This window comes from Amaranthus tricolor, chromosome 3, assembly GCF_026212465.1.
Source record: "Amaranthus tricolor cultivar Red isolate AtriRed21 chromosome 3, ASM2621246v1, whole genome shotgun sequence".
NCBI classification, from domain to species: Eukaryota; Viridiplantae; Streptophyta; class Magnoliopsida; order Caryophyllales; family Amaranthaceae; genus Amaranthus; species Amaranthus tricolor.
In genome coordinates, this window is record NC_080049.1 from 8,954,795 (window position 1) to 9,026,883 (window position 72,089).

Below are 72,089 nucleotides of genomic sequence, written 5' to 3' on the forward strand. Positions count from 1 at the left end.
GTCTAGTTTTTTTAAGGTGGTGTTATCCTTTTGAAAGACACATGGGTGTTTTACAAAACAAGGTGAGGAATCCGGCACAACCCGAGGGGAGTATTATTCAAGGCACTGTGAGCGATGAGATTAGTAACTTTATAGCCGAGTATTTGGCCATGGCAAAGCCTATTGGACTTCCCACCTCTAGACATGAAGGAAGGCTTGAAAGAAAAGGAACAATTGGCTCCAAATCGGTCACACCTCCTCGAGACAGCCTTCTACAAGCACACTTGTATGTGTTGCATCATATTCCAGAAGTTCATCCTTTTTTGAGTGAGCATTTTGATATATTGCGCACAAAACATCCTTCTAAAGGGGATAGGGCATTGATGCAGTTGCATAACAAGACGTTTATTAATTGGTTTCATAATCGAGTAATATGCGAAGAACTCAAGGGTGTATCCGAAATTGTTAAGTGGTTAGCTTTTGGTCCGCGTGATGATGTCAACAAATATGAGGTTTACGATGTCAATGGCTTCACATTTTGGACTGAGGGTCAAGACATACAAGTCATCTAATATACAAAATAGTGGGGTTTCTATTTTGGCGTCATCTACATTTTACGCAAGTGCGAAAGATCAAGCGCCGGTTGCTGCTAAATTGGTATACTACGGGCGGGTACATGAAATATGGGAGCTTGACTACTCTACTTTCAATATTGGTCTTTTCAAATGTAAGTGGGTAGATAATAATCGACGATGCATAGAAAATGACGACCCTTGTGGATTCACTCTTGTAGACTTAGCTCGTTTGTGTGATAGTGAGGAGCCATTCATACTAGCCACACAAACCAAGCAAGTATTCTACATTGTAGACCCGTCTGATAAAAAATGGTCTATTGTTGTACCGGGAAAAAGAAGCATCCTTGGTATAGGTGATGTTGAGGATAAGGAAGAATATGAAGCTTTTGAAGATTCCCCTCCCTTTATCAATCCAAAATCAGTGGATCAAGATGATGTAGATGATGTAGATGTTGGTTATATGCGTGTAGATCACACGGAAGGAATACATTTGAATTAAGTGATTCACAAGGTATGAATTTAAAGCTTTTTAAAGTTTTTTTGGCACTTTGTTTGTTTTGCATGAAACTTTGCACAGAACACTATTTGTTATATATTATTGTGTTGATCGTATTAGAATTGTAAATCATAGTCATATTCTTAATATTACTTAGCTTATGTTCTAATATATTTCTATTCATACTCTTTCAGGTATTGATATACAATGCATCTATTCAGAGACGAAATTGTCCCCGAGATTGAGACCTCGGATAATGAGCATCGTAGTTACGACAGTGAAGAGGACCAAATTGTGAGATACGAGCGTATGGCTGAAGACGCTCCACCAATTGACAATGATTTTGAGACTAAAGACGCCCCACCAATGGATGCTCCCACTACCAGTAAGAAAAGAAAAGGGCGAGGTCCTACGAAAAACCTCAAAGTCACAGAACCCATGCATTTGGAATACAATGCATTGGGTCAACTCTGCGGAAAATGGCGTAGGCAATATGGAAAACAAGTGGGCCTATGTATCCGCAAGATTTCCATATTGCACGCATGGAACGAGGTTCCAGAGGGTTTGAAGAACTCTCTATGGAATGATACTGTGGTAAGCAACTTTACTATTTTTACTCATTTAGTTTCATTTTAAAATTAATTTAATTGACAATAATAAATATAACTTTTTTTTGTAGAATCTCTTCTACATTGAGAGCGATAAGGACAAGAAGAATGTGTTTCTTTCAGCTGTTGCTGAAAGATTCAGAGATTTCAAATCCAAGCTAGTAATTGGCTGGATTACGAAGAGGCGTGCCCGTACAACCAAAAAGGTCAAAACGGGAAACAAAGGTGGAGAGCATTCACCTTCGAAGATGCCCTACGAAATATGGGGTCACATATCGAAGAGGGATTGGGAGGCCTTTGTTGCCAAAAGAACAAATCCCATAGAAGTTGTAAGTATTTCATATTATATTATAGTTATTGATTTGAATTTACTTCTTTTGATTCAGTCATTAAACTAATACATGACATTCGATTTCTATTGATTAATTAGGAAAAGCGTGAAAAACTTCTGATTCTGCAAGCAAAAGGAAGTTTTACCATTGCTTGGGCCAGAAAACGTACGATGAGGTCCGAAAAGAGTGGGTGGACGCGGGTTTATACCCCAATCAAAGTTCATCCACGCCCTCATCTACGACTACCTCCGCATCCGTGAATACACCTGCTAGAGGTCGGGTGCGTGATTGGTATTGCAGGCTTCATTCCCGAGATGCAAGTGGTAAATTTACAATTAATGATCCGGGAACGAAGAAGGTTGCTGATGTTGTGATGAGTTTTGAAATTATTAAGTATATTCTTGATTTGTTTTGTATTCTTTGGCTTTGATTTACTTATACTAATTGCTATATATGTCACTTTTTATTTGAACAGATGGGCTGGAAGGAAAAAGAAGCTACGGGGGAGTTCACCCCAAGAGGCAATGTTGACGCATTGCATATGGTCTTAGGAAAAGACCACAGTGCGCGGGTAGTCAGAAAAGGAGGAGTCCGCGTGGGGTTACAGAAGGCATTCGGCAAAGAGTGTGTTGCTACTCAATCCCGAACGACACTGCAAGATGAAGTAGCAACCCTCCGAGCAGAGATTACGAAGGACGTTCTCGCCAAACTGGCCGTCGTGTTGCAGAAGATGGGAGCACCCACTGTTGACTTGGCAAACCTGATTGTCGAGGATCAGGAAAGTCAACATGGGGATCCTAATGCTTTGGTCGAGCCAACACCCGAGCCCATTACCCCCGTAGCACCCCAGCCCATTACTTTCCCTAAAGGGGAAAACCCCACATCGGAGACCATAAACTCCGTTGCTCAAAATCCGGAGCCAACTCCGGAGCCAGTGCTAGAGGTACATAGTTTTTAAATATATAAGCACTTATTAATTTAAATTGCAACGCGTTTTAATATTTTATTATGATGCTTATTATACTAAACGACACAATTTTCAGGAGGCGACTCCTTGTTCTCATTTGCTGCCTCAGTTACGTGTTGCTGGTGTTGGCGACTTAACTGAGGTTGCATATGGTGTGGCCCAGCCAACCAAAGAGGGCCAAACAGTGCATTCGATGCCTGTTACAAGTGGCCACATCAGTGTGACCGTGGAAACTATTGTAAAGAGGTCTAAACATTTCTCACTCCCGGTTCTAATGCCAGAATGGAGCCTTGAGAAACTATCAGACGCCCTAGGTAGTTTCGTCACATTGCCATATGCTTGGGTCCGATTCACTAACATGGTAAGAATCATTTGTACCTTATTTATTTTTATTTTTTTAATTGCTTACTTACACTAATTTAATTGTATAAATTGAAATAGCAAAAGAGTCCAAAGAGATCTTGGAAAGAGATCTGTTCCTCAGCAAAGGTGTCGACTGGGTCAAAGTCGATGCCAAGCACTCTAATTTTGACTGATGCGGAGCTAAAAGATCTCTCTCAAGATTGCAAATGGCTGCACACTTGTGCATCTCGCCTGCGTGAGGAGGACCCAATCATTCTAAACCTGCTGAAGGACCAATAATGCTTTTAAGAGAGCCCGTTTGTAATTATTGGTCCTAGTTACATTGGGCAATTTTTGAGAGGAGAGATGCTGAACGTAGCTCTTTTCCATGTCTACATGAGGTGATGCTCATTATCTTACAAGTTAGGCATTGTTGTTTAATTGTTTTAATAACCGAATTACTAACAAAATTTTCTTATTCGTGAGTTTAGTGCGGCTTACGAGGAGCTAAATTCTTGCGAACCTCCAATAAAAATTGGATGGTTTTGTCTAGAGTCGATTTCGGGTACTAAATGTGTAAATGATCCAGATGACGTTAGAGCATACATTGAGACTGCTTTGACTAATTCCCTTGCATCTAAACACACGTTCATTCTGGCTCCATATATGGAAGAGTAAGTTTTATTTTTGAAATTGAACTTATCTTTTGATTTTTAAAGTCACCTAATCTCTAATTTGTTGATTTTAAATTTGCATTTGTAGTTTGCATTGGATACTTTTGGTCATATGTCCTTTAACGAACACTGTGCACGTCTTCGACTCATTACAAAAACCTCAAAGCCCGCCTCACAACACAAAATCCAAAGCGTTGTTGAATGCGTACGTAATATTAATTATTTTACCAATTTGATTTAATTAAGTGTTATATATATATATATATATATATATATATATATATATATATATATATATATATATATATATATATATATATATATATATATATATATATATATAGTATTACTTTTCCCATGCGTTTCAGCACAATAAAAAAACTGCGTGGACAAATGGGATCTACATCCAGAGCCACATTTCCAAAATGGACAGCAATAAAGGTACACAAATTCGATTTTACGCATTTTTAAGCTTTTTTTGGCACTTTTGCGCATAAAGTAGCTCAAACTTGGTTTGTTTTGCACGAAACTTGGCACACAACACTATTTGGTATATATTATTGTGTTGAAGTGGTTAGAATTCAAAATCATAGTCATATGCTAGAAATTACGTGTTAAGTTGCGATTTTATGCGTTTTTAAGCGATTTTGGCACTTTTGCGCATAAAGTAGCTCAAACTTGGTTTGTTTTGCACGAAATTTGGCACACAACATTATTCGGTATATATTATTGTGTTGAAGTGGTTAGAATTAAAAATCATAGTCATATGCTAGAAATTACGTATTAAGTTTCGATTTTATGCGTTTTGATGCTTTTTTGCCACTAACATCTATTTTCTCTTAGTGCTTTCGACAACCTTCTAATCCCGTTGATTGCGGCTACTACACTCTCAAATACATGGACGATATCTTGAAATCCGTGAAGGAGGTTGGAGTCGAAAACATAGATGCCGTAAGTATTTGTTACGTTCTTAAATTATTATTATTGGTAAAATCTAATGTTTATTAATCTTTTAATTTTATATTATATTATAGGTTTTATACGACATTCCGAGGGAAACACGCCCTCTGAGAAGTGGAGAGATGCGCGAATTAAAAGACAAGATTGCCGCGTATCTTGCTAATTTTTGTCCTTGATAAATTGTAATTAGTATATATTTTTTAGGACTTTAATGTATATTATATATATGTACGTACATAATATTATATTATATATACAATCGAGAGTTTATTATTACAAAGAGATTATTGGTGATTATTTGTGATTATCATTGGATTATTATTGGATTAATCATTGTATTACATTGTACATTATTATTGGATTATTATTAGTATAAAACGAAAAAAGAAAAAAAAATACCAAGTATTTGCTGCGGTCAACACAAAACCGCAGCAAATAAAGAAGAGTATTTGCTGCGGTCAGGCACAAATAATGCCCTTTTTTGCTGCGGTTTTGAACCGCAGCATTTAAAGTAGGCCATTTGCTGCTATCACTATTGCTTGGGGCCAAAACCGCAGCAAATAATGGCAAAAAAACCGCAGTAAATGATGTTTTTTCCACTAGTGGATTATCACGCAAGCTTTGACTTGGTTGTGCCGGTGACTGTTCCGATTCACTATACCCACTTTCAACTATGTCCCATAACTCATGAGACTTGAACAATGTCTGCATTTTGACACTCCATACATAATATTTGTCCCCTTTAAACATGGGTATTGAGGGTTAAGATGACACAATAGCTCCATATAAGGACATGTTTTGTAGGCACACTAAATAAAACAAAGAGAAAAAAAAATCTGAATAATGAAAGATATTGCTTGAAGGGAGACAAAAAACAAGGGTTTGGCTTTTACTTTTAAAAATAAATACTAACCCTTTTCTAATACCTATCATTAGGGCTGTAAAAACGGGTTAAAAGGTCGGAAACAGGTCGGTCAAAAACAGGTTCGGTAAAAAACGGTCGGTCAAAAGCAGGTCGTATAAGTCTTTCGGTACCGGTCGGTATCGGTCGGTTTATTCGGTATCCGGTCGAATCTGGTTTTTTTCCTTGGCGGGTGTCGGTCGGTATGGGTCCGGTATTTATCGGTCCGGTCATTACCGGAAACAGGTCACATTCGGTCGGTCAAAAACGGTTTTTTGCAGGTCGTAATCGGTATACAGATCATAACCGGGCGGTCAAAATCGGTAATCGGTCGGTCACAATCGACATGCGGGTCAGAATCGGTCGGTCACAATCGGTCGGTTTTGGTCGGTATCGGTTCAGTTCAATTTAGTTGAACCGGGATTCAGTTCTGTTCAGTTCAGTTTTGGTTGGTATCGGTTCGGTTCAATTCAGTTAAACCGATATTCCGGTTAATTTGGTTGATATCGGTTCAGTTCAATTCATTTAAACCATGATTTAATTCAGTTCAATTATGTTCCAATTATTCTGTTCCAATTTGGTAAAAAATCGCATCGTGTTGCCTCATAATGTCATTGATCATGCGTTTATCCATGATGGGAATGATATATAGAAGGTGGAACCTCACATCAAGTTTTATAGATGTCGTTAGGTTATGAGTTTTATGACATCAAATTCAACTAATCAACTCCGTCTAAGTTAATTAATAGATCATAACATGTTAATTGATCGACTTGACCCTTGTTAGCCCATGGGTGTGTTATTTTAAGCTAATGTGATCAATCTATCTAATCAATCTAGCTGCCAGCGATCTAAGTTAATTGATTGGTTTTTCATTCTATTTCGTCCTATCTAAGTCAATCATGACAAGTTAACATGTAAATCCATCTACGTTGATATGTTTGATTTTAAATGAGGTTTTCGAAAACTAATCAACTCGATTTAAGTTAATTAATTTATTTGATCATAAGTCTAATTTTTCAACTTGATAAATCGATTATAATTAATTAATATATTTGATCATATCATGTTAATTATTTCTATTTGATAAATCAACTCGTGAATTATTCTAACGATTATCTTTTTGGGTGTAATTTATAGACTTTTCAATTTCAATATAGAATTATATAAATACCAATAACATTATAACATTGTTTTTTTTTGGCAAATAAAATAATAGTTGCATAATTAGAAGTATATATATATATATTTTAGAAATAAGAAAGAAAGAGGTTTATTTATTAAAATTAAGAAGTTTATTTAGAAACCATTAAATCAATGAATTACTCATATTTTAAAAAAAAATTTAGTTGTAAAAAAAAAAAAAAACACATAAGATTATCCCATTGGTGCACAACCTCAATACATGGATTGTCAACTTGGCAAAAGGCATGATAAATCATAACCCTTCATTTTGAAATCAATTAATCTAAACCATTGATTAAACATACTCTAATATATTTAAAAAAAAAAAAAAAAAAAACTAATATGAACCGTTAGATCAAGGGATCTAATCTAAACCGTTGATAAGCCCAAGTGTATTTCGCTAATTGCTCCGCGCCTTCTCTCCCTAAAAAGTAAAAACCCTAAAAACCTAATTCGGTAATTCCTCTTCTTCCTCCTTAACTGCGCCTTCTCTGATTCTCTCCCTAAAAACCTAAAAACTCCTCCTTCTCTCCCGAACTGCGCCGCGCCTTCTTCTTCCTCTTTCTTCTTCTTCCTTCTCTGCCGAAGTATTTTCGCTCCATTTCTCCAATCCTCTAAGCTATCATTCTTTCGGTGTATCCGAATTCCGAGGTTAGTTCTTTCGGTGTAAACTGGGTTAGTTCATTCATTTTGGTCTTTAATTTTTTTTTAAAGTTTATTTTAATCATCATCTTCTTGTAAAGGTTACAATATTCTTCTATTTTTGTCATGGTTTTGTTTTGAAATGTGAAATTCGTTCATTTCTTGATTTGGGTTTGTGGGTTGTTTTGTTTTGGTGAAAGCTGTGTTCATGAGCAAGTTTCAGTTTTTTAATATGATTAGTGTCGTTTTACAGAATGATAATCATCATTTTCTTGTAAAGTTTTAGTTCATTGATAAGTTATACAGAATGAATTCATATGGTGAATTTTGATAATTTTTTGGTTTGATTTTCAGTTATTTCATTCATTTTGGTCTTATAATGATATTGATAAGTTATACAGAATGAATTCGGTTCAATTTTGTGGATTTTAATATTAATTTTGCTTTACTGGTATAACTTATCAATAGGCTGAATTTTGCTTTACTCGTTCAATTTTGCTTTACTGGTTCAATTTATGGGTATGGCTGAATTTTGATTACTGTTCTGTTTTCAATGAGGAATTGCTGTATTGGTTTTGATTACTGTTCTGTTTTCAATGAGGAATGAGGAAGTTTTGATTTCTGTTCCGTTTTCAATTCTTATTCTGTTTCTGTTTTCAATTCTTCTACTGTATTGGTTTATTGGTTTATTGCTGTTGCTGTATTGCTGTTGCTGTATTGCTGATTTGCTGTATTGGTTTATTGGTTTATTGCTGTTGCACTATTGCTGTTGCTGTATTGCTGATTTTCTGTATTGGTTTATTGGTTTATTGCTGTTGCTGTATTGATTTTCTGTATTGTTTTCAATTTTCTTCGAGTTGTTGATAAAATTGAAGATGCGTTGGAAACACTTGCAATATTTTGTAAAGTTTAACTGAATTACTACTATTAGTTACTTTCTTATTCCTGTTGTCATATGTGTTTTTGGAAAACAGAAGGATGTTGATATTATTTCTGAGAATGAGTGGGATACACTTCAAGATATTTGTGATTTTCTTGAGCCATTCTATGAGATTACCAAGCTTTTTTCTGGTTCAAAATATCCCACTGCAAATTTGTACCTTTCTTGCATAATATGTATTGAAAAGATTTTGACTGATTCCCACCAAGATCCTAGTGATGCTGTGAGAAAGATGGCTGCTCCTATGTGGGAAATGTTTGATAAATATTGGTCTGATCATTCTATGGTTCTGTCTTTTGCCTTTTTACTTGATCCACGTTTTAAGATGACTTTCCTTAGTGATTATTATTCTATGCTGTATGTACCTACTGCGGTTGAACAAAAGGTAAATGATGTGCTTGCTGCGTTTGTTGCTTTATATGAATGTTATATGAATACCACTCAATCTGCTCCTGTTGCACCCTCTCCGTCAAACCTTGGTCCTCCTCGTCCGTTCCAAATGCGCAAGTTACGTCATGATTTTCCTCGTATTTCTGCATCTAGGACGGCGAGAGGTGATGTGGACTCTTATTTGGCCATGTCTCTTGTTGTTGATTATGATGGTTTTGATGTTCTTGAATATTGGAAGGGACAGTCTACCTCTTATCCAACAGTCGCACTAATGGCTAGAGATATTCTAGCCATTCCAATTACTTCTGTTGCATCTGAATCTGCTTTTAGTGTTGGTGGTCGGATCCTTAACAAATTGAGATCTTCTTTGTTACCAAAAAATGTTGAAATTTTGGTGACAACGCGAAATTGGCTATTTGGGTTTGAACCCGAGGAAAATGCGAAGGAGATATTAAGTGTTATTGAGGAAAATAGCACTGATCATGATGATAATGCTTCAGGTAAGTGTAGTGCTCTATGAAGATTTTTTTCTTGTAATTTGGTTTTTTACCAAATTATCATATCTGAGCGCCCAATTTATATTTTATAATTAATTTATATTTTTTTTATTTTTTTTTTATAACTTTCTGTCGTTTTTCCATCTCATGCTCTTAATCATAATACTCAGTATCTGAAAGTTGTTACTTTTATATGATCTTAAGGTACACTAAGTTTGGTGGAGCAGTTCCTTACAGATTATCGAAAGGCGGTGTCGCATTGAGGACTAGGAGCAGGAGATCTAAGGTGGTGATGGAAGAGGAGGAAGAAGATGAAAGTGATGATTGATGTTTAGTTTTGTTTTGCAATTTCTTATGCATAACTAAAATTTGGAAAAGACTTTTTGTGTAGTTAGGATTATTGATGTTTATATTATTGGTAGGGAAAAAAATGTAATGGATCTATTTTAAATTTCGTCTAAACTATTAAATGAAATGAAAGTGGTTTATCAATTTCATAGGTTAATATTTTGTATTGGTTTATATTGTTATATGTTGATTTTAATACAGTATTAATTAGTCAGGAAATTAACCTGAACTTGGTAATTATATTGGTTGCAAAGTATGAACTATGTTTATGCAATTTTGCAATTTCTGAGTTTTGTAAAATTTATACTTAATTTTTTAGAAAAGAAAAAGGCTTTACTAAATTACTGAGTTAATATATATTAACTTATAATTTATATATTTATTTTATAAAAATTTATATTTAATTTAATTTTTATCATATAGAAATAATATAATTAAGTTTAATTTAATTATTTTATATAAAATTTTATTATATTTTGACAACTTAGAAGAATTATGTAGATAAGTTCGGTCCAAAACAGGTTCGGTACAAAACAGGTTCGGTACAAAACAGGTTCCAGGTTCGGTATAATACAGGTTCGGTACAATATAGATTCGGTCAAAAACGGTCGGTTAAAAACGGGTATTAAGCGGGTCGAAAACAGGTTTCGGTCTGAAAACAGGTTCGGTATCGGTCGGTCACGGTATGATAAAAACAGGTCGAAAACGGTTTTCGGTTTAAAACAGGTTCGGTACCGGTCGGTTTCGGTATGTGTAAAACAGGTCGGAAACGGTTTCGGTCACCATTCGGGTTCGGTAGCGGTCGGTATCTGGTCACTTGTATTCGGTCAAAAACGGGTTCGGTATCGGTCGGTAACAAGTCGGTAAAACAGGTTTCTGACCACATTTACAGCCCTACCTATCATATTGTTTCTATCATAACACTTTTCTTTCCTTATTTTGTTTTTAATACCCGACAAGGCTACACAACACAAGGTTTATTGCTTAAAATCTTACACAATCTCTCGACCATAACGGAAAAAAATTTGGATCTAACCTGAAGCTCTTTATACCATGTTGAGAGATATAGAATAAAATGCAAAACACTAACTTTGTCATTACGACATATAAAAATGAAATACATGTACCTATTAAATAAGAAAATTAAGTAACTAACTACACATAAAAATAGAGAGTTCGTCCCATGACTCCATAACTTACTCCACTAAATTAGAAATAACTCCTAAAAATAGTAACTACCCACATAACCACTGCTTTGACTATAACTAACATTTTGAATCAACTCAACAGGGGAGAGGAAAGGTGGGTCGTTGTGGTAGAGGAGAGGTTTTTTTATTTTTTTTTTGTTAATTAACCTAGAATAGGAGGTTAACAAATGGACAACAATATTATAGGCGAATAACATAATAGTTAAGATTATTTATTATTAATTAAAGTTAAAAAAATTGTACGAAAATAATAAAAGGTTTGATTATTGTAGACAATTTTTTCTAAATTAATTTATTAAAGTATCTTATTTCTGAGAGGTACATATAAATATATTAAACTAGCATAGAAACTCATGCAATGCACAAATTTATTAGTATGAATCATATGAAAATATAACTACAAACAATAATGCAAATATAATTATCGTTATTAAAATTATCGAATATATGACCTTTTTTGAAAAAAATTAAATACTTATTTTTTTAATTATTCATCAAACATATTACTTTTTCATGCAATTAAATATATCAAATTCTAGGCCAGGTATATAGAATTGTTATAATAAATAATATAAATACTTAACACAATTTAGCTCTAATTTAAAAAAAATTAAATTCTAAATTCGGTAAATATTGTCATTTAATTTACTGTTATCCACTAAAATAATTCCATTTTTCAAGGACTCTAAGGATGACATTTGTCATTTTCTAACAATTTAATTAATATGCATTTGTCATTTTCTAACATTTACTAAAAGTGACATGCAAGAATTACATCTCTCTAAGGACCTGACTAGGGATAGGGGTAGTTGGCGGTGCCTTATTCACGTCATAGAATACTGACTCTAGCCCATTTACCCGTCGTTGTCATTTTTTCTCGCCCTTTACACATCGCTCTTTTACTTGTTTTTATCTTTCTACCTTTTTATTTTTACTTTTAATTTTATTTGTATTTATCTACATGTATTTTATTTTTTTACGTTTTTAAGTATGGTTATTGGTCATCGTGTGTTATAAGTTGCAGGCTTCCAAATAATAACAGATTTCACTTTCTTTGAAGATCTATCTTGAGCCGAAGGACTCTTTGACCGCATTCTCTTTTATGGGTATGAGTTGCCGTCTTCATTTCCTCCCCAGACCTTGATCATAATTTTCCTATGAGCGGGATACACCGAGTATGATGATCATGATGATATTAAATTTATCAAATATATGACTTTTAAAAGTAAAAATTAAAAAAAACATATTTTAATTATTTATGGAATATATATCACTTTTTTATGCAATTAAATACATCAAAATAGGCTAGGTATATAGAATTGCTATAATAAATAATATAATTACATAACCCAATTTAGCTCTAATTTAAAAGACTCAAATTCTAAATTAGGTAAATATCGTCATATAATGAACTATCACCCACTAAAATAATTTCATTTGTCAAGACTCTTTAAGAATGACATTTGTTATTTTCCAACATTTTTATTAATATGTATTCTAGGCTAGGTATATTGAATTGCTATAATAAATAATATAAACACTTAACCCAATTTTGCTCTTATTTAAAAGAATCAAATTCTAAATTGGGTAAATATTGCCATATAATGAACTATCACCCACTAAAATAATTTCATTTGTCAAGACTCTCTACGGATGACATTTGTCATTTTCCAACATTTTTATTAATATGTATGATTTAAAAAATCAAATTCTAAATTAGGTAAATATTGTCATATAATCAACTATCATCCACTAAAGTAATTCTAAGGACAACATTTATCATTTACCAACATTTTTATCAATACTTGTCACCAAAATATTATTTTTAAAAATAATTGTCATAAAATCATGCATATTATGTAAAATTTTCAAAAAGATTTTATTAAGATATACATATTTGATCTTATAAAATATTTTTGAAAATTTATCTTTACTACTTAAAATCGTAGTGTTATAAAATCACCATTTGAAACTGTACAGTTCTTTTATAGTGTTGTATATATAATAAAATCTTTTTTAAAAGTCACACAATCACATTTTAACATGTAATAATGCTCCATTTGACAAAGTTCTATAAAATTGTCATTTTGAAATTTTACATTTTTTGATAGTATTGTATGATGTCACCAAAATATTACTCGCAAAATAGTCACAAAATCATGCATGTAAAATTTTCAGAAAGATTTTATTCAGATATACATTTTTGATCCTATAAAATATTTTTGACAACTTACCTTTAATACTTAAAATTATAGTTGATGTAACCAAATCTTTTTAAAAGTTACACAATCACATTTTAACCTGTAATAATGCTTCATTTGGCAACGTTTTATAAAATTGTCATTCGGAATCTTACAATTCTTTTATGATTTGATTTAGAAATTTAGAATTGACTCAAATTTATTGTTTGGCAAATCAAAAATTTTTAAATTTGGATTTGAATTAAATTTAACCATTATTTTTGAAGCAGTTAAAGTTGAAAATTTGAGAATAACTACCCAAATTTTATCATTCTCAAATTCTTCATTTATAATTTCATAATTGAAATCCATAATTTAAAATGAAATTCTTATCCACAAACAGATTGGTCTAAGATTATTATTGTACTGAGATATAATTAAAATTTCTCATTTCTAACCTGATATGTATCTTTTATAGAGGGTAGAGAATTTTCCCTAATGATATATACAAATTAATTAGAGGCTCCAATTTGATATATACAAACTAATTAGAGGGGTTACAATTAAAGTTTTAAATTAATGGTCCTCAAAGAGATCGATAGACATATAATACTTCAAATTCAATTAATTCTAGTCCCTCCAATTTACTATTAATGTCTTATTTGCTTTATGCATTTATTAAATCTTTAATATCTTTAATTGTACATAATTAAAAATTATAGAAAGTTGATTAAATAATTCTTGCATATTGACGAATCAAATAAGATCCCACTTGACTATATTTTAACTCGTAGATTAATAATAAAATACAAATTAAGAATAAGAGATGAATAGTGTTTAAAAAATAAATGAAACATTAGTAGTGAATTGGAAAGAATATTATAATTAATGAGCATTATAATGTGTTTGTAATTATTTGATTAAATGCTAAATAATTTTTATCACCCAAGAAAATCTCAATATTTATCGAAGAGATGTAGAGATATCAATATCGGTCAACATAGGGGTTGACCACTGGACTAAAGAGAGTCAAGCTAAGGGATGTCATATTTCCTCAAGATTAAGCATCAAGCGCAGGTGACGTCCGTCAACCGTACCTCTGATTCTATGGATTTTCACCACATGTTGATGCAATATTAAATTATATCTACTTATCAACCTAATTAATTTAGAGGCAAAATAAAATTAATTTTACTCGATTCATTGAAAATAAATCAATTATAGTAAATAAATACACCTATTTGATATAATTGACGAAAATAACCTAATTATCATTTAATCCCAATTAACTTTAAAAAAAGCTTTGAAATTAATTATAAACAATAAATTGATTGATTTTTAGTACGTATATATAAAAGTTAGGTTTATTCATAAACAAATAATAAAAAAATAAGTTTATTTGAACAATCAAACAAAAGATTGATTTATACCGTCTTGATTATATGAAATTGCATTATTTAGCTAAATTATGTGAAAATTTAGATTATAATCATGCTTTTTCAATAGGACAAAAGAAATATAATTTGTCTATTACTTGTATTTTATGGGGCTAATAACCCACCGATCAATTCATTAATTTAAAAAATTAAAGAGATTGAAATCCTTAACACCTACTCGGAATAATGTCATAGATTAATTATGATAAAATACAAAGTTAAAAGGATGTTTGTTACCCACTCTATTTACAAAATTCTGACAAGATAAGACCACAACCTTTATCTTTCCTCACAAAATTAAGGCTTTTCCTCGGTCCTTTCTCACTCATACTTAACCTCTATCAATTTCATTTCCTTTTCTTTTTCTTTTTCCCCAAGCTTAACCTAAAATTAAAATTAAAAAAAAAATAAATAGGAATCTCAAAAGTTGAGTTCATATAACTTCCTGCGGTGGGCCCAGGTTAAGATCAAGATCAATCTCCATATTCCTTCCTCCTTTTCCAGAATTAACGGCTGATTCCTTTTTCTGATTCTGCATCCCTACATCACTCCCAAATACGCGTCCACACCTGATAACAGTCTCATTTGAAACATCAACTCGGCCGCCGGAAGAGAGAGAAAGCTCAAGCATACGAACATTAAGAGACGCGTCAACTGACGTGCCGATTGAATCAATAGTACTACTATTACCACTACTGATACACTGTTGTTGATCTAAGTAAGAAAAATTAGTCCTAGCTTTGACTCCACGGAAACCACGTGCGGCAGCATCATACGCACGTGCAGCTTCCTCAGCAGTGTTGAAGGTTCCTAGCCATACACGTGTCTTCCTGATCGGGTCACGGATCTCGGCGGCGTATCTTCCCCATGGACGCTTTCTTACGCCTCTGAAACGGATCTCATTTGGATTGGCGGCCGGGTTTGATGGTTTGGCGGTGTCTTGATTTTTGGGAGCCATTTTCTGTAGGGAGAGAAAATGTTGAAAAAGGGTAGAGAGAGAAAGTAGAGGTTGTGGGAGAAAAGAGAGGCAGAAGAAGGGTTTAAATAGGGGGTAGTTGGGGGGATTAATTAGTAGACGCTCCAATTGTATTGCGTGACGGAGCGTGAACAATTTTAGGAATAGTCAAGTCCATGGATGGTTGGAGGGATATTAATGGTGCACCGAAGAAACAATTGCATTTTGTTTTTACTGTCTCGGTCTTCATTAGTTAGATCGATAAACTTCTACAAATTCTAATTCAATTACAGTTATTTGTAAATAATTATATAAAGATAAAAATAAATGATAATAAAATAAAAAAAAGAAAAATAAAAAGCTTAATAAAATCGCTCTCCTATCAAATCGTGCCAAGTAAGCAGTGATTTATTTGAAAGTAAATAACGGTAGTTTACTTAGCCCTCCTCATAAACTTCTATCGTCTAATTAAATTTTACATATTTTTAATGACTTTATTATTTGTTGTCACCCTCGTTTTATTATGTTGTTATCTTTTCCAAATGAATTTTCAAGATCTCCTTAACTTATTTAATACTTATATCTTTATAACTTCTCTCCAAATAAACAATCAATTAAAATTCAACATTGAAACTAGATGACTGATGAATTCAATCACCAAAGCAATTCAATAAGGATCAATTTCGAACTTTTAGTTGAACTTTCGTGATAAATTGTATGAAAAAAATTTTACAATGGGGAGTACCACATATTTTGTGTGACTGGACCTAGGCTTAATTGCACATTTTGTGCTACTCAGCCTAGCAACGGAACCTAGAACGTGACACCCATTTTGTGGATTTTTTTTCTTGAATTTGTAATTTTTAAAATTATATTTTATTAATATATGCAGGATAACTTTAAAGCTTTGATGACCATATAAATTATTCAAATCGATTTATTACAGATATGCAATTCGAATAAGTAGATGAATTGCATGCATGGGCGGATGATATAGCTATTGGAGTTGGTTTTCATTTTACTCGTGCGTTGTATAAGCAAAAAGAGGGTCGTTCAACTGTTAGTTTATATCTAAGCAATACTCGTTATGGTTTGCTTAAAGGTTAATTGCATGATTTAGATAACGCCCTTCGACCAGGATCTAAAAGTAAGGCATGTGAATGTGTTTATGATAATAGGATATTGTCGAGAACTAAGAGAAAGACCATGTATGGTTAACACGTGTCCTGGTGATAAAGTAAGGCACAAGCAACCAACCATTTTTAAATTACAGAGATGATCATGTAAAAGCAAGGGGGTGTTTAGTTCTTAACTTTTTGCTTAACTTTTTGGTTGGCTATTAACTATTGGCTTGTTGGTTGATCAAACAGCTAAAAAAAGTGTTTGGTAAATGACTTTTGAAATAGGTGAAAAGCTAGCTTTTATGCTAAAATGAAAAAGCTGCTCTAGCTAGCTTTTTTTGTTGGTTTTTAGCTTGTTGATTTATTTTTTCTTTAGGAAATAGCCAACAGCCAATACTCAAAATTACTACACATTTCTACAAACAGTTAGCTTTTTCAGCTAACTTAAAAGCCAATAAAAATAGCCAATATTTCTAACTGGTCAAATAAGCCAACTAAATAGCTAACAACCAATAGCTAACAGTCAATAGCTAACAGTCAATTGCCAAACACCACTCAAATCACAACTTTTTAATTGCATTTTGCTAAATGAGGGATGAAGCAACAATACCATACAACTGGGTCTTGGAAAATTCAGAGATATACTTCCTCTGTTCCATATTAGTCGCAACATTAGAAAAAATGGTTCATTACTCTTAATTTGTGATTAGTTTTTAATCTATAAGTTAAAACATAGTCAAGTGAGATCTTATTTGATTCGTCTCATTGTAAAGATTATTATTATTAAATTTTTATAATTTTTTATTATACATAATTAGAGATATTAAGGATTTAATTAGTGCATTGAACTGCGTAAAAAAGCAAACGTTGCAAGTAAATTGGAACAGAGGAAATACTTAGGATATTCAAACTCCTTATATAATCGTAACTAACTGAAATAAGGGGTTTATTTATCAATTTCTCCATCAATTGCCTTTGTGGCAAAATTTGTGTGACAAAATGGAATAAATTTTTTGAATATTTATCCAATTTGTATTAAAACACATATTTGTGTGAAATTTTGACAAATTAATTATTTTGTTTGTATATATTTTTTTAATATTAATTTTTTATAGGTTTAAATTAGCATAATTAAAATTATTTGATTTTTAAATTTATAATGACATCTTTAAGATAGAGTGAATAAAAAATAAAATAAAATAAGTATTTAAAAGGGTTATTTGAATTCAAGGAGACTAAAAGTGGGCAACACCACTCTAATTATGGAATTTTATATGTTGATTATTGGACTAAAATCTAGATATGTTATTCGTCCCATATTTATCTTTCCATTTGTTTTTTTAAATTATTTACCAATTACTTTTAAGATGTATTTTATTTTTATTCTATCAGTTAAAACTTAAAATATAGTTAAGTGAGATTTTATTTGATTCATTTGAAATGTAAATTTTATTAATATTAATTTTTTTTATAATTTTTAAGTATATCATTAGAGATATTGACAATTAATAAAATTAATGTAAAAACATGTGTGATTAAAGTGAAAAAATGATAGGGAGATGGAGAGAGTATTTCTTAAAACTTTGTTTTAATACACGTTTCTATTCTCCTTCCCCGTGACACTTTGATTATTTAACCTGGGTCAAGACCAGATAATCCTTCAGATAAGAGAAATCAGAAATGGGAGATTGGAAATCAATCATTCTAGTTTAGTAAGGAAAAAGGAAAATTTTTACCAACTCATAAATCTCAGCTTAATATTTGTTTTTAATAATATTATGAAAGAAATATTATGTTTAAGAATCACAGACGGTAAAACCGTATGAATTTCGCACTGCAACCATCCTAATTGAAGTGGATATAGATATGATTTTGGTGGTAATAAGTGAATACGAGTGTAAAAAGTCTTACCCGCCATAGATAGTTGATAAGTGGTGAGTATGTAGTCTTACCCGTTATAGATAATGGGTAGGTCGTGAATAATGGGCAAAATTTTCCCTAACTCTCCCCCCAAAATAAAAATAATAAATAATAAACTTTCATTCCTTCATCTTTCTCCTTTGTCCATCTATACATTCACAATTAAATTTTATATTCCATTAGATATTTATGTAGAAATCCAAGCATGCTCCAACTTCCCTTGAACTTGTTTTTACTATTCATGGAAATTATATTTCAGGAGAGAAACAAGCCTTCAAATACATGATTGTCTACAAAATGATCACCGTAATATAACAAAAAATAGAGTAGCTAAAACATAACAACATCAAGTGATTTTAAGCCAAAATTCTAATTACAAGTGAAAGGCAGATCAGGCAGCAGCTTGTGCAGGGGTAGGTGTGTACCAACCACGTTGGATCTCTACAGCCTTCTTGTTTCTAGCCAATCGAGATTTACGACGTGCACCAGTGTTCCTGTGTAGGGTACCCTTCACCACTGCCTTGTCAATGGCAGAATAGGCTTCGGCCATCAGCCTGTCGATAGGTGCAAGTTCTTCAGGGCTAGCATCAGCTTTCTTCTTCAACACATCTAACGCTTCAAAAACCTGAAATTAACAGCAACTATATATAAGCCCGTAGAATGTTGGCACAAAATATCAAATCAACAAAAAAACTCCGACTCTAAAGTAGAGTCTTGACAGACATGCAATAACATGGCTTCCGTTACATTATAGTGTATATCGCTTCGTACTATGCTGGATTCCAGACCCTCGGTAGCAAAATTTAGATTTACAATATGTTTGGATAATAATTTTGGAGAAAAAAGAAAGAAAGGGAAGGAGGGGAGGGGGGGGGGGGGGGGGGAGGGAAAAGGAAAAGAAGAAAAATGGAAGGAAAATAATTGTTATTTGTTTAGAATGAAGGAAAAAAGGAGAAAGAAAGATGTGTTTTTCATTACTTTTTAACCAATTCTTCCACCTCTCTAACAATCAAATTCTTTTACTCATCAATCTAACTAACTTTGTTTTCTACTTTGACTTTTATTTACCCCTAAATATTTACACTCAATCCAAGCGAGCTCTAAGGGTCATTGGTGACAGCAAACTCATGCAAAAAAGCAAGAACTGAAGGTATGAGATTAAATCTGATGAAATTGCTAAAAGCAGAACCTAAGATGGATATCACATTTACAGAACGTTTTTTTCTTAAGATTTTCAGAGTTCTCGTTCCTCACAGAAAGGAAAAAAGAGTCGGTAAAACTGTGAGATAGCCAATAGCAAATACTTGCACAACAGAGGAAAGTTCAATCCACTTTTGGTTTGTTGAGCGAAAAATAGGACAAGGGGATTGTAGAATGAGATCAACTATATATAACTTGGTCACCATTTTGGAAGATGTCAAGAAGGCCATAAGATTCACTGTGTTTGTAGCGCTATGCTGCTATTGCATCAATTGTACAACAGAAACAACTTCTTAGCATTCACGGAAGGCTTTTTTTGCTTCATCTTATTTGAGGAATTTTCTAATTGTTCTAAGAGACCGAAGAAAGATACCAAAGCATATTAGAAATATTCAGACCAGATCAAATCTTCTATACATAATTATTAAAATATAAGACATGCAAACATTTATAATTCTTGGTTTCAAACCATAATAAAATGGCTCGTTAAATAATGTGAATTTATTTGAAGTTGCACATGATGTTTGCTTTAGATGTCGATAGGGAATAACTTCTGTGTTTTAACAAGGATAAGACTCCGTAAAATTGACTCCTCCAAACCCTTCTTAGGTGGGAGCCTCAACGTAGATGCCACTTTAAGACATTGGGTATAGAAGTGTCTCAGTAGTCAAAGTTTAGTCAAACAAAATAATTAAACAAGGTTGATTCAGGCCATGCACTAGACAAAGATACCGAGGAAAATATACACTATCCTCTTACATTCCTTGTCTGAGGCTGCATCCTTTTTTCAAATGCTGGGGCAAGAATTGGAGCATGGCTAGTTATATACAGCAACTCAGCTATTTCTTTTATACAAGGGAAGGAAAATCAGGAATTTAAGTGTCATGTCACTATCCTCCCACCTACCCTCTTGTTGTACTCTTCCCTAATAAACAAAAATGAAATCCGAGTGTGGCATTCAGTTCCAAATGTCCAAACAAAGAGAAATAATTTTCCTATCTTTTACACCATCATAACACAATTGCACTATTTCTCCAACAAGTCCTCAAAAACTTTACGCACCATTCGGTTTTTGGTACTAAACGATGGTATCGAGAATGAATTGTAATGCTATTTTCATAAAATCTACCATTTTATTTTCATGGTAATGAAATTTTAATCACAAAAAAGCTTTTTGTTTATAATTTTCCATTACCACCTAATACCACATTTTCAAATGGTAAACATTAGAATGAATTTTATGAAAAAAATGAAATGATTGAAGGAAAACAAGTATGAGCATTAAACTTGTTAATTGATTTCTATTCAAAAATTGCACTAATTTTCCATTATCATTCCCACCATTTAATACCTACTACTAAATGGGCCGTTAAAGCTAAAAGAAACAATTCAACAACTGGGCCGTTTATTAACAATACACCAATTACTAATGTTCCTAAGTTAAAGTAGTAGTAAAGGATTGCAAGATCAATATGGGTAAAGACAGATCACTTCAAAGATGTACGAGTCACAAGACTGTTCATAGTTCTATTTCAGACAAATGCGAATCATAGTCCATAATCTCATTGAACTAACATGATATCCTAAAAGAAGAGGAGTTGCTGATATAAGTATTAGCAACACAGTTTCTTGACTAGTAGAACAGGTATTTAGTGACATCTTCAGTCTGCTAGACTAGAAAACATAATATGATATTCATACCAAAGCCATTATAAATCCATTTTTCAAGTGACTAAAACTAATAAAAGAAAACAAGGACAGCTACATGATAATTGCTTGTTACATTCCTCATATGAATGGAAAATTGAACCTCAGTGGATTTAAAAACATATTTTTTTAGGCTAGGACTGTAACCTCAATGGAAAATCAGTGTAATTTTGGTAGAAGTTTAGCGGTCATGCTTGTTCAGCGTCAATTATCTTATTTAATACTTTATAAAATTCATTCCAATGCATTAACATTCTGAGAGATAGTATTAGGTAGTCTAGTAATGAAAATTTGTGAACGAAATATTTTTTGACAAAGTTTCATCACCATAGGAATGACGGTACATGACAATTTACAGTATAAATCATTTTCATTACCACCATTTGGTATAAACAACCAAACGAGCCGTTAAAAGACAAGATGTCCGGTCCATAAAACTAGTTACAAAAGAAGCGTTATGAGCAGGAAAACGTGTTTTTTTTGTCTTTAAACAGAACAATCAATAAATGAAAAATACCAATTCTAGGACTAGAAAATTCATTCCATGAAACAAAGGGAAATGGGAAAGCTGGGCAATTTTACTAGGAAATTGATCCTTCCACCCAAACACATCATGGAAAATGAACCAGAAGACGCAAATGCCAGAATAGGGTACAGAACAGCAACACTAGTGACCGTGTATCATTAAATACACTGAAAAAACAAATCAACTAGAAAAAATTCACATGACTAATAACAAGGGACGTCAGTAAAAGCATAAATTATACAAATGGTAAAGGAGCTAATCTATATCTCAAAACTCAATTCCAGCTAATGAAATACATCAATACACAGTACAATCAAACACTTACCTTCCTCATGCGAGTCTTAACCTCAGATTTGCGGGCTTTGTTCCTAAGGCGTCGCACCTCTGCTTGACGCGCTCTTTTAGCCGCAGAATCAGCCTTCTTTTGCGTAGCAGCCTCACAAACAACAGAGAAGCCACGCTGTTGCAAAGTGTTCAAGGACAAGCAACCTAGAATACAGATGTCATAATGAGCTCGCATCAAACAACCATCTCATTACAAAGTGAATCAGAACTTGAATAAGAAAGATAGTTACAAGTCCGAATTCAAGTAAAATTAAATTTACAAATGGGGAATGTTACTTAGACTTGGCCACCAAATGAATACAAGAGCTATACTCATTCATTTCATGACATTTCACATCTTTTAATAAAGGCAACAAGATTCATGCCCATGTTATTTAGCACGGGTACTATAATATGATAGAACCAAAATAACACCAGAAAATCTCTCATTATATACTTCCTCCGTTCCATTATACTTGCTACATTTGACTTTTTAAGCAATCCGATGCCTTATTTTGATCAATTGAATATTGAACTACGCACGTCTAAACATTATAAAAAGTATGCGATTAACGATTCAAAGAAAATCCCACTTGACTATTTTTTTACACACTAGTCGTAATACATAAAATAAGCTTAAACAATAAATAGTAATAATAACCGTAATATAGCAAGTATTTCAAAACGGAGGCAGTATCAATTATTGAGAGGCACACAATAGTTAACACTTCAAGAATCCAGAATGACAAACATACAACAGACTACCAGCTTAAAATGAATCTAACCAGTAAATATTTACAAAATTAGCAGAATGTACAATGAACAACTATTGGGAATGAATTATGATGTTATTTTCATAAAACGTGTTTAGTCATTTCCACGGTAATACCTAATACTACTTCTATGTGTATGCTATTGCATATCTAACCAATTTTAATTGGATTGTTTTTCTATGGGCAAAACAATTTATGTTTAGAACTGATCTGAATCAGGAATTTCCGCTAGAACGCTCAAATTCAAGCCAATTTTGCTTCGTTAAACAGTATAAACTGATAAAATTCTCAGAAAGTATTCAAAAATTGACGCCAACAATAAAATTGAACAGAATACTACCATCAATAAATCCAAACCTACTGAAAAACGGGTACATTGAAGGTATCACTTCAAAATCTAGAGCTATAAGAAAATATAGCAAGATAAAATGTAAGAACAGAACTTAAAGGAAATTAGAAGCAAAAAAAAAAAGAAAGGAAAAAACCAAACCTTGAGTAAAAACTGACTGTGATAAATTAGCAGAGAAAGAGAGTGGCTTAAGGGAAGAATTAGGCGAATGGGTTGATGAAAGAGAGAGGGTTTGAAGCTTGGAAGAAAGGGATAAGCACTGAGAAGAAACACAAGACATGCTTATGGCAGCCATTTCTCTTCTTTAGAGTTCTCTATCTTTGTGGGAAATTCAGATTTTAGAGTTCTCTTATCCGCTGCGGATTGTATTTCTCTTTCTTTTTACTTTTATTTTTATTTTTTATTTGAACAAACAAAAGTTCAACCCTTAACTTGAAAGTTTGTAATGAAGATTAATTTGTGAATAACAATTTTTAAATTTAGGGTTTTTATGAATTATGGTATTAAAGTTTGTTTTTTGCAAATTACTGTCACTAAAGTATCAAAGTCTACACCATTCAGATAAGTAATCGTTGACCAACCCAAATGACCAGCTTGAATGATCGTTGATCATCACTAATTACTTTGACTTTCATTGACCATTCCTAATCACCTTTGACTTTTCTTTATTATTAATAGTACCTTTTTATTTTAGTATTTTAACGTCGTTTTTACCATCATAATGATATTTTTTCAAAAAGTCAACGTCTCGAATACCCTTGTAGAATAACTATTTCGGAAATTCAGTCAGAACAAGTACTAATTCGCCTATTTTTCGGCACTTAGATCAAAAAAATATTTAACATCGTCTCTAACGAATATTGTTATGATGGGTAAAAATGACTTTAAATATTTGTTTCGGTCTACATGCCGAAAATTAGGCGATTTAGTACTTGTTTTGACCGGATTTCCAAAAGAGTTACTCCATAAGGATAAATTGCGACGTCCATTTTTTAAAAAAATATCGTTATGATGGGTAAAAACGACGTTAAATATCTTTTTTGATCTACGTGTTGGGAAATAGGCGAATAAGTACTTGTTTCGACTGGACTTCCGAAAGAGTTATCTTATAAAGGTAATTGCGACGTCCGTTTTTAATAAAATATCGTTATGATGGGTAAAAACAACGTTAAGTATCTTTTTTGGTCTACATATCGGGAAATAGACGAATAAGTACTTGTTTCGACTGGATTTCCGAAAGAGTTATCTTATAAGGGTAATTGCGACGTCTATTTTTCAAGAAAATATCGTTATGATGGGTAAAAAATACGTTAAATATCTTTTTCGGTTTACGTGTCGGGATATAGGCGAATGAGTATTTGTTTCAACCGGCTTTCCGAAAGAGTTGTACCTATCCCTTAATTGCGACATCCGTTTTCTAAAAAATTATCGTTATGATGGGTAAAAATGACTTTAAAGTGCTAAAACACAAGGATAATATTGGTAATTAGGAAAGTTAAAGATGATTAGGGACAAAAGTCAACAGTGATTAGTAATGGTTAACTGTCACTTAAGCTGGTCAAAAGTCATTTGAGTTGGTAAACAGTAACTTGACTTAAATGATATAGACTTTGATAATTTATTGACAGTAATTTACAAAAAAACAAACTATAAAAGTATAACTCGCAAAAACCCTCAACAAAAAAACCGTTATTTGCGAATTACTCAAATTTTAATTATATAGTATCTTTAACTTTATTTCTCCAATTCCTACTCAAATAGAATAATATTTAGTCACCATTAGTTTATTTCCAAAATATCAAATAAGTTGAATTGATATTTAATTTGCATTTCAGTTGAAAACTTTAGCTCTTTTAACCTAAGTACGAAATCTAATTGTTTTTCCACAAAACAAAGAAAGTCCTTGAAAATAGTGAGCTTATCGGTTGACAAATAATTGTCGAAAATCTCATCAGTTCTCCTTTGTCATAATGAACTTATATTATAGTACTACAACAAAGAGCACCTTTCGGTAAAAAAAGTTAATTTTTATAATGTTTTTTATTGAGAAAAGCTGAGATTTTGTTTCTATATTAATATTATAACCTGCTGTTAATCCCATTAGTTTTATTTGCTTTATTTCTGAATAAAAACCAATAAAATACGTGGATCGTGGTGTGAGAAATTAATTTTTAATAAGTTGATGTTAAAAGGTTATAACCTGTTTAAGTCGATATTTTATGTTGCTTTAAGTTAATATTTTGATTTATTTAATAGGTATTTTAACATATTAATGTTGATATTTTAACATATTAACATTAGAGTTGTAACCAACTACAATAGTTTAAAATACCAACTCTAGTTACAATACCGACTCTTCTAGATTTAAATATCAAGTTTAATAGGTTAAAAAATTAACATGTTAAAACACCAACCATAATACCAACTTTATATGTTAAAATACCTACTCAAATAAGTTGAAACATTAACTTTAGTAGGTTTAAACCTCACCTTCAATAGGTTAAACAGGTTAAGAAGCGCGTGTTTGTTTTTAAGATTTTCTTTTTATTTTAAATTGTAAAATATTAATAGGTTGGACATGGAAAACTAATACACGATTTTTCAGGAAAAATTCTTCTTCAATGTAACTTTGACTATGATTACCAAATGACAAACAAATCAACTTTTTATTTGCTGAATCAAGCAATAATCTACATCCCAAATTTCTCATCCACTATAATATAATTTAAAAAACATTACAATCAACTTTCCTCTTCACATAATTAATATTTCCAACACAAGCAAAAATAATTTTTTTATAGGCATACTTGAATTGAGTTTAAATATTTAAAAATAAAAAAATCAAACTAAAGAAATATAAGTAAATAGAAATGTATTTAAACTAATTGACATAATTATAAAAAAAAGTAAAATGAAAGTAAATTAAAAAAGACAAATGAAAAATAACGATGCTTTCCCTCGAAAGAAAATATATTCCCCACCCCTTAGGTAAAATTTTTATTTTAGTGAGAGAACTAAATATATCTCTTTCGCATTACTTACAACCAATTCTTCTACTTCTCCAACAATTAAATTTCATTAATTTTATATCTAATTAATTTTTATTTTCCTGCTTAAACTTTTTCTTCTCCTCTTGAATATTTACTTTCAATGCAAGTATGCCCTATTAGTAAAAGGCTTATTTTCTTTGTAAAAAAGATTTGATTTTGACCACTTAAAAAACCATTTCTACCCTTCGCCACATATAGGGATATCCTCACTCGAAAATAAAATATTACATGCCAAAGGAAAAAAATGAACTTCTAGAATTTCCAGTCTGAAATGAAAGAATTTAAAACATCAGGAACCCAATAGACTTCCATAAGCATCATGTTGTCATCTGTCAATAGACTGCCATATTGACGCATTCGTCATAATTTATCCGAGTCTCAAACATACTTCTCCAAATGTAACTCGATTTATAACCCAAGTAGCCATAAAAAAGTTCGTATACATGATAACATGAGAATTGCTCGTCTACTGTTCGGAACACATAAATATAAGCATAATTCTAAATAACTTCATTTAACCTTTGCTACATTTAAAATTCTAAATAACTTCACAACAAAATAGCAAACAAAAGTACACTTAGTTAAAAGAAAAGATTCTCTATTAGACTAGATATCATTGTTTCCTTCCGAAATGAGTCACTTGAAACCCGAATTTAAAATCTTTGATCTGTCGTAACAGTTGGCTGTGCTTCACGACTCTTTCTTTCTGCAAGGAAAGGACCTCGTTTAACAGCTTCCTGCAACTGACAACACAAAATACGACAGAAATGAGCCAGAGAATAATCTTTATCCAATTAAGGCACCCTAATTCTGTTCCTAGAGATTATCAGACTAAAGTAATACATGTTGTATCCCGATTTGATAATTTCATGTAAAGAAGAGCAACTTAACATTCCTTTAGGTACCAAGTGACCAACTTTAACAACTATGGAGACTTGGAGAGTAATGGAATTTCACACATTCTTTTATGCTGTGGGTCATGACACGCAAATGAATGATTCATTTTCATATCGAATTGAACAAATGACAGTTTGAATCATCTAGCTTATTGAGCTCTGGATTGAATTAGGTCTATTGGCGTCCAGCTTCGACTAATTTGGGTATCCAGCAAGCAGAGTTGCTCCATGAACACCTCTCTCTAGGTTAGTGCATGGGCATATGGCGTAGTTTGGTTGAGTTGAGCACAAGTCAAGCCGAAGCACCTTACATTTTGCCCTGGTGAAATTTAGGACGGAATTGAGCTAGGGTTTTATTTGACAAGCAGTCAAACTTTGTCGAACTCAATTTAAACTAGTCTTCCAATCAAGTAAATTAAACTAATCGGAGTTTAAATTCTCATAAAATGATGCCCTTTTTAGACTTTTGAATCGGGCAGAAGGATGCTGTTCATTCTAGATAGGGCAAGGAATTATAGTTTTTTGATTTCGGATTATAAAGAAATATATTAAATGACTAATTAAATCACATGCACTTTCTATTTTGTAAAGTGGCAAATAATATATTTTCTATCAGTGCTCAATTAAAAACGTCATTGTTATCACTTAAAAGGATAAGGTTGCGTATAATATTCGATCACCAAACTCGCCTAGATAGGACTGGGAATCACTTGATGGCATTGAGGTAGTGAAATATTGTTGAATCATGCAGAAGGATAATATATACTATGTCCACACGAATTATTAATATTATTACCACCATTATGTGTACAGTAACAACTTTATTTTTATTTTTATTATATTTTTGGGCTGAAGGAGCAGTATTATTACATCATGTTCATGGGCAAGAATCTTGTATTAATTCATGACTATCATCACAAATTTTTAGGTTGAATGTATAACCAAATTCCAAAGAGAAGTGTGCAATCAATGTACCTACACCGAGGGGGGAACCCAATTTTACTCAAACACACTTCCATTACTAAAAAGGGTATTCCAAAGATGTGGCAATTCTATTGGGGGGAATGTACTCTAGGACAAAACATAATGGCATTGATATGACTCGAGCTTGTTTAAACCCGACCCTCTACTAACAAAAGTATATATCATGTCAGTGTGGCTGTAAGGGAAAAGATAGTAGGGAAAGAGAGGGGGGCAGGTCAAATGGTGGTCCGTGGTTGAGGGTTTAGGTTTTGGAGGCCAGAGTGGGAAAAGGCAACACCTTAAAGGCTTAAACCACACAGGCTGGTTTAGTTTCGGGTCTCCTTTCAAATACATAGGAAAATTATAAAAAGCACATGCAAATAATCCAACTAAGGCTTCATAAATTGTACCTTCCCCGATATTCCAGCAAGTGCCGAATCACTCTTAAGATTTGTACTAGCAAGAGCCTTGTGAATTGAGAAACAACAATTATGTCTAGCCTCCATGCCTGCCAAATATAGGAAAAGATGCTGGATAATGATGCTAATGAGGACGATATTCCAATTATACATTCAGCGGCAAACAAAATTCATTCAAGCCCGAGACATTTGCTCATAAGCTTAAATTAGTAAGATGATTTTTAAAAGAATACTTACGAAAGGCAATCCACAATATGAGCACTTACATCCACACGATTGGGGCTTAGACAAAACTAATTGGTTTTTAGACACCAATTTACTGCATGCTTGAACATGATACATATTTCTTATGGTAACTGTTCCATCATTTATATTTTAAGGGACACTAAAGCCAAATGAAAAAGTATCAAAACTATGACAATCACATTTGGAACGTCAACTAGATAGCCTAATTGTCGGAGAGAAAGGAAATAAACCGGGGTCAGTTGTGCAAACAGCATCTCTCAATAGTAGCCAGTCTCTCTTATCCACCGATTAAGTCATCAAACTGCAGAAGAGTGCCTAAAGAGACATGGTTGAAGTTTGCTGCACGGTCGCACAAAAGCAGGGCTTTTTGGACTTTAGGAGTAAATTAATTCCAATAGCTACATTGTAACGTACCTATTTTGGTGGTTTCCATATAAGCATCAGTAACTATACTTATTATCTCTTGTCTTGAGCAGACTTCCATCAAGCACCAAGGTCGAACGACCAAACTGGATATCAATCTGTAGGCCTGAAAACAAACAGCATCCATTGTAAACGAGATGCAGAAGAAGAGACTTGCAATTGCAAAGAAAAACAATGCAAAGACATTAGTTCGCACCAATATAGTACTCATTCAGTTCACATTAATTTTGCTGAAATGGAGCTTTTTTTTTAAAAAAAAAAAAAATTAATTTTTTTCTTTTTTACAGAACTGAATTTTCTTGCTTATTCTCCGTCACAAATACCCTCAGAAAGGACTGCTAATTAAGAAGCTGGTCTCCATAGTATGTCTGATGGCTTCATCACACTCCAAAACTCGAAAGTCACACCCACCCGCTAAGCAGTAATTAAAAGAAGCCATTGTACGTATATTTGTGTGTTTGTATAAAAGAAGTCTAATGCCAATCCTCAATGGAATGCTTGTCCATCCAATATTATCTTTAATTTAGAGGTGGCATGACTTAAACGGAGTATTTTAGGAAAACGAAACAAATTGGGTGAAGGAGATCAAGAAGATGTTCACATATCATTCAACATATCTAATATAGGGGTACTTGTTGTCTTTAGTTTTAAATGTATTACCTGAACCTACACACATAACTAGTAGTAACCCAATACTGCTTTTTACATGCAGGCTTGAGTCACACATATAAAAAGAAATAGACCATCAAATATTACAATTAGAGGATATCAGTAAGAAAGTGAAGTAAAATCTAACAGAAAATCTTAAGAGTATCTAAGGTAAGATATCAATACTTTTAGAATCAATACAATCGTAATGATGATATGCGTAAACTTAGACACTCACTGCCACACGAGTTTCAGAATCTTGCTGGAGAAGTGACAAGAACAGCCCCTGTCAGGAAAAAGAAAAACTCCCAAGTCAAACAATGATATGAGATCAAGTAACATCTTAGTGTAATACTAAAAAGCTAAGAAAATACAAATCAACTTGAATTTCCACACAATTAATGCTTTCTCTTAAAATCAGCTAGGAGAAATATTTAAAATATTTTTCTTTAAAATATCTCAGAACTCACTGAGGGTGTCAGTTTTGAAGTTTTGGACGCTATCTCATAGATCAATCGTCGAAGGATTTCTTCAGCCCCCGGTTTCAAAATGCTGTTTTCTGGTCTGTTAGCTCCAACAACATTCCCAAGAGCATGCAGAGCAGCCTGTGAGACGACTAAAAACCATAAAGCACATTTTTTCACCCGAAAAAGGACTACTCAACAAGGATCTCAAAGCTGCAATAGAATGTAATAGAAATTTAAATTCAATCGTTTGTGAACAATTGTCCACTCTTTTGGGAGCAATGATACTTATATATTTAGATGTATGTATACAATTCAAAAGTAGAGCACGATTATACACGGAAATAAAAATTGTCTAATCAATATTATATTCTCTACAGAAAACTGCTCATTTATTTAACAAAGTTTAATTCCATAATATTTTTCAGGCATAGGGCAAACACAAGGCCGCAATGTATCATGTCAGCTGTAGGTTTTCAAATTAACCGGAACCGATATTACCCGCTCTATCAAGGTGTAAAAAAACCGCAATTTAGGCATATCAGGGGATATCTCATGATTTTGGCCGACATTTGGCGATACGACTACCGCAACACTCTTGTAACCGCATCATCGTATCGTTACCGAACATGTGACCGTTACCGCATTTTTGCACAATGCTTTCAGGTTAATAACATAAAAATAAACCTTAAATAAACATATACAACAAGGGCACATGAGTCCATGAATCTTGAACTCTAGATTGTGATAGGGCAAATGTAAATGAAACCAAGAGCTTCAAAATTGGAGAGAGGGTACGAAAAAATTTAGTCTAGCCAGATTTTGAGAGCTTAGGTTTGGCCGTTTGGGTATACCAACCATACCCTTTAATGACGAAAAGGTTGTTTGTGATTTCCCTTCGTTGCAAATATCATCAATGACTTCACATAAATAAAAAGTAAGATCAAAGAACTAATTCACGACAGTCCATTATAATGAAAAACCAAAGCACTTAAACTATTTGGCCTTATCAAGAATAAACAACGGGTACGAAAATAGACAAGAAAAAATATTGAGGCTAGGAAGTTCTCACCAACTGTTTACTACGTCTTTGCCTATCAAAAGCAGCATCGCCTAGAAATCTAACAACATCCAGTGATTTAGAGAGTAACAACTCAGCACCAGAAGCCGCTGTAAAGAAGATTTTTTTAAAATCAGAATACATAATAAGGTTGACAAAGTCACTATACAACAGTACAAAATGATGATCATGTTTTAGTAAAATAAACTTGGAAATTTTGGACACGTGAAACTGATGCATTAATAAAGTGCGAGGACAGATAAATAAACGGTAGATGAAAAAAGCTTAATCCATCCATCAAAGTTCAGAAATCATACATGCACAAAAAGAAAGAATATGTTTGCATAAGAATCTAGCCCTTCAAACTCATCATCAACTATTATAACATAAAAAGGTGTGCGAAATAAAAGTATACACAAGATCAGTATGGCTCATAGTGTTGATAACTTGATCAGCCAAAATCAAATGAAGGCTACAGCTTTTTCTTGTCCATCTGAGTCATGCTAATCTAAATATCTTTTAACTCCTTTTCAGCACCAGTCTCTGTCCAGGGAGGTAACTTTGCTACTCTGGACACCAAAAAGGGATAGAATGGGGGAAGAGGAATGCAAACTATGTTAAATAATTAGTTTCTTGAAAACTTCAATTAAAGTAACAATTGCCACATGTTCACGCTTATTCTACAGAATATACAAAAGTTTTTTTAAGAACTACATGCCATATCGACACAAATTTTCCATTCAAAACGCACAAAAATCTAAAATAGCATCACAGCTTGCTGACCAGCATTATCGAATGCAACTCAGTTTGAACAGCTCTTTACAAGTTAAAAATCGATATTAATAGCCATTAAGTTGGATGATACTACAAGATGGTCAGGCCAAAAGTCGGAGTTCCAGTACTACAACTACAATGCCAGTGCTATATTTACAAATTTATCTAGTCTCAATATGTTCTTCAAACTTAATCTCAGCTCAAAAGTTTATAAAGTCAACTAAATTTCAGAACTCTTCATCAACTAAATTTATAAATTCAACTAGAAAAAGAAGCCAATTTACTGTAGAGTACTAGAGTCTACAGGTTATCATTATCTGTTTCCTGAACCAGTCGATTCCATGCAGCAACAAGAGTTAGATATCTATCTCAGAAAACAATATTTCTACTACGCTAAAATAAACCACACAAAATTGACTGTATTCTTACATGAACCAATTTGACCAACTGCCTCAATAGCTGTTTCGATTTCATTGTCGTCTATGATTTCAGGTGACCCGAGCCTATGCCCAATTGCTGACACAATTGCAAGTATACCTGAAAATAAAAAACCAGAATTAGTGCAATGAGTATGCTTCAAGATAATCGGACAGCATCACTTCCTTCTCCTTTCCTTTCATAAAATTAAGTAATATTGAATCATAATTATATTGAAATGCAGGTAAGAAATTTTATGTCAATATGCTTGAAAGATTTCTAGAATTGTACACAGACATGTTATACTTCTCCCCATTTAAAGAAACTATTTGGCATCAACAAGCATCAGAATTGAATGAAAACACACACGGGAATAGTGCAGAAGTCTTACTTGTTTCATCAATTAACATAAAAATGGTGTCTCTAGAAAGCATTCTTCCACTTATCATCATTGCTCTTGATCTTAGAATTGTCTCCAAAGAAGGGTTACTACAAAAGGAAGACAAGAAACAAAATTAAGAAAGGAAAATTATTAGAAGCTAAGAGTGGAACAAACCTTTTTTCCCAAAATCTTTCTCCAGCTTTATTTTTTCTCTTATTGGGTGGGTAACATAGGAGTTGTTTGGCAAATAGTCGTTGGTTGTTTAGCTTTTTATGTTTTTTTAGGTGGCTTGTTTGACCAGCTAAAAATATTGTTGTTTATGGTGGCTTCCAAGCTAACTAGATAAGCCAATTGTTTATGTAGATGTTTGGTAAAATTAATTGTTGGCGGTTGGTTGTTTATTAAAAGGAAATGCCAACAAGCTAAAAGGAATTTAAAAAAGCTAACAAAATTTTGGTACAACCCCATAATCAGAGCTCGAGAATTCCAGAGTTGCTTGCCAAAGTTAAGCAAAACGAATATTGCAATCAAATACCTAATAATGGACCCAAGGATTTGAAGAAGACTTGTTTTTGGCATGAATTCTGTTGAATGTTCACTTTCAGCCATCTTTAAACATTAAAATTCTAAATTAGTAATGCACTGAAAAATAACAAAGTTAAATATAACTCACTTTGAGAAGAAAAAATGTAACTTCAAGATTTTGAGGACATCATGTGAACAAAACTTGCAGCCAAAGCAAGTAAATTATAGCAGATTCGTCACATAACACAAAATATTATGCACAAAATCTTAATTTGTGCAAGTTGTTTTCAGTAAGAAGCTGAAAAAGTGGCTAATTCTTGCTCAAATTTTAGTGTGTTCACATATTGGCTTTAGCTTTTTGGTCAATTTGATGGGTTCACTTGGGCAAATAAGTTCAAAAGGTAGATTGCTATATTAATTAGGTTTACAACGTTTCCATGTAGAATATATCCTTATACGATGTCTTTACTTGCAAAATCTATCAAAGCAATCAGTGTAGAAATTAATGGATCCAAATACTCAAAGAAAGTAAATATAAGATGAGTAGCTGGTTTCAATTTGAAAAGAAATCATTATATTAGCACCTTGCTTGCACAAGGAGTTAAATGGAGCATTGGACTAAAAGGTCATTGGAAGAGATATGGCTTATTTGCAATCCTTGCAAGCAGAGATTATTATGTCTTCCATCCCAAATTAGATTCCTTTGCCTTCTCCATGCTCTCCTGTTCAAGTGAAAGCACCTAACTCACCATCACATCTACTTTTTATAGAAATAATTTATAACCAAATAAGCGCTCTTGCCTCTTGGCAGACTCTATAGTCCAACCTATGTTCTCAAGGTAAATCCTACCTAGTGAAGAATCTAAGAGAAGATTTTATTTTCATCTCTCCTCTCCAAGGGGGCTTAGGTGTACTCTTTCCTACATGTAAATTGTGATACATTGAGTCTCGAATTAGAGACTTATGGTCATAGGCCCCTAGCAACGTCTTCCATGGATAGTGGCTCATACATTTAAACACTCATCTGGTTGCATGGGGTGTAATTTCATCCATAATGCTCGAGGTTTATTACTCACAAAAGTAACTGGCTTTCTTATACTACTTCCAATTTTTATAGTTGTTACACTTGTATAGTAGTCACAATTCATCAAACAATGTTGTCTTACATCTTGTTATTATATACAAGAAAAAACAGTCTAGTAACATCTTGTTTTTATATACAAGAAAAAGCATAGTCTCATACATTGGCTTTCTTGTTTTTATATACAAGAAAATAGGAGAATGGCAGAAAGGAGTGTGGTTCCTTTTTTCATGGAGTTTGGTTAAAAACCTAATGAGAGCATTGTTCAAATTTCCAAAGCTTGGTTCAGCTAATTCTTAAGAAAATGAGCGTCAAGCTTAAATGTTGTGCACTTGTATATGCCAAGCAAGACATAAAAGAAGACAAGATTACACCATGACCGCATGATCTAAATTATTAATTGAGTTGCAAGTAGAAGGTATACAAAATAACTATGTTCCGATTTCCTTTGTCTGTGCAGTGTGTTTACTTATTATGTGCACAATTCAATGTGGGTTGCATTCTATCAATGAACTGTGATGGGCACATATGTATATGTGCAAGTTCTGCAGAACCCAACCATAACACAAACACACACGTCATTACCTCAAACAGGAGTTCAAGAATACTAAGTGTGGCAAGTGTATCATCTGTCTTTTTCACTTCCACTTCAATCAAATTAAGTAAATTAGAGCTTGAGATCACTGCTGCAACAGCACGGGAGACAGAGAAAAGCTTCACAATCAATGATAAAACCCGTACACGTCCCTGTTTCACATGCAAATTATAAAACAATGAAAATTCTAGAAATCTCGTACTTGAAGCACAAAAAGGAAAATGATATTCATATGGAGAGGGAACAGGTGAGAGCCAGTTCTCAAGCAATAGAAAATACAGCAGTGTTAATATATAAACGTATACACATACACTAAATTATTATATCAAAATTTCAGATACAAGTTAAAATGAGATTATTGTACACTTTTGTCCTAGTTGTAAACTGAAATTCGGAAAGTGGAAACTCAGCAAATGGTCAAGACGCATAATGATTACACTTTCTTTCAGACTGATCACCATCCCCTTCATAAAAAACCGCATGGTCTTACCCCTCTTGGTCAGTTGCCAGTACCTCAATCAAATTTTCTAAAATCATACCCTGTACTTAAAACAATAATTTCTGTAACTGTTTGTACCTTAAATAATTTAATATAGAGAGATCGACAAAGTTGCCTTTTAAGGCACACATTTATCTACATTTTTTGGAACATGAAGACCACATATCCAGTGATGGATCTGATGGGACACAAACAACATGAGTTCTTGTGGTAATTTTGACTTCTGATGGTCTGTTGCATTCAACGCCAGCACATTTCTAAACCTGCTCCACTGTTGCAGTTTACTATATCTAATATGTAGAATGGAGTCAAAGTTGTTAAATATATATAAAGATCAAGAGAACTTGCTTTACAAGGTCTTTTCCAGCCTATGAGATAACCTGTTATGCTGTTTTTCTTCAGATGTACAACAAACACTTATTCAATAAAAACAAAATAGGCAAATGGAGATAGTCTAGTTGTGTATGTTAAGATAGATGAGTAGACATACTTTATAGTATAAAATTTAGTATGAGGACATTACATAAAACCTTGGAGTAGTAAATATTGAAGAGAAGTGTCTACATTGGTTTGATCATGTGAAAAGACAACCAAATAATGCACCATTTAGAAAAAAAGAAAGAGTAAAGCATGAAATGAGGATTTCAGAAGTGGGCAAAGTAGGCCAAAGTAGACTTGATGACAGGAATGAAGGATATAATGAAGGATTGGGATCTGCAAGCGCATATGATACACAACAGATAGTAATAAAGAGGAAGATGAAGATAGACAATTATTGGAATTAAATTATTAGTTAATGCAAGGTCGAACAGAAAAGATCGCATTGTTAACGACATTTGTTCTTGTTCATGTAGCAGATCCATGTTTGGGATTAAGGGTTCGGTACAGTTGTCGTTGTCACTTCTAGGAATAAAGAACTTCAGTTGCGCGGCGTAGGGAAAACTTGATTAGGAATATACTCTCTTTGTTCCCTTTTGTTTGTCCATTTTAAAATATTACACTTTAGGAGATAGAAATTCAAATAAGGTTATTGAGAATACATTAAAGAAAAAATATATTCATGTGACATCTTTTTAGATTCATCATAATATATAGATTTTATTATACGCTTTTTATAATTTTTATGATGCATATCTAGAGATGAGGTTCAAAATTTGTTTTGAAAACTAGTGCAAAATGTAACGTGGACAAACAAAAAGGAATCGATGGAGTAGAAGAAATTTCATAAATGACTATGCACTTCAAAGAATGAGCTTATTTAGTATGGCAAGGGACAAAGCTAAACGATATATTGCTTATTTACCAATGAAGAACAATTTGCTGCCAAATGTCTCAAGTCTGTAGCTTCATTGCTCTCAGCTGGAAATATAGTGGCCTACAAGAAAATTTCTTGATTAATACAGTGAATGTAAAATGATATTGAAAAAATATAACAGAGAGACAAAGTATAAAGAGTTAAAGAAGTTGACACTCACGATTCCTTTTGGTGAGCTAGCAAATTTCTTTATTGCATCCATTGAAGCAGTGGCAACACGTTCATCACTACACATAATTGAAAAAAGTATTTGAAATCAAACAAAGCTAATCACTATTCTTTCGCGTAGAAGATTTTAAAAACTGTCTACAAAACTCCTATAAAACATATATTAAAGATACAAGGTATTTGAGGGAGAGTTAAATTCAGATGATAATAAACAATAATTATAATAACAGAGTGCATATAGCAAGGAATTGTCTTTTACTAGATATATAATTTTAAAATATAAGTTATCTTTTGGTCGAAAGAATAAGGAGAAGAGAGAGGGGAAAGTAATATATGAAAGAGGCCAACTAACAAGTCAAAAGGAAAAATTTAAAGAATATATATATTAAAATGACAAAATCCAATTAAGAAGAATACATACATTTCAATAAAATACTAGAAATTTGAAACATCCCTTAATAAAGTAATACGACAGGGTCATTGCCGGAAACACTTTAATCATTCTTCCCCAAGACCAGCAATAATTGACATTAAAAAACCCACTGATGAAGTCCACAAAGAAGACTCTTTCATTTTTTTCATATACCAACTATAATTAACTCAAAAAATTAACAGTTTAAGTCCACAAAAGACGCTTTAGTTTCATCAAAAATCTTTAGAATCATGTCGACTCAAGAAACATATAAATGGAAGCACCATCATAGATGTATATCACAGACTAAGCAAGCTTAAAGCAAAAGAATACTACCTAAAGATACTTTCATCTAAGACAAAAAAAATCCTAACAGATTGTTCTTGAGACTCAAAACTTTCATAATGTTAATCTCCAATAACAAAACTCATTGTAAAGCATGGAATAAAAATGAGGTCGTTACGTTACAAAACGGCCACTTTATAACGGAGTTTCAACTTATTGAACAGCAAAACTCCGTTACGCAACTTGTAATCTAAAATCATAGAGCAATTGTTGTTATAGATTGTTATTCTAACATATTAGACACTATTATCTTTTTAAAGTGTATTAGGTTTTTAAAGTTCAATTATAAGCTTTGATGTAAATATATTTTCTGAAAAACATGAATTGCTGTGATAAATGTATAGGATGTTGGATAAAGAAGGAAAGAGAGCATAGTGGTAGTTGATGAAATGCCAAGTGCAAATTTACGATTTTGGTCATGGCTGTGAAATGGTGGCAAAACAAAATTTCGCAATCAATCCCAATGATATTGCGGTTGTCTCGAACCTCGTCTATATTTTGATTCGAATAAGCTCACAAACCTTACAATATGGTTGACATGCAGACATATTTTTCACTGTAGTAAAAGGGATAGGTGGTTGAAATGGTAGATGAGTACCCATAGGGCAAAGGTGGATCACTTAACACCCTTGTATTGAAGGGAGTATTTTAAGACCCAATTGAGTCAATTTAATAATCTTGTCCATCCCATCAACACCCTCATATTTCTATGTTAGGGCAGTTCACTGACATCTTCCCGTTTCCATATCTAGGTATATATTTTTTACCTTTTTAAATGGTCCACAATGGTTTCTTTTACTTTTTTAGTTAATCCCTAATTAGAACTACCCATTAAATTCCCTACATGTGCACATGGGTCACTTTTAAGTGTTCCCCAATGGTTTCCAAAAAATCGTGCATATTGAAATCAGAAGAATGCAATGGAACAGAGAGAATATAAGGGATGTGTGGGAAATTGACCAAAAATCCGCTAAAGAGAATATTCCCAGACAGAAGATGATTCAACTTCATTTCCTCTTCCAAAATAGTCCAACCAAAAAATCCTCAATACTTTCTCCATTTCATTTACTCACACATGCAAATTACTTATGAAGTTGGAGCAGAAACTTTTCCAGTTTTAGTTTCTTCCTATCTCGCTCCTCATCGCATGAGCACCTGTTTTTTACAGTTTATACATATTGTTTACTTTATCAATCATCTTAGAAAACATCACACACAAGAGAGACATTATAGATAGTGTGAGTCCAAGATATCATATTTCTCTCAAGATAAAAGAATTTATTTGCTTCTTAGTTTTAGAAAATGTGCCTTATTTTGCGCCTCGAGCCCAGGCTCGACCGAAAATGCCTCGGCAAGGTGAAGTGTAGCCAAGTACAAGAGACGTGCACCTTGGTGTGCCTCGATGCATTTTGCGCCTTGTTCATCTAGTTCGACCCCTCATTAGACTACGTAATTAGCTTAAATTTGTTTGTTTAAAAAACAAACTTAAAACCCAAAGTTTGAGAAATTATTGCTTCCATATAAAAAAAAAGTAAAAAAGCAGGTGAAGAAGAAAATACTTTGAGATGTATTCTTCATATTCTTATTATACTCCCTTCGTTACCTTAATGAAGCTCCCACAAGAAATATTCACGAAAACTAAGAAACATAGAATCTTTTAGATAATGGATATATTATTTTATTAAATAATAAATTTGATGGAGGAAAAATGAAAACCATAAACATTAAAAAAAATAAAAAAAAAAGTCGGTGGAAAAAATAGAGGACCACAACTACTAAAAATATATTTTAATAAAGTTAGTAGTAAATATGTGGAGACCATAAGGAATATAAAAATGTAAAAATAAAGTTAGTGAGAGATATGTGGGGACTATAAGCATTATCAAAATATAAAAATGAGGATGAATAAGATTATTTTTATCCAAAATTTGTGATATAAATAAAAAGATTTATTACGGAAACAACAAATTGAACACACCAAAATGGCAAATGGAAACTTTTTAAGGAACGGAGGGAGTACTATTTATGTGTTGAATAGTGTTTTCCTCGATAATAATGAATTTTTCAAGCTTGTTGCTATATTAATCTGAATGTCATGTTGTTTGAAGTATTATGTATGTGTAAAATTGGTTTCTAATCATTTTAGCGACAAAGTGTGGCTTCCCTACAAAACGCTCGCGCCTTCACCCTACGCTTTGCGCCTAGGCTTTAAGGACCTTTGGCGCCTCCCATTTTTCAAACTAAGATTTAGTTAAAAGAATTTATAGGAACTGGAAGTAAAGGAAGTAAGCAAACCACACCCTGATTTATTATCGAACCAAAACGGAACTTAAGAAAAAAAAAGTTTAAAAAGAGAAAGCACGAGGCAAAATCAAAGGAAGGAACAATCATCCAATAGCTGATTTCAGAAAAAATTGGAAATGACAGCTTGATTATGATACAGATTTTTAAGTTCCAGAAATAGCATGTCAAGAAGCCAAGGGTAAGTTTACATAAAGACACCAATTTACTAAGATGATAGCACTTCGATTATGAATAATAAGCATACTAATAGTTTGATAATTATCCTTGAAAATATGTGGATTTCTCATTTAAAAATAGTTGATATCAATAAAGAGAGATGGGAAAAATATTTTTTTATGACAACATTGATACATCCAAGTAAATCATGGTTGCAAGGAATTATGAAATTTTGATCCCATTAGGTCATTACAGTTAAGAAATTTTAAAAGAACCTTTAGTATTTCATTTATAAGAACTCAAAATCATGTGAAAAAGTTATCTTGCTGTCAGAACACAAATGGCAAACTTGAGCTGGACATGTTTTTTAAAATTATGGTACAAATGCAACTGACGAATAGTTATTAGACCGGTAAAATTGTGCAGATGGATAAAAAATGCAGAAGAGTACACTTACAGTCATGAAAGAACCTAATTATACATCTACCACAAAAACCTAGACGTTGCCTTCTCTACAACAAGTAGTTGGTGTTTAACAATAATTGGCACAATGTTGCAAAAGCTGGATTTTGTAAGACATTTTCCTTTGTAAGATGATATTCAAAAAATCAAAATTACAGAGCATTCCAACCGTGAGCAAATGAACATCAAGTAATTTAAACTTGCTCTTCGTACATGAAATAATAATAATAACGTCTTCCAAAAAGCAGGGTTAAAAGAAAGTAGTTTGAGTCAAAAGTAATACTCCAGAAAAGATCACTTTTTCTATGTTTCAACTCCAGAAAGTCTGGACATATGTTTTTCGATTGCAGGTTCATGAAAAAGCTTCTTTTTTTCCTATTAGTAAACAACTAGCTTTTCTGAATAGATTCAAGAAAAAACTTCTTAACCTCTTTACTTTTTTTCTCCCCAAAAAGTCTTTCTTCAATCTTAAGATCAAATCATAATTATTTCCTAATTAACATACAGAAGGTAATAACAAAAACAATATATAAATTGTTTACCCATAAACAAGGCAGTGAAGAAGCATTGGATATATATTGTATGTAATTATTAGCTGCGATGGGAGGACAGACTTGTCATCCAAATTCTCAAAGAGAAAAGATACCTGCATAAACCCAGAACACCATTATCAACAAAGTGAGCATGTATCCACATTACTTAGCTAGAAACCAAACACCTATAGTGATCCAATAAATCTGACTAAAAGCCATTTTCCAAACAAGGCATCAAATTCAAACACGTTATTATTCATCCATGTAAGCTTTCTAGATTCACAGAAGGCTCATAAACTTGAAAAGCGCATTAAAACATCATCCTATATCAGCTTGTGACCAATGATTTCAGCTAACTTATAGATCACTATGTGAACAGAAAAAAGTTCCATTAGTTTAACAGACAAGGTCCTATTTGAAGAAGTGCAAGTGCGCAACAGCTTCTGAAATACTGATATGTTCCATACATTTGACTCCTCAGTAAGAATTGATTAAAATTAGTTACAAAAATACAATCCCAAGAAAACCATATATCTTTGAAGTTTAACCTTTTCATTCTATACTCTGAAGGACACTGATGATTAAAGAATAAATCATATTCTTCATATGGAATGGATGTGGAGACATGGAAACACGAAATTGTATTGTTGACTAATATCCAATCTCTCAAATTCTAAATGACAATGTCTATAACCAAAAGAAACATAGAGTACCAGAATCATTAACAAGCTTGAGTATAATTTTTATGTTCAAGAGAATACAGTTATCTTATTGCAATATATTGACCATGCACTGAAAAGGAATGCAAGCAAAAGAATATACTTATTAACAATATAGATGCCAAAATTGAAGATTTACTAAACGTACTATTTTACATGCCAAACATTTGACAGCATCTGAATCTGCTTGTAGACCAACTTGCAAGAAAGACTGCAGAAAAAGAACTATTTTCAGATAGCATACCAACAAATACTGAAGGATACTAACTGTTAAAAAAAGGCAGCATATTGGAATCATAAACAGAACTGGGAAAGAATGGTGAAAAGAAAACGCCAGTTCATTAGGACATACAATCAATTGATTTGGAAAGTAAATCGTCTTAAGAAAACATTAAAATTTGCAATGTAAACAGCTTAAAGTAATTAGCTGTGTAATCCTTACTTAGAAAGATAATGATTAGTCCATTCAAGTATTATTATATATTTGAAATAAGTACTAGGTAGGGAAAGGCATATTATAAAGCTATTATTGATTGGTTAAACATAGAAACGCTTTGATGCACACATTTAAAAAATTACCACTAATCATCCATTTTGTTCAATGCACATACATATATCCTGAAATTATAAGTATGTGCTATATATTTGACCAGCTTTCTAAGACAATATCTCAGAAAAATACTTCAACATTGTTCAGCCTTAGAATCATAGTTCAAATATCGCCCAAATAACTGTATTGCAATAGTTTTTCAGCTTCCTGCGACCAAAATATAAGCCATTACAAACCATTACCACGGCTGCAACCAAGATCGTATTTTTTACTATGCTTAGAATATCCCACTTTTAATTATTTTTCCGTTTCTCTTAGCATTTTGACTTTTGCGGTCAAACTTAGTAAAATTTAACCACTACAATTTAAACTTTTATAATGAATTTATTCTAAAAGTACTGTTGAGTGAATCATTTTACTACATAATTTCTTAATGCTAATTTTTTTTTTTTTTTGAAACTTAATAGCAAAGTATCACTATATAAATTAAAGATCAAAGTAACTTCTTCGAGAGCAGAGACCATAGAATCAAAGTACAAAGAACAACAAAGAACAAAAGATGCATACTACAATATTTCTAACGTTTAACTTATAGATTATAAACTAATCACAAATTAAGAAATTCAATTCTTAAAATCTCTAATTGTGTATAATAAACAATTAATAGAAATTTGATATTAATAATCTTTGCATTGAGACGAATCATGCACAATCTCACTCAACTATGTTTTAACTTATAGATTATAAATTAATCACAAATCAAGGGTGATAAATAAATACAACATTTCTAACATTACAATTAATTTGGAACGTACGAAGTATATATAGACTCAATTTCTTTAAATGATAAAAACTCAAACTATATAAATTAAACATATTCAAATAAGTATTAAAATGTGATTAATAAATTAACATAAAATGTGTGATGTTCGTTGCTGTTTAAAAGAATTTTAAATCTATTAGTTTTGATTATGTCTTTTAAACGTTAAGTAATTTGTTTTGTTTATTATGATTATTTTGTTAAAGCTTGATTCCTAGTTTTTAGGATCAACCCTTGACTGGCTTCTTATAATAGGTTCAACACTTGAATCTAGATTTGCTTTTCATATTTGAATTGCCTCAACAATAACATTGCGATATGTTTGTTCTATAATCTCTCATACATATTGTTAGATGTTTAGGAATATGCAATGCTTTGGAATATGCAACGCTTTTTTTTTGAAAGGTATTCAATGTTGTTTAGATTTAACACATTTCTAGAAAATACATAGGAGATTAAGTCCAACAAAGTTTAAATTCGAAAATTCAAATGATGCTATAAAACCGGAAAATTTGTTACATAACAAACTTTGAACTAGTTCAAAGCTTTAAAGGATCTTTAAAGATAGAAAATTCTTGGCTTACTTGTTGAAGAGTTTGTTCCATAAACGGTTGTCTTAGAGGCTCCTTACAATTTCAAAGAAGAGCTATATACACTTGCCACAAGATTTATACATGCAACTATAATCCAAAGTTCTTCTTTAAGTATCTCCCAATTGATTATTACTTTTGTTCGAAATTGTAGAAAGTTGCAGTTTTTTTAAGCTTCTTATTCAACACTTTTCTTAAGTGTTGTTTTCTCTTTTGTGAGTGTGGGTTTATCTTTTATGAATAAGAGAATTTGTACATCGTCCTTCAAGGGAAGAACCGGTGTGAGTAGAAGATAATGAGATCTTCTAGTATGATCTAGAATTCCAAAGATCAATAAAAAAAGTCTGATTCATACGTGTATCAAGAACCCTAGGCAGGGAATAGGCTACTTGTAGCTGAACCTTGATAACCATACCTTGTGTTTTGTCTACTATTTATTTTTGTATTTTATTTGCAATTTGCAAAATCGCATAAAATTTGTTTTTGACAGATAATTTTGGGAGGGGTCTCTAAAACTTTGAAACGACTTTCAAATGCAAAAATAAAAATTTTCCTAACTCTGTATTCACCCTCCCCTCTAGAAAGTTATTTTACTCCTACTAAACCTTCAATATACTACTAATCAGTTTGATTTTTTTTAAAACCTTTACACCATGACCAATGCAATACGGCCTTATTTGTGTACTATAGGTAGAAGGGACATAGTATAAGAAGGGAAATTTAGCTTCCTTGATGGATAGATTCTCAACTATAGCCATGAGAATGGATGGTTCCATAGGTACATCCTATGAGTTTCCAAGTGCAACCAAGCCAGTTCCAAAAGCACCCACTACTAGTGTTAGAAACAATTAAGTGGTTGGCAATTAAGTGCCACGCTATAAATATTTTAAAGGTCTAACACTACGATAGACATATCATGGGTCTTATGTTAATTGGAAACGAGAAACATTCAATTGACAAGATTCATCAATCCTCCCATCCTATGATGAAGGATATGCTATTGTGCTTCCCAGTAGCAACGACTCACAACAATTTTAGGTAAGCCACGAAAGGCCAGGTATAAGTATGTCAGTCCAACAACCCACCTCCTTCCTTTAAAATCTTGCACCAACATGACGGATATTAAGGTTTTCACATTACTGTGAACATGAAAGGAAAGCCTCGACTATTTCCTATGTTTATTTTGGTTGCAACATTTCCAAAGGTAGTAGGAAACAGTGCTTGAAAATCATTAAAAAGACATAATAATGAAATGATAACAATATGCTTAATGAATTGAGTACTACTTTGTAGCCTATTCACAATAACAAAGGAGATGTCCAAGATGGCTTTAAGTATAAAGGAATAAAACTCATGAGCCATGCAATAAAGTTATAGGATAGAGCGATAAAGATAAGTATGAGATGTACTAGCATAACAAAAGAAGCAGTTTGGATATATGCCAAGGAGATCAATAATGATAGCAATTCATCCTATTGAACAAATAATGGAGCACTATTGGGCTAGAAAAAGACTTGCACATGATTTTATTGACTTAAAACATAAGACAAGGTACAAGGTACATAGAGAAGTACTTTAGTGGGCGATAACCTTTGTTTTAAAAAGTGCGCCTAAATCTAGGCGTAGCGCATACAAAGAGACGAGGCAAAAGGCGCGTCTCGAGCGCCTCACGCCTCACACGCCTCGAGCACCTTTTGAAGCTGAAGCTCTTTTTCAGATAAACCTTTCTTGTTTTTCGAATAAACCTTTAATAGGTTTAAAAAACCATGCCTGTTAATAAAATATTCTTCAAATTTAATGATTTGGAAAAGAAAGATCCCTAAATTTTTCCCTAGAATTTAGAATTAAAGGAAAAATAATTCAAATGACCTGCTGCTCTATCTTCCTTGTTAATATCGTTAATCCATCGAAGCCTGCTACAACCTGCAGGTATGTCCTTCTCGTCTTTTCTTTGTTCTCCTTTCTTCTTTCTCTTCTCTTTCTTCTTATATTTGCCTCTTCTCCTTTCTCCATTCGATTTTTTTCTTTCTTCTCTATTCGCATGCTCCATGTTCGTTTGCTTCTCATTTTAATTCGCCAACTGCTGCTCTATTTTTCTTCTTTTTCCTTTGTTGAACAGGCGGTTTCCTCTTAATTTATGTGAGTAATTTGTTTATTATCATATTTTTAATAGCTTGAGTTTTGAACAATATGAACTTCAAGTTGTTTTTAGTATTATGATATTTTTTTTATATGAACTTCATGTTGTTTCGAGTATTATATGTGTTTTAAAATTGATTTTGGAGCTTTAGCGAAATTGTGCACCTCGCATACAAAAAGCCCGCGATTCCGCCTTGCGTCTTGGAAAAAAAGACCTTTTGCGCTTCAGCGTGCCTCCCGCCTCTAAAAACTAAGGCGATAACAAAGAAGGATATTCCCAAGAAATACATAAATATAGTGCAAGATAAGTACTTATGAAAGGAAAGATGACTTGCTCATAGTGGTTGGAATGATCCGAAGAAGTGAAACAAAATGACAATTAAATCATGGAAATATTTGTTGGTGGGCAGTCGATATGCATAACATATTGTGTTATAAGTTCAAAAGTAGGGATTATAGTTGGTTGCATAGACAATTACAAGATCATATTGGTTCAACTCCACAATTGACTCGGATTCGCTACGCTTAAATAACCAAGACGGAACCAAAGTCTAGTAAGTAATATAAGAAGCTCAAGAAGAAATACAACTATAAGTTCATTGTCTTGATTGTCAATGCCTAACATGACATTGAAAGTTCATGGCAGTTCCTTTCCTAATTTCAAAAGTGTCCCTTTACACCGGTAAGTAAGTTTATGCTAAAACGAAGAATTTCTTCCTTAGATTTGAAAATGTTCAATGTCCAACACTAAGACATGTATCTAAGTCCAACACAAGCAGCTAAGTTCAAGAAACATAGGCCACAATTATCTTTCTAGCACTATTCGTGCTGTAAGAAATTTAATGATTACAGCCCATTAAAACTAACAGATGTCAATAATAATAACTTAAATAAGAAAATCTACAAGATAGAAAGCCAAATTGCATGCTCACGTAGAAAGCCAAGTTGCATCGACATGCAGAATTTCAACAGCTCACATACCATATATTGTGGGATGAGAGAGGTACCATATCTTGTTGAAAATATTCTCTCTAGACAAGTAACCAAGGCATTTTCCAACCCAGGCACCTCTTCTTTTCTCTGTAAGGCACTGCATATAGATATACTAATCAACTTGATACGGAAAAGTTACATAACTAACAAAATTTTCAATTCTGACACAAAAGCATTTTAGTAAATGGGAAGGTCATTTTAAAAAGTAAATATAACCAAAAAAAATAAAATAAAAGCATACTTAGATAATGCTAGTATGAAACTACTTGCACATAGTTCAAAGATTGTTTCTTTTAGGAGATGTTTAGATGTTGTATCAAGGAAATTTCAATGGTGCATAACATAGTGCAAAATACCCCCCACATCACCCATATGATGACCGCATAGTATAGATTTTGAGCTCCACAACGATAGTAAAATTATCCACAAAAGCCGTTTTGCAACCGTTACCATGACCGAAATTACTTGCGCTATGGTGCATAAAAGAAAAATTGTATTCATTTTTCAATCATCATCAATTTGACAAGTATACCATTCAATCATGTAAAATTTCATAGTCTAATAACTTGCTGTCAAATTTGCAGAATCACAATAGGTGACAAGTGTGATAGCATATACATATACAAACACACAAAATAAACCCACAGCACCAAACATAATATGGAGCTTTCTTGGGTGTGCTAGCCATTGCTACAAAATGTTATGCATGTTATTTCGTTTCCGTTTCCAAAAAGGGAAGGCTCCATCCAATAAAGGTAAGAGATATAATCCATTTCCAGATCAACTTCTATGTTTTTTTATAAATCTTGAAAAACAAAGTTTTAACATTACTAATTTCAAATACTAAAAAATTTATGAGTACACTTCTGTCAAACACAAAAAATCTAACAATTATATTTTTCACATTCTTGATCATAGCAATATTTTTACAAATTAAAGGAAAAATCACACTAGTCAAAAAACGAAGTGTATTTGGATACACACATACATATACTTGCCAAGTCAATGGTAAATATGAGTGATTATGATCCTCTATATTACTTCGACACTTCATTTACGTCATTCTACCTAATCTTGTCCTACGACAAGTAAAGGACACATCATTTTAGATGAAAATGATTGTAGTTATTAAAATAATTTCCACATGGACACATACTTGTCGGTGGACACATGGACACATACTTGAGTCTGGGTTTCTTAGATAATCATAACCTCTTCTAAATCTAGTTGAGGATCCAAGAATTCCTTTATCACTCTCAAGGGGTTGGGACGGTGGGTGTTAAGTTTGATGGAAAACATTTTCTAGGAAAATTATTGATCTTACTTTCCCTTGTTTAGTTCCAAAAGGGGATCAAAATGGAACATTTGGGTTGAAAAGAGTTCTTCTCCATATCTTTGTAAATGTCTTTCTTCAAAAAAGGAGTTCCCCTCCCTTACACTTCCAAATTCCAACACCTCCATTTCCCTATGAAATTTCTTAAAATCAAACAATGAAAACTTAATTATCATTTACATTTTCCATTAAAAATACTTACATGGAATTCTTCCAAGAATTTTCCGCCAACCAAGCAACCCAACACACAAAGTACAAGGAATAAAACGTAAAATTATAAACAACCCACAAATTAAATATGAAGAAAAATCGAAATGAAAAGGGAAATTTCTTTCATACTTGATGATTACAGGAAGAGGGAAACGAGCAAGAAACTCCTTGACTGAGGCCTCGTTATGTCCACCTGCAATGATATATCACGAAATTAAAGTATAAAAGAAAGAGAAAAGCAAAAACTAGGCAGTAAGATTAAGCCAAAAGTGACAAAAAAAATACCAGGATGGAAAGCAAAATCTGCAGCTGCTTGAAGTAACTGGTTTGTGTCTGCTGCTGAGTACTCTTCCATGGCAATTGGCAATAGGCAATAGGCAATTGTAGTACAATACAACAATAGGACGAAACTTATAGGTATTTCAAATGAGGGAGCTGAGGTTTTTTTTCTTTTGCAGTTCGAGAAACTTTGGCGTTAGGGTTGATCACCGAGAAGGCGTTCAAATTTGATCGACACTCGACATAAGTCGGGGGATTTACTTGACACGTGCTAAAACTAAAATTGGAACATCTGTTCTGGATTCCGAATGTATAAATCATCCTCCTATTTTATTAAAAGAATATAACATGTGTCAAGGGACTTTTTTCCGGCTAAGAAAACTTTTCAAAATAAAAACTCTATCAAATGTATATTATGTTATTTTTTTGATTGAATTTAATATTGACTTTCTTAATATGTATAATATATTAATTATATATGAGATAAAAAATTATTTTATTTTGCATTCATATCAGTATATGTATTTAGAAAAATAACAAAGACAATCAATGGCCAACAATTAGAATGCAATAACACGATCATATTATCAACGATCATATATTCACGTAATTGAATATGGAAAATTTTAGCTTTTAATTAAATTTAATTTCTTAGACAATATGAAATAATAATATAGTAATAAAAAAGTTACTTTTAGAAATTAAATGTCTAAAATATTGATTATGGAGTACCTTATTTACGGTAAAAAAAAAAGCTAGAATTAAAAATGATTGTCAACTAAAAATAACCTTAGGTTTGGAAACTCTTAAATAATGTATTAATTAATATTTTAAAATAAAATTAAAATATTCATCTACTTAATTATTCTGCTACCATCAATATTTACAAAATGATAACCAAAATCTTATCTAAATTATTTTACGATGATAATTATGATTAAGGATATTGTATTGTAGCATGTCATGAATAAAGTGTTTGTGTATACATGGTTATACGATATGTTCATTTCATAGGAGGATATAGATGTAATGTTTGAACGCTAATTTAGCCTTTGTTTCGTAAATCATAAATTGAAATGTTTACTTAGAAAAATCAATTTACTTAGTAAAGAAAAACATTCATTAGTAAAAATTAGTACTTTTTATCAGTAAAAATAGATTAACTTTACTAATAATCTTTAAGTTAGTAAAATTTTGTTATGAATAATCAATAAAAAAATTTTCATATAAATTTACAAAGTTGCACATCCGTGCATTGCACGAGAACATATACTAGTATACTTGTAGTCCCTCTTTTAAATAAGTTTTCTCAAGAAATGTTCTCTATAATTAAATAAAATTAATTTTAGAATGGTAGATTAATTATATTATACTCCCTCTGTTTTCAAATGTTCCTCCTATTTACTTTTTTTGCAAATCTCAATGCAAATTTTAAAATTAAATAATTTTAATTGTGAGTTTTTAAAAATTCTAAAAAGTTGATATTTAGAAAGTATATATTGAGACGAATCTAACAAGATCTCACATAAATATGATTTTCCTATAGACCAATGAGAAATCGTAGTCAAAGTTTGACACTAAAATTCGTAAATTTTATTTGAGAAAAATATATGAAAACGGAGGGGATAGAATAATAAATTTTTTTAAAAAAAGCCTATAATATTGCTATTGTTATATCATTATTCGGAAAAAAGAAAATATTAAATTAATAATTTATAAGGTTATCGTAAATTAGTCGTAAGTAATAAATCATGGGAGTTGCTAAATTTCGCCACCCCTTTTCATTTTATCGCCACCCCCCTTTTCATTTTATCGCCCCTGTAGTTTTTGCCACTGGACTTAAAAGTTAATTAATAAATGTAAATCACGCTTAATAACACTATTAAGAATTTAATGCGTAAGATTTGTCTATATATATCGAATTCTGAGATGCGTATGAAGTACGAATTCAAACACGGTACTATCTCTCTTAAAACTGGTACTATCTCTCTAAAAAGTGTTAAAGAAGTGGTAACTCGTAATTGGTTAAATATGGCTAACGAAAGCGACTATGAGTCGGATGCGGTACGTAAAGTTGTCGTTGGAAATTTTTTTTAAAAAAAAAAAAAAAAGTCGCACAAAAGTTGGCGACTGAACCATGGTTCAAGTGCACAAAATTAGGCGACTGAACCATGGTGCAGTCGCACAAATCTGGGCGACTGATCCTAGGTCCAGTCACCCAAATTTGTGCGACTGAACCATGGTGTAGTCGCCTAATTCTGGGCGACTGTGAAATTTTTTTTTTTTTAATTTCCGTATTAATTTTTTTTTAATTATTATTATTATTATTGTTAGTACTATTATTATTATTATTGTTGTTGTTGTCATTATTATAATTTTTATTGTTGATAATTTTAAATTTTTAAAATTTTTTTATTTACGTAATGTTTTTATTATTATTAAAATTGTTATTTGTTCTTGTCATTATTAATTTGACTTATTGTTATTTATTTATTTATTTATTTATTTATTATTATTATTATTATTATTATTACTATTGTAGTCATTAATGTACTTAATTTATATTATTTATATTTCAAATTTGCAAGAGTTTGAAAACTTTGGAGACAACGTAGACTACTCTGGTAGCTTTGTTACGGATAGGGAATTTATCTCCTTAGATGAGTTACATAGTTGGGCCGATGCGATAGCAATAACAATCGGTTTTCAATTTACACGTGCTTCTTATAAAAAGAAAGAAGGACGTTCTAGAGTTAGTGTCTATTTAAGATGTCACCGCTATGGTAATATTAGGGGTGATGTACATAATCTAGATAATACTGCCCGACCTGGTTCTAAAAGTAGAAATTGCGGGTGTAAATTTATGATTGTAGGAAGTAGTCGTAAACCACCAGAAAGACCTTGGACGGTAAGGGTGTGTCCTGGTGAAAAAGGAAAACATAACCACCCGTTCTTGGTGTACAGAGATGGTCATGTGAGGGCAAATAGGATTAATGTAGATATTCGGGAGCACATACGACAGCTTAGTGCAACCGAAATGCAACCGGCCTTTATTATGAATTCTATTAGAGATAATTTTCCTGGTTTTTATGCTAGTATTAATCAGATATATAATATTAGGCAATCAATAAGGAGAGAAGAGATGGAGGGTAGGACTCCCCTTCAACACTGTCTTCATATGGCCACAGAACTTAATTATGTGGTCTGGACAGACTTGGATAACAAAGGGCAATTGAGCAGACTATTAATTGCAAATCCTACCTCTATCCAAATGATACGTACGTGGCCGTATGTTGTGCTGATAGATACAACGTACAAAACGAACAAACAAAAGTGGCCACTATGTGAAGTGATCGGAATGACGCCAACCAATCACAATTTCTTGGTTGCGTTTTGTTTGATGCGAGATGAGGCGGCTGTGTCGTATTCGTGGGTGCTGCAGGGATTGAGAGATATTTTCGACACTGCTCAGACTCCTAGCGTCATTGTAACCGATCGAGACGAAGGTTTATCTGCAGCTATTAGTGACGTCTTCCCAGGTAAAAAGGCTTTGTTGATTCATTAGTGTGGTTATATCTAATGATAATGTCTTAATTACGTTCAATGTTTTGTTTAATGTAGATGTGCGACATTTGTTATGCATCTGGCATATTGGCAACGACGTTGAGAACATGGTGGACAAGTTGTGCGGCGGCAAGAAAAATCAACAAGGGCAGGTATTCAGGAAAAGTAGATGGAACCCCTTGGTTGAAAGTTCTACAATCGGGGAATATGAACAGAGATGGCAAGTGATCGTCAGTACGTGGTCGGTTAGGAACAAAAAGGTCGTTCGGTATTTGACTGGAACATGGATTCCACTTAGAGAGAAATTTGTCCGTGCGTGGACGAATGATTGTTTACACTTGGGTAACCAGACTACCAGCAGAGTTGAAAGCCAACACTCGTCTTTTAAGTATTACCTTGGTAGCGGTAATAGCTCATTCGATACCCTTTTCAAAAGGGCGCACGCACAAATTACAAATCAGCAAGCTAGAATCCGACAAGCGCTACAGGAATCCATGTCTTCTGTACCAAGATCGATGCGACAACATTTCTTTAGACCTCTATATCGCCACGTATCTCTCTATGCCTTGGAGCAGCTCCAGCTTGAGTATAACCGCATGTTAGAACTCGGTGATTTTGTGTTTAACAAATGCGGTTGTGTACTTCAACAAACCCATGGATTGCCGTGTGCATGTTATTTACATATGTCCATCGGATCACATGGTGCTTTGTATTTGGATGACATTCATGAATTCTGGAGTACTTTGAGGTACACAGAGGTAGGAGACGAACCCGATGAAGGAGTACGATACGCAAACGCCAATGACAAAGAGTACTTTCAATCTCTGGTCGATGAAGTCCTCAAATCTGATCCCGCTGTTGTTCGCCGAATGTCTCAGGTACTTGAATATGAACTACACCCAGATGGTGCGGAAATACCTGAGCCTTACGCAAGTCCACCGAGAAAGGGAAGACCAAGCACAAGTAAAACCATGAGAAGGAGAAAAAGTTCATTTGAATATAGCAGATCATCTTCTCGTGGTCGAGGGTCTACATCTTCTTCCCGCGGGAGATCTAGTGGCAGATCTAGTGGCCGAGAGACGCAATTTTCAGTAGGAATTAAGTTCAGTTTCAACTTATCCGGTACTTGACTTTATTTTTTATTTTTTGCATTAATTCGTCTCAGTTTACGCATATTAACCTTATTTACATTTATTGTAGACGATCCTGGAGGTCGAGATTTCTTACAGTTTCCATGGCCTAATAACATCCCATTCATCCTTCCTCCTTACTTGTTCGACTGGATTGATGTGTTAGGTGATGGTAACTGTGGATTTAGAGCAATTGTCATCACAGAGCTGGGAGGCGAGGAAACATGGCCTCTTTTAAGACGTGCTATGAGTATGGAAATGCAAATGAACAGAGCGCAATACCTAACTTTGTATATATCCCAGGAATCACTAGACGAGGCTATATTTAGAATAGGTTCACACGTTAATGGACCTGCTCCTTTCATGCACTGGATGGATGCACCGATGGCTTTGTACTCTGCAACAACATTTCTAAACATTGTCATTGCTTATTATGGTTCTGTTGACGGTAATTCGCAATACAACTGTTTGGTTCTTCCGTTAAGGAAAGCATCGGGCGTGAATAGTGTAAATAAAGTAATACATATATGTTGGGTTAATGGAAATCATTTTGTTCAACTTTTAATGAACGACGATTCATCCCCTCTCCCGCCGATCCATCAACGTTGGAAACAAGCAGCTGACAATTTCAACAAACATCTTGACACACATTTCACTACGAGGATTATGCTCTGGAATAATCTACACAGGCCACGATCACGACCAACTAATAACACCGCTGACGATGCTGTAAATTTAGATACTCCATAGAATTTATACGCGACATTCATTAAAAATTGTACATAATCCATAATTATACTACTACGCGGGCCACGAATGACATTCATTGATGAAAATAAATGCAATAATTAATGTATAATAGTTTCAGTACAGACTATGCAGGGTCATGCCCTTTAAAAATTTGCCATTCTTCAAATAAATCTCTACAATCATTAAGGTATATTTCTAACGCATGTCGTTGACGGGGGTTGAAATCCGCAAGCTTAGCAGGTAGTCTTGCCACTGGAGCGAATCGACTGGGCCATTCATTCAGGAACTGAAAACACAAAAGGATAATGTCCGTTATTAATTCATTAAAAAAAACTGAAAAAAAATTGATAATAAAACTCACGTATTCAGATCTGCTCTGAGAAGGACCAGGACCGGAAGTAGGCCCTTCGTCCGGGGCTATGTACGGGTGCGAGCACACTCTGAACCAATCAACGTAATTAGGTTCAGCCTCTGAAGGAACGGAAGCCCAACGAAGTCCCTGCTCAACAAGGCAGGCACTATAGGGGAACCTACTCCATGCCTCCAAATATACAGCAGAAGAAGGAAAGGTCACGGAGTAGGTACCGTGTGCTGGTCGGAGAGCCTTGGCTGGTCTAATAGGAGCGGGAGGAATAGCCTGCACGAACCCAATCTGTCGCAATGTCCGCTCCGGCAAATACACCTCCACAACATCAAAGCACGTGATACCCCCAATTACGGTGGTGCGTGGGTGATCATTCAGCAACGCACCAGCAGCAGAATTGTAGGGAGTCCATTCCACCTACATACAAGCGAAGTTCACAAAAAAATACTATAAATTAAAAACCACATGCATGACAAAATGTAATGTACAATACATGAGTCTCCGTCAATGAGTCAAGAACCTTGCGGCAGTCCCTTAACCTGTCCAGCTCACGACATGGTTTCTTTGGTGTCCACATCTCCGCCCTAGTCATGTTTGGCACATCTTCTCGGCGAGGATGAGGGCGGAAAGCGGGAAAGTACTCATAGATCCATGTCTGGAGCAATGTGAGGCATCCAGCAATGGTCTTGCAACCAGCCCTAGATGCCATTCCGAGCTGCCTGTACAAGAACGCCAAGGTCACCGCACCCCAGGCTACGTCCTGCTGATCGTCGTTCACGGCAGTATCGGGTGAGGTCGCATGCCAATTCTGGTCTTATCCGCCAACAAGGTAGAGCCGATGACAGCCATGTAGTACGCTGTCGTCTGGGTATCCATGGCCTGCGACCTATGACACAGCCGCATCAGTTCAGCAACGCTTATGCATCCGCTGGTGAATGCACCTTTACGCCGAAGCTCAGACAGAGGCTCCCCGAACAGATTGGTGATACCAACCTCCCACTCCGCCTCCGAAGGCTCAGCCGGCAGAGAACCTTCAATAGAAATGCCCAATATGCGTTGCACGTCGTGCAACATAATCGTCATCTCTCCCCAGGGCATGTGGAAGGTGTTCGTATCCAGCTGCCACCTCTCGACGAACGCCGATATCAAAGCACAATCGATGTGCTGGTGCATAATGACCGGTAGTCGGCCGAGGGAAGTGGCAGGTAGAACATCATTTAGCGCATCAGACATATCCCTTAGTCCGATGATGGACTCCACCGGTCTCTTCCTAATACGGCAATCCAGAATCGGAGGCGTACGCTCGGAGCCGTCATAAATAAGTTTAGCTATGTGCCCGCCATAGCTAGGGATCAGTCGCATATCTGTCGGCCCCCCGGGCTGGGGTGATGTCACTAACCAGTCCGTGTTAGTGGACTGTGAGGGCCTGCTCTCCCGTGGCGGTTGATTATCAACAAAACTACGTCCTGCGCGCTCAGATGCGGCAGAAGAACTCGGGCCGCCACGGGCAAATCTGCCGTAGGGGCCGCGAACAACAATCCAGTCCAATGGGCGAGACTTAGGAGCTTGGAACTGAACATCATCAGCATCATTATCACCATCACTATAAACCCCCCAACTACTCTGGAGGCTGTCAGCCTGGTCATCAAAATGAGTACGCACTTGGTTCAGCGTACTCGACCTTTGGGCCTCACTGTGTCTGGCAGCCTCTTCATGCCTAGCCCTCCTAGCAGAACCCGTGACCCCCCTCTCATGCGGGTCCCCTCCGAGTAAAGTAGGCCTTGAACTATTACCTCTCAACAATTGCCTAAAAAAACCCTTTCCTTTTCCTTGATTACCAGCCATTTTCTACAATTTTTTACAGTTTAATTCAATATTATAAATATTTCTAAAAAGATAATAATCAAAAATTAAAAATGAAAAAAAAACCTTTAAAAACAAAATAAATAATTAATAATTCAAACATAAATAATAATTTAACAACAAAAAATTTAACATACAAATTTACACTAATAATTTATAAAACAAAACAAGAACAAATATTTAATAATAAAAAAAAATAACAATCACAATAATAATAATAAAATTAATTATAATAACATTAACATATATTTAATAATAAAAAAAATAACAATCACAATAATAATAATAAAATTAATAACAATAACATTAACAACAATAATAACATACTTCAAAATTTAAATTGATTATTCCTAAATATACTGAAAAAAAAAAATTGAAGAGGAGTCGCCCAGATCTGGGCGGCTGGACCCCGGTTCAGTCGCCTAATTTTAGGCGACTGAATCGGGGTCCAGCCGCCCAGATCTGGGCAACTCCTCTTCCATTTTTTTTTCAATATCATAATTTCAAAACAATATATAAAACTTACTAAAAAATAAATAAATACACATTACAACATACAAATTTACACTAATAATTTATAAAACAAAACATGAACATATATTTAATAATAAAAAAATTAACAATCACAATAATAATAATAATAAAATCAATTATAATAACATTAACATATATTTAATAATAAAAAAAATAACAAACACAATAATAATAATAAAATTAATAATAATAACATTAACAACAATAATAACATACTTCAAAATTTAAATTAATTATTCCTAAATATACGGAAAAAAAAAAATTGAAGAGGAGTCGCCCAGATCTGGGCGGCTGAACCCCGGTTCAGTCGCCTAATTTTAGGCGACTGAACCGGGGTCCAGCCGCCCAGATCTGGGCGACTCCTCTTCAATTTTTTTTTCTTTTGCAACTAATTAAATTAAAAATAACTTACCTCGATTAATAATTTGCGGATTGTACTTAATTTTTGCTCCGAAATTTAGCTTTTGTAAGTTGGTTTTTAGTTGTAGTGAGAATAATTTTAGTTGGAGTGTGGTATATGTAGAAAATTTTACCTTTAATGGCAATATTGTTATTTTTTGAAAATGTAAGGGCAAAATGGTAATTTACTCAAAGGGGTAGCGATAAAATGAAAAGGTGGCGGAATATAAGAATTGGGTAAATCATTCAAAATTTTAACGTTAAGTATATCATTCTACAAAAAATTCAACTTTTCTTCCCATGAAAGCAAAAATAATTTAGATATGTTATTAATATGTGTTTTTTATTTAAAATTTTTGACCTTATATATGAACTTTTTGTTTAATGAATTGTTTTATAATTTATCTTGCTTGTGTTAAATATTATTGGTATATAATTTAAATATTTACGATTACTACTTAGTGGGGTGCGTGTCTCCCCTCAAAAAATCCCTATTAAACATAAATAATTAATTTAAATGAATTAATTACTCTTTAAGAATTAAGTATTCCAATTTAAATGGTAAAACTTAATATAATTTGCTTACAGAAACAACAATGCACCATTACCTCATTAATAATATCACATAACTAATATCTCTAATTAATTAATAACACAATCTTTACATATTGAAGTCCTCATTTTCAACAATAATTGTAAACTAAATTCCTCTGCTCATTTTCCACCTTTCTTGTTTATGTTCTTTCTTGTCTTTGAACAATTACCAACGTTTCACCTCTTTTAGATTATACCCAAAATCCCTCATCTATGTATTACCTACACCCTGCAAATCTTGCAAACATAAAACTTGTTTCTATACCTTTCAATGGTTGTGGTTTTGTGATTGAAAACGATCTATGATGATCTCCCTATCAGCCAAGAACAAAGCAGTCTATGTGGATGGCTTCCTCCTAAGACCCTCGTTTGAAGAAGCTGACAGAAATCATGGGATAGATTCAATGACATGGTTATTGATTGGATTATTAGATCCTTGAAAAGAATGACTGCAAAAAGCATCATGTATTACAAAAGGGCAATAGAAATATGGTGCAACCTTGAAGAAAGATTAGGAAAAACTAGTTTTGGACAATTGTATTATATTCAAGAGGAGTTGTTCAATGCACACAGGAATCAAGTGAGTATTGGTCAGTTCTACACTAAAATGAAGGCCTTATGGGACGTAATTGACGATGTCAGTCCTTCACAAACATGTACCTGCGTGAAGTGTACTTGTGGCTTGGTAGAAAGAGTAAGCAAAGAAATACAAGACTATCGACTTTTGCATTTCTTGATGAAAGTGAATGAGTAGTATGCACAACAAACAAGATTTTTGTGTCTGGAGATGTAACCTTTCATGAACAACATTTCCCTTTCCACCTCAAAACTAACTTTGTTTCTCCTTTTTCCACTTTTTATTTACCTGCTCAAGTAGAATTCATAGAGCTTGTCTGCAGTCTTACTACTGATCATATACCTAGTTTCAACACCACCAATACACACTCCTCCGATGCTCCCCTAAATACTACTTGCCCTCCTAATAATCAACTCATTGAACTATCCAACATCTTGACCCTCCTACCCTAAGAAGATCAGCCAAAATCCATAAGAAACCTACATACCTTTAAGATTATGTGTGTTACAGTACTCAAAACCTTTGGTGTAATCTGGTCAATGCTTCTACCTTTCCCAATCAACACAACACCTACACCTCAGTTATCCTCAACACTAGATTGAACCAACAACATATAAATAGGCCTCTCAAGATCCGTTATGTGTTGAGGCTATGACTAAAGAACTTCAAGCCTTTGCTACCAATGACACTTGGGACATTGTTCCGAATTTCACACATTGTTATGCAACATATATATTTTTGTTTGAGATTGCTTGAGATCAGCTGCATTATTTATACCATAATGGCTATTTATTAAGATATTTGTAATTCTTTAGTTAAGTTTCAAGGTCGAAAATTCTTTAAGGGAGTAGTTTGTAACATCTTATTTTTTCGGAACCATTTATAATTATTTAATATTTGAAGAGTTTTAAATTAAATATTTCATATAATTTTCTTTTAAAATTTATGATTTGTATACATTTTGAAATAAAAAGTCAATTGTTGAAAGTTACGGATTGGGGCCAAAAAAATCGTGCAAGCTTTAAGGTCATAAAGTGAACTAATATGGACCAAAAAATGGCCCGATTAAAGCCGACTAGTGCATAGGGTAAAGGGGGATTGGTTTATTTCTTTTGCATTAAGGAATCATAAAATCTAGATTTAGGAAAGTTTTATTACCTATTTAATGTAGGAATTTGATGATCAAACAAACCCTTAATTTTTTCCCCTTCCTGTTAGAATATATTGTTAGAAAATATTCTTAAGATATATTCTATTTTAGGTATTAAATGATTTATCCTATTTTTAGGTATTATTTGATTTATCCTATTTTTAGGTAATATCATTTGCAATATCTTCTCCTTAATTTTAGGCCAAATATTATTGTAATTGGGAAAAGATAATATTGTAACTATTTATTGATGATGAATGAGCATAAACGACACATATTGAAATCCCAAACTAATTCTTCATGGTATCAGAGCCTCAGGAAAATAATCCAAACTAAAAAAAAAAAAAAGAAATCAAACTACATTACAGAAACATGGCTGGAGATCAGAATGCACTACCACCACAGCCATCACTGCGTATCGACATCACCTCACCTTATTACCTTGGTCCACATGATCGTCCCGGTGATTTTATCACTCCGACTCGTCTCCGGGGTGATAATTATGATGAGTGGGCTAGTGACATTCAAACCGCGTTGGAGGCTCGCCGGAAATTTGTTTTTTTGAACGGTTCAATTACATCTCCCTCTTCTCCCTGCACACAAGAGGATTGGAACACTCTCCACGCCATGTTGATATCATGGCTCATGAACACAATAGGACCAGAAGTTAAGGCTACTCTGTCCAAATATAAAGATGCCAAACGTTTATGGGATACTCTAAAATCCAGGTATTCGATTGTTAACGGTCCTCGAATTCAGCAAATTAATTCTGCCATTGCTAGGTGTGAACAAATCAAAACCATGTCGGTTTCCACATATTTTGGTAGATTGACATCTTTATGGGAGGAGTTAAATAATTACGAACCTATCATTACATGTTCTTGTTGTGAGTTATGTCAAGCAGGACTAGAGCATGAAAAACGCCGTGATAATACACGACTGCATCAATTTCTTTTGGGTTTATACACAGATTATCATGCTCAAGTTCGTGCTAATATTTTGTCTTGTGATCCGTTGCCTACACTTGATCGGGCTTATCAACTAGTACTCCAAGATGAACGTGTACGTCTTGCTAAGTCCCTGCCCGAAGACACACTTCCGGACGCTGTTGGATTTGCTCTTCGTCATTCCACGGGAAAAGGTAAACCAGATCCAAGGGAAAAATCAGACAAATCCCATCTTCTTTGCACTCACTGTAAAAAGCAAGGCCATCTCGTTTCTGGCTGTTTTGAATTGATCGGGTATCCCAATTGGTGGCCAAGTATGTCAAAGACGCAGGTGGGTGCTGGCCGTGGGAGATCATTATTACAGCCACCTCATAACAGCAGGGGTTGTGGTACTTTGATTCGCACAAATGCAGTAACTGGTCCAGGTATCAATTCCAGCTCACCTACTTCAATTGGGCAGTCCAATTCATCAGTATTCTCAGCTGAGCAGTGGAAGGTTTTGGCTGGATTTATCGGTAACACTAAAATACCTGATGATAGATTAACAGGTGAGTTTGATTGGCATACGTGGATAATAGACTCCGGTGCATCACGACACGTCACTTGTATAGATTCGTGGCTTAATAATGTGCAACAAGTTTCATGTCCTGTAGCTCTTCCTAATGGGAAGACTGTGACAGCAACAAAAGAAGGATCAGTTTATATATCAAGCAAAATTATTCTTAAACACGTTCTTTTTGTTCCGGAATTACAATGCAATTTAATATCTGTATCGCAATTGATTGACAACTTACAATGTACCGTTCAATTCACTTCCAAATTTTGTGCTATACAGGACCAATCGAGGGAGCTGATTGGAACGAGTGTTAGACGTGATGGACTTTTCTATTTTGATGGTGTGAAGCAAGAGCAACAAATTTCAGTTCATGCAGTTAGTTCAACACTGGAGTTATGGCACAAACGAATGGGTCACCCGTCTGAAAGAGTAGTGAAGCTTCTTCCCCCTGTTAGTAGTAATACGGGTAGTTTAAATAAAGCATGTGAGATTTGTTTTCGTGCTAAACATTCTAGGGATAAATTTTCTTTAAGTGAGAATACGGCATCTAGAATTTTTGAAAAAATACATTGTGATCTTTGGGGTCCTTATAGACATAAATCCTCTTGTGGTGCAAGATATTTTTTAACCATTGTTGATGATTATTCTCGAGCTGTTTGGCTTTATTTGATGATTGATAAAACAGAAGTTTTTCAAATGTTTATGTCTTTTGTTGCTATGATTGATAGACAATTTTCCAAGAATGTTAAGGTGGTTCAAAGTGATAATGGGACTGAATTCAACTGTTTGCTTGATTATTTTAATGCTACTGGTATTTTGTTTCAAACCTCTTGTGTTGGGACGCCACAACAAAATGGGAGAGTTGAGCGAAAACATAAACACATATTAAATGTAGCGAGAGCTTTGAGATTTCAAGCAAATTTACCGATATATTTTTGGGGAGAGAGTGTTTTAGCAGCCGCTCACTTAATAAATCGTACCCCTTCACCTCTTCTCCAAAACAAAAGTCCATACGAAATTCTCTTTAATAAACCACCTTCATACAACACCATCAGAACTTTTGGCTGCCTTTGTTTTGCCCAAAATCAAAAAACCGGAGGGGATAAATTTGCAAGTAAAAGTCGTAAGTGCATTTTTGTTGGATACCCATTTGGTCAAAAGGGGTGGAAACTTTTTGATTTAGACTCAAAGGTTTTTTTTGTGTCCCGTGATGTGAAATTTTTTGAAGACGAGTACCCATTTGTTGATCCTATAGCATCCAATATCGATCGGGAAAATATTGTGCCTATGTTTGATAGCATACATCATGACTTTACTGCATGTGAAGCTGATTTGTGTGGAATTTATGACAATATTGAGGTGCAAAGCTTGGACCAAAATGACAATAATAATATCATTCCCCAAAGAGAAGCCCAATCAAGTGGGCTGCCCGCTGGACGTCAGGCCCAGACCAGCGAAGTACCAGCACCAGCTGGGCAGCATGAGTCCACTGATTTGTTACCTAATTTACCAGCAACAGATGGGCTGGAACAGGCCCAGCAAAGCCCTCCCACTATTCCTAATCAAACTCCTTTGCAGCAAGATCAAGCCCAGCAGCCTAGTGAGACCCAAAATAATAATTTGGGACGTGGTTTTAGGGAAAAATTTCCTAATGTTCGTCATCGCGACTATGTGACTCATACCATTTTTACGAAAAGTCCATCTCCTACATCTTCTAACACTTCGTCTCCTAAGCATCCCTCAGGTACTCCTTATCCTATAGCACATTATATTAATTGTAATAGTTTTTCTTTGCGATATCAAACTTTTATTGCAGCCATAATTTCGGGCAAAGAGCCACGTTCGTTTAAGGAAGCCATAACAGATGAAAAATGGAGAAACTCTATGCAAGAAGAAATTCGAGCCTTGGAAAATAATGGTACATGGACCTTGGAAGATCTTCCTCCTGGAAAGCGTGCTCTAGGGAGTCAATGGGTTTATCGTATTAAATATAAGTCTGATGGAAGTATGGAGCGACTTAAATCCCGGCTTGTTGTGCTTGGCAATCATCAAAAGGAAGGCATTGACTATAATGAAACATTTGCTCCTGTGGCTAAAATGGTCACTATTCGGGCTTTCTTAGCAATTGCAGCATCCAAAAATTGGGAGTTGCATCAAATGGATGTTCATAATGCCTTTTTACATGGAGATCTTGAAGAGGAAGTGTACATGAAACTTCCTCCGGGTTTTGATTCATCTCACCCAAATAAGGTATGTCGCCTACGCAAATCTCTTTATGGGTTAAAACAGGCTCCTAGATGTTGGTTTGCAAAGCTTGTATCAGCCTTGAAAGAATATGGTTTTCTTCAGTCCTATTCAGACTACTCATTGTTTACTTATACTCGTGATTCGGTGCAAATTAATGTTCTAGTGTATGTTGATGACTTGATCATATCTGGGAATAATTCCGCTGCTTTATGTACTTTCAAAACATATCTCAGTGACTGTTTTCATATGAAAGATCTTGGAACTCTGAAATATTTTCTTGGCATAGAGGTAGCTCGTAGTGAGTCCGGTCTATTTCTTTGTCAAAGAAAGTACACACTTGATATCATCTCTGAAACAGGTCTCTTAGGGTCTAAACCAGTTGGTTTTCCGATTGAGCAAAATCACAAACTCGGTCAAGCATCAGGTGAATTACTTGTTGATCCTGAATCCTATCGCAGACTCGTTGGCAGGTTGATTTATCTTGCAGTCACCAGGCCAGATTTGGCTTATTCTGTTCACATACTTTCACAGTTCATGCATGAACCTCGAACAGAACATTGGGAAGCAGCTTTGCGGGTAGTACGATACTTGAAAGGTACTCCCGGACAAGGTATTTTGTTACGATCAGACAGTGAATTAACACTTCAAGGATGGTGCGATTCTGATTGGGCGGCGTGTCCTATTACACGTCGATCTTTGACTGGTTGGCTTGTTTTTCTAGGACAGTCCCCTATATCATGGAAAACGAAGAAACAGAATACTGTTTCCCGTAGCTCCGCAGAAGCAGAGTACCGGTCAATGGCTGCAATTACTTGTGAGTTGAAATGGTTAAAAGGCTTGCTTTTGAGTTTGGGGATACATCACCCTCAGGCGATCAGTTTGTTTTGTGACAGTCAGTCAGCTCTACATATTGCCAAAAATCCAGTATTTCATGAACGGACAAAACATATCGAAGTGGACTGTCACTTTGTCCGTGATGCTATTACTGAAGGCCTAATCGCTCCCTCCTATATTCCTACTCATATGCAACTTGCTGATATATTCACCAAAGCTCTTGGAAAATCGCAGTTCGATAAATTATTAAGCAAGTTGGGCATCATACCTTCCCATGCTCCAACTTGAGGGGGGGTGTTAGAATATATTGTTAGAAAATATTCTTAAGATATATTCTATTTTAGGTATTAAATGATTTATCCTATTTTTAGGTATTATTTGATTTATCCTATTTTTAGGTAATATCATTTGCAATATCTTCTCCTTAATTTTAGGCCAAATATTATTGTAATTGGGAGAAGATAATATTGTAACTATTTATTGATGATGAATGAGCATAAACGACACATATTGAAATCCCAAACTAATTCTTCACTTCCACTCGTTGGAACTAGATCAAAGTGGGTTTTGTAACTTTTGATCTCCTCCATTAAACGTCCATCAAACCTCCATTAAACCCCTATTAAGATTTCATATAAAGTGATAGCTTCATTGCAAATCCTTCACACATTCTATTATCTTAATATTAAGCCCAAAAATAGAAAAGAAGTAAGAGAAAAATATTCATTCCACGAATCATTATTTATGCGTGAAGAGCATTGGGAGGGGAATAGGAGTATCATCAGTGGTGGACTTACCTGGGGGCCTGGGGTGGCACATGCCCCTAGGCAATTATGGGAAAAAATTTCAAAATTTGAAGTAATTCTACCCCTTTTAGTAACTCAATCCTTAAAGTTCGCCACCCCTTTTCATTTTTTCGCCACCCCCTCTAAAATTACGTATTTGCCCCTGTAGTTTAAAAAATTACAAAAATGCCACTCCTTACAAATTTCTTATTTATAATAATAATAATAATAATAATAATAATAATAATAATAAAAACAACAATAATAAAATTAAATAATATTAATAAATAAAATTAATAATAATAATAACAGTAATAATAATAATAATAATAATAATAATAATAATAATAATAATAATAATAATAATAATAATAAAAACAACAATAATAAAATTAAATAATAATAATTATTATTCAAAAAAAAAAAAAAAAAAAAATTTGAGTCGCCCAAAATTGGGCGACTGAACCATGATCGAGTCGCCCAGATCTGGGCGACTCGACCATGGTTCAGTCGCCTAATTTTGGGCGACTCAATTTTTTTTTTTTTTTTGGAAAATAATAATAATAATAATAATAATAATAATAATATTAATACTAATAATAATAATTTATAAATTAATGTGGTTTATTAGCTCAGTTGGTTAAAGCGTTGTACTAATAACGTGAAGGTCATAGGTTCGAGACCTGAACAAGCCATTATTTAATAATTATTAATTTTTTATTATAAATATGATAAAAATTTAATAATTATTAAATAATGGCTTGTGCAGGTTTCGAACCTGTGACCTTCACGTTAATAGTACAACACTCTAACCAACTGAGCTAATAGACCACATTAATCTATAAATTATTATTATTAGTATTAATATTATTATTATTATTATTATTATTATTATTTTCCAAAAAAAAAAAAAAAAATTTGAGTCGCCCAAAATTGGGCGACTGAACCATGGTCGAGTCGCCCAGATCTAGGCGACTCGACCATGGTTCAGTCGCCCAATTTTGGGCGACTCAAATTTTTTTTTTTTTTTTTTTGAATAATAATTATTATTATTTAATTTTATTATTATTATTATTATTATTATTATTATTATTATTATTATAAATAAAAAATTTGAAATGAGTGGCAAAATTGTAATTTTTAAAAAATCAGGGACAAATTCGTAATTTCATTTGAAGGGGGTGGTGAAAAAATAAAAAGAGTGGCGAAGTTTAGCAACACCCTTTAGTAATAGTAGGGTATAGAAAGACCTACAACAGCTACCTCTGTAATTTATGATTGAACTTGAACTAGGTAAGGTTTAGTAGGGTGTAGAGTAGTAGTACCAAGTAGTAACAACTGAAAATATCTTGATGTAGTATTACTCCTAAACAACCTTATCAACTCTACTTGAATATCTTTCTTTTGTTTTGTTTTTTGTTTTTTATTTTGACGCATTACTCATTTTTATGTAATTTAATCCTATTTATTTATTTGTTTTTTTTTTTCAGTCAGTTAATTTATTTTACTCCACTTTCATTTTGTATGATTTGTAACAATTTTACTTTTACTTTAACTATCTTTTTAGTGATTTTCTCCATTTTTGTTATGATATTAACTAATTAATGCTACTAATTTGCTATATTTTTGTTATAAATTTGACTAATTGATTAATGCTACTAATTTTCTAATTTATAATTTAACTCTAATAAATAAATTTTCTAGAGTTTCCAATAGGTCATGAGAATAATTGTCATAACTTTCATATTTTATTTCTTAATTTATTTTGCTCAACTTTTTAGATGAATACGGATTTTCCATAATGTTCGTCAAACTTTAGATGTGGTGCTACTAGTGTTTTAGATTTATGATCCCTAATGGAGTGTATATTTGGGTTAACAAATTCATTGAATCATAGGTATATTGAGTGCTTTTATATTTTTTTTGTCTTACCTTGGAGTTATGTGCTTGTACATGTCACTTTAGCGGAATGAAAAAAAAATTTAATTTGTCATTTTACAAACAAAACTCTGACGAAATTTTCGTAAAATTTCTTTCATATATTGTTGCCCCCAAGGAGTTTAAACCCTGGGTCCGCCACTGAGAATCACAACAAAAAAGCACGGAGTATTTAGACGGAAAATATTGTCATTTTCAACGCAAAAAAAGCGTCGACAAATTTGTTTTCAACGATTGGAAAAACGTCTAAAAAGCAAGAGTTACAAATCTTCGATATTTGATTTTAATTTGACAGCTACTTTTGTCGATAGTAAACAGTTTTTATTGCCTTTTGTTGCCAGAAAAGTTTTTATAAGCCCAAAAACTTGTTACAATTTTTAGGTTTTAGATGCTTTTAAGTGCGGATAAAGCTAAATATTTTAGACGCTTTTAAACATGGATAAAGCTAAATATTTTAGACGATTTTATACGTCTAAATTAAAAAAAGCCTTCAAAACCATAAAGATAATCTTGCCTAATATTTTAGACAATTGCATGCGTTTAAATGTATACATTTTTTGACAGCTTATCATTACCCAAAAGCTTTTCTATACTCCTATTATTTAAAATTCGTCGAACTATATATAATTGCTAACAAATATATACCAAAGCAAAGCTTCAGTGCCCCATATCTACATGAGCGCTTGAATTCAAATAACCAACACAAATGCTTAATTTTAATATTCACATATACACATACATTAGTCTATAATAAAGAAAGGAAAAACTATAAAGCTAAAAGTTTGTCAAAAGTTAAAGATTAGCAGAATTATTTTCACTTTGTTGCAATTCGCAAAAAGATGATGTTTCAGTCATAATATTAACATCAACAAGAATCTGCAACAAATCAAACAAATTAAAATGCACAACTTTAGCTAAATGCATGCACTCCATTTTTGATTTAAGGCCAACAATAATTTTCAAATATGGGATTGCTATAATATATTACATACCTTAAAGAAACTCCCTGTGAACATAAAACTGTTTTATAAGCAGCTCTCATATATACTTCATCCAGCTACAAGCAAAACATAACATTAGAAAAATTAGTAATTACACTTCTACCATAAGCACTCAAAAGTAATATGCAAGAATCGATGGATGATAAACAATAAAATGATTCTTACTTGTCCTTTAATTTTGCTGATTGACCTAAGAATGAAGATATACGATCAAGTAGAGTAAGAAATTTTACATTTTGAGCTCTTAGTTCATCAAGTTCATCATTTTTTTTCTGAACCTCATCATATCTTTTTGTCATTACAATTGGAAAATAATATCATCATTTTTTCTCATAAGCCCATCATTTTTTCTCTTTATAGACAACATAATAGTTAAGATCTAAGCCCTGTTACATAACTTGAAGTACCACCACAATCACCCACCTTCCTCTTTTCGTAATTGAGCTTCAATACCAAATGCATGAGTTCTAGTAACCTCATGACCATAACCAACAACACGTTGACTAGGTTTGTCTTCTTGATACATCAACTCATTCAAACTTCTGTCTCAATCACCTCACGAGGTTGTTTTGAATCACGTAAGCGTTCATCAACCTTACTTTCAGCAATATCCTATAACAATACAAAAATATATATGAAATATACAATTAAAGATATTATAATTATAAATGTTTCCAATTTAATACTTAAATATACCATAAATTCTTGAGTGCATGCACATAACCACCACTCTTTGTAGTATGTGTGCGTTTCTAAATTTCAAACTCAATAGGTTCTCTTTGATTTAACTTAACCTATATAAAAGCAATTGATCATCACAAGAAATAAACTTGTCACAAATATAGGCATCATAAATAAGAATTAAGTAATCTCACAATATCAAAAACATGAAAAAGAAACTGCCTCATCATAGGCATTAACAATAATAGTAGTCAGACTTACAAATTTATTTTTCCATTAAACGTAACCTTTTGACCCTATAGTATGCACATGATTATACATTTCTCGACCTCTCTTCCCCAATGTTGATAAATTCTGTCCATATTAAATTATTAGTTTCTAACTTGGTAAATATAAAACTTAAATTTATGTTTAATTTAAATAATACACTATCTAAAAATACCTTGAACTTTTCTGAGGCCCAGTAAGAAATCAAGCTAATCTACTAATTTTTTATCACATTTTTAGGCATATTCTCAATAATCTTCTCATTTGTCACATTAGATTGATAGTAGTCCTTTTAAAGCTTGCACTTGATATTTATATGTGATAATAAAATTCGACGAATCTCATTTATATCAAGTAAAACAAATGAAATACATATTTCATTTTTTATATCACGAGTGACTTCTAATATTACTGCCAATTGATTTTTCTTTATATGAGCTTTATCACAGTTTACACAAGTAATGTGTCTTCTTGACAATAACTTCTAATCCCATATTTTTTAAGGTGTTTATTGGTTGATTGAGTGAGATATTCAATACACAAATTCTTGCGAGAGACGGTCTTTTTGAAAGACCATATCTAATTGAGTTGAGTTAAAGAAAAATATAGAGTAAGAGGGTCATTTTACATTAAGTTTACATAGTTTACATTAAGTTTAGATATTTAATACATAGTTTACATTAAGTTTTAATAGACTTGATTCGAGAGACATCTTTCAAAAAAACAATCCTGCTGTATTCAATATGTTTATATTTTTCTATAAGAGGGTCATTTTGACTAAGGAAATCTTGTATATTCTACACTAAATATTCACCTTAAAACTAGAGTATACGTTGTTTTCTTATATCAATTCAACTTAACAGTGGTGAACTATTCACACCCTTGATAGTGACTCACAATGTCCAACGGTAAGTGTGTTATCTTAGTAAGTTTTCAGAATATGTGGTACGTTAATACCCGTGAAATCACTTTATCAAGGTAACTACCTTCTTTCATGACAAACTAATCACTACAACATAACTAATATTTAGTGGATATAGTTAGTGACATTTTATTTAATTGTCACTACTTTAATTTTTCAGAGTATATACAGTGAATTTAGTAACATTTATTAGAACTTTTAGCGACATAATATAAAATCACGCTAAAGCTTTTCGTTGCATATGATCTAGTGATTTTTCTCATAAATGCTACTATAGACTATAACAATTACATATGTTACTAAAGGCCAAATAAAATGTCACTAAGTCACTTTATTTTGAGGCTTAAAATAAAAACCAAATATTATTAAACTTAAAATATAAATCAGTGATATTTTTTTAATGCCATTAAATTCAATGTCGCGAAAAGTTAATTTTGTTGTAATGAATATAAACACAAACTACAAGTATTTCCTTTACAAACACCCCATCAATTTTTCCATAGAAACAATCTACGTTTTCCAACAATTCATACTATCTAGACTTAATCCATACACTTATGTTCCGTTTTTTTACCCTTAATTAAGTGTTGTTCCAAATTGATCTAATAATAATAGGAGTAATACAAAAACAAGAAAAAATTTGATGAGACCATGACATATTTAACTTAAGATATTCAACTTTTTTTTTATATTTTTTCATAAGATATATTTCAACTTTTTTTTTTTTTATATATATTAACCTTAATTAATGCGATTAATTTAGACAGTCCTAGACGCCTTAATGAGTAACTAACAAAGTTAAAATGTAACCAGATCATGTAGACAAACTATACTGGAAACACAAAATATGATTACAAACTACAAAGGTTTGAAAGAAACAACACATACAGAATTCTGAAGTGTTTGGAATAGTCCACTTAAAAAAGTAAAGGTGTGCTCTCCTTTTATACCCTTTTATTTCCCTTGTCAAAAGGAGAGTTGTGGGTTTTATTGATGCAGCTTCGCTCTATCAGTTTCCATATTGACAAGTAAATTGTCTCAGCTACTCAGGTGTTTTTGGGTCTACTTCAATCATCACTCATCACTCAGTTTCAGTACTACTTTAATACTTCTTCAACTCTTTTTATTTTTATTTTCCATATATGTTCATAATCGTGCTTTTGTTACAAAAATGAAAATAAGTTTTCAATCATAAAGTCAACTTTATTCTTGTCATGGTAACATTTATTCACTCACTTATTTATTTAAATTATTAATGTCATATTACCTTAATACCCTTTAACTTTTTGGGTTGACCTTGACTTTCGATCAAGGGGCTTTTTCTGAATTTTTCAACCTCCTTGCTTGGCCCATAAGCTAATAACTTCCTAGAACCCTAACTTCCCTTATGTAACTGGCCATTACCCCACTTCCCTTATGTAACTAACCCTTACTCTTCACCATCATGATTCCCCTTCTTTTATGCTGATAACTGCTCACCACTATCCATGATAACCTACCTTCTCCCAGAAATAACTCCCTCTCCACCATTATAAATAGAGGCAGCCAGCCTCAAGTGGAAGGCAGGGAAAAAACACCACACAAGCTCTCCTAAAATCCTTGCTTACAATCCTCTTCATTAGCCTAACAAATATAAATACAAATAACCTCTACCCCGACATCCACATTCCGACGTTCAATC

At 33.2% G+C, this 72,089-nt stretch overlaps 3 protein-coding genes across 8 annotated transcripts; all 3 read right to left on the reverse strand.

The window, feature by feature from the left end:
• Positions 1–14,824: 14,824 nt before the first annotated feature.
• Positions 14,825–15,688, reverse strand: LOC130809462 (ethylene-responsive transcription factor 8-like). Its single transcript, XM_057675256.1, has one exon. It carries the CDS (start codon positions 15,616–15,618, stop codon positions 15,094–15,096), a length of 525 nt encoding a protein of 174 aa, XP_057531239.1. The 5' UTR covers positions 15,619–15,688; the 3' UTR covers positions 14,825–15,093.
• Positions 15,689–18,871: 3,183 nt separating this feature from the next.
• LOC130809461 (30S ribosomal protein S20, chloroplastic-like) lies at positions 18,872–23,902 on the reverse strand. Its single transcript, XM_057675254.1, has 3 exons — positions 23,677–23,902; positions 22,415–22,578; positions 18,872–19,281 (listed from the first exon to the last, which is right to left on the reverse strand). The coding sequence occupies exons 1-3, from the start codon at positions 23,828–23,830 to the stop codon at positions 19,048–19,050; spliced, it is 552 nt and encodes a 183-aa protein (XP_057531237.1). The 5' UTR covers positions 23,831–23,902; the 3' UTR covers positions 18,872–19,047.
• Positions 23,903–26,499: 2,597 nt separating this feature from the next.
• Positions 26,500–49,600, reverse strand: LOC130809452 (uncharacterized). Of its 6 annotated transcripts, XM_057675241.1 has the most exons (18): positions 49,312–49,598; positions 49,156–49,219; positions 48,808–48,948; positions 47,472–47,580; positions 42,540–42,602; positions 41,682–41,785; positions 37,453–37,519; positions 37,281–37,352; positions 35,469–35,630; positions 33,813–33,886; positions 33,287–33,384; positions 32,908–33,015; positions 31,717–31,814; positions 30,651–30,785; positions 30,419–30,466; positions 29,524–29,638; positions 28,855–28,952; positions 26,500–27,328 (listed from the first exon to the last, which is right to left on the reverse strand). In XM_057675241.1, the coding sequence occupies exons 1-18, from the start codon at positions 49,379–49,381 to the stop codon at positions 27,239–27,241; spliced, it is 1,716 nt and encodes a 571-aa protein (XP_057531224.1). In that variant the 5' UTR covers positions 49,382–49,598; the 3' UTR covers positions 26,500–27,238. The 6 variants fall into 6 exon arrangements, 4 of the variants coding, with proteins under 4 accessions (XP_057531224.1, XP_057531225.1, XP_057531227.1 ...); XM_057675242.1 differs by lacking the exon at positions 49,312–49,598 and having other exon boundaries at positions 26,501–27,328; positions 49,019–49,158; XM_057675243.1 differs by lacking the exon at positions 48,808–48,948 and having other exon boundaries at positions 26,505–27,328; positions 49,312–49,597.
• Between the last annotated feature and the right edge of the window lie 22,489 nt (positions 49,601–72,089).

Bases quoted from the DNA above. Each gene is read 5' to 3' on its own strand.
- LOC130809462 (XM_057675256.1), bottom strand. From the start codon at position 15,618: ATGGCTCCCAAAAATCAAGACACCGCCAAACCATCAAACCCGGCCGCC.
- LOC130809461 (XM_057675254.1), bottom strand. From the start codon at position 23,830: ATGGCTGCCATAAGCATGTCTTGTGTTTCTTCTCAGTGCTTATCCCTT. The intron at 22,579-23,676 runs GTTTGGTTTTTT...TCTGTATTCTAG, and splicing joins ACAGTCAGTTTTTACTCAAG to GTTGCTTGTCCTTGAACACT. The intron at 19,282-22,414 runs GTAAGTGTTTGA...TGTTAATTTCAG, and splicing joins TTAAGACTCGCATGAGGAAG to GTTTTTGAAGCGTTAGATGT.
- LOC130809452 (XM_057675241.1), bottom strand. From the start codon at position 49,381: ATGGAAGAGTACTCAGCAGCAGACACAAACCAGTTACTTCAAGCAGCT. The intron at 48,949-49,155 runs GTATGAAAGAAA...GAAATTTCATAG, and splicing joins CCTCTTCCTGTAATCATCAA to GGAAATGGAGGTGTTGGAAT. The intron at 33,887-35,468 runs GTAATGACGTGT...TAATGTTTAAAG, and splicing joins TTCTTGAACTCCTGTTTGAG to ATGGCTGAAAGTGAACATTC.